The sequence below is a fragment of the Mesocricetus auratus genome, unplaced genomic scaffold, assembly GCF_017639785.1.
Source record: "Mesocricetus auratus isolate SY011 unplaced genomic scaffold, BCM_Maur_2.0 Super-Scaffold_100009, whole genome shotgun sequence".
Classification (NCBI taxonomy): Eukaryota; Metazoa; Chordata; class Mammalia; order Rodentia; family Cricetidae; genus Mesocricetus; species Mesocricetus auratus.
In genome coordinates this window covers 1,898,418-1,969,832 of record NW_024429193.1, presented here as the reverse complement: position 1 = coordinate 1,969,832, position 71,415 = coordinate 1,898,418, and the positions used below count along the sequence as shown (strand labels likewise).

The 71,415-nt window shown below is 44.0% G+C and overlaps 2 protein-coding genes and 1 long non-coding RNA gene across 8 annotated transcripts in view; 2 read left to right on the top strand and 1 right to left on the bottom strand.

Moving 5' to 3' along the window:
- Positions 1-22,615: 22,615 nt before the first annotated feature.
- Positions 22,616-30,320, bottom strand: LOC121142261. Its single transcript, XR_005879237.1, has 3 exons — positions 30,231-30,320; positions 27,766-27,881; positions 22,616-23,133 (listed from the first exon to the last, which is right to left on the bottom strand). It is a non-coding gene; the product is annotated as an uncharacterized LOC121142261 (long non-coding RNA).
- Positions 30,321-30,431: 111 nt separating this feature from the next.
- On the top strand, positions 30,432-44,486 carry Zranb2 (zinc finger RANBP2-type containing 2). Of its 4 annotated transcripts, XM_021234939.2 has the most exons (11): positions 30,436-30,792; positions 32,727-32,779; positions 32,868-32,976; positions 33,900-33,982; positions 36,526-36,602; positions 36,945-37,079; positions 37,908-38,077; positions 39,360-39,446; positions 41,147-41,305; positions 42,226-42,300; positions 42,808-44,486. In XM_021234939.2, exons 1-10 carry the CDS (start codon positions 30,737-30,739, stop codon positions 42,257-42,259), a joined length of 963 nt encoding a protein of 320 aa, XP_021090598.1. In that variant the 5' UTR covers positions 30,436-30,736; the 3' UTR covers positions 42,260-42,300; positions 42,808-44,486. The 4 variants fall into 4 exon arrangements, 3 of the variants coding, with proteins under 3 accessions (XP_021090598.1, XP_021090597.1, XP_021090596.1); XR_001197286.3 differs by lacking the exons at positions 42,226-42,300; positions 42,808-44,486 and adding an exon at positions 40,123-40,314 and having other exon boundaries at positions 30,432-30,792; positions 41,147-41,280; XM_021234938.2 differs by having other exon boundaries at positions 42,226-44,486.
- A 21,135-nt stretch (positions 44,487-65,621) lies between these two features.
- The window catches only part of Ptger3 (prostaglandin E receptor 3), a 67,823-nt gene continuing 62,029 nt past the window's right edge, over positions 65,622-71,415 (top strand). Inside the window, exons 1-2 of one of the 3 annotated variants that reach the window (XM_040751543.1) lie at positions 65,623-66,617; positions 70,408-70,487. In XM_040751543.1, coding sequence (XP_040607477.1) covers positions 65,799-66,617; positions 70,408-70,476 — 888 coding nt within the window. In that variant the 5' untranslated portion in view covers positions 65,623-65,798 and the 3' untranslated portion in view covers positions 70,477-70,487. Of the gene's footprint in view, positions 66,618-70,407; positions 70,488-71,415 lie in introns of all 3 variants that reach the window. The other 2 variants (XM_040751542.1, XM_005083474.4) reach the window with 2 other exon arrangements.

The window sequence follows — 71,415 nt, the reverse complement described above, 5'->3', positions numbered from 1 at the left end:
TTATGACTACACTTTTTTTTCAGTTCTGAGGCCTCAGAGGCCTGTGGAGATCCACGACAAGTTGCTGAGGCCCCACTGTGTCACATCTCGAATGAGACTTACTCAAAGGACCTGTTGGCCTCTGTTCCTTGCAGCCTGGCTTTCGCGCAGCAAGTCTCCAAGACTAGACAGAGCTTTCCTTTAACGGCCGAGCGTCATGAGACACTCACACAGCATCACTTCCTCCTCAAAGTCTACACCCAAGTCCAAAGCACAGAAACACAGGGAGCCTGGAAAAGGGGATCTTGACTCTCCAGGAACATGTACAGGCTCCCAGGTGTCTCTGCTTTCTCATATGAGTAATAACTACCTTCTAAGGATAAGTGATTTTAAATAGTAACCCTACATCCTGAGCTTAAAACATATTCCTGAGAATACTCACACTTGTCACGTCTGCTGCGCGGCCTGTGTCCGAGAACGTGCGGAGGGTGTCGGGTATTGAAAACACAGAGACTCGTTCAATGATATAAAGAGAACTTTAAACAGGCTCCAAAAAGGTTCAAGAAAAACTTCCTAAGAAAGGCTCCCACCAGAGAAGCTTCTGCTCTCTCCTCTACCCTGGCTGGTTCTGCTCTGACACCAGAGGTGGATGTGTGTGGGTTTTTGAAGGTGCGGTTAGTCTTTGGACAAGGTCGAGGTCAGGGCGGTTTCTGTGGGAAGGCCTTTCCCAGGAACTTATTGTATCATTTTTAGTAAACATGTTTTTACTAAACATTGTCTTACAGCTTGCCTACTCCCAGGCAGAAGGGGAAGTGGCCAGGAACTTATTGTATCGTTTTTAGCAAACATGTTTTTACTAAACATTGTCTTACAGCTGCCTACTCCCAGGCAGAAGGGGAAGTGGGTCTCTGCTCAAGGTCTGGTGTTCCCACACACACTGACTGCTCCTGAGTCTTTGTCACACTTAAAAAAAGGGGATGAGGTAAAGTCTGTCAAACACTTGACCGTTTTCCTAGTGGATGTCGACAGCAAGGAGAAAAAAAAATCTCTAGCTGCAAACGGTAGCACAGCTCAAAATATTGGAACTGTGCTGAGAAGGAAAACGACTCTAATAACTGAATAATGGTTCTGAAATTGTTTCAATTCTTTGTCTTTAATAAAGTTGAAAGAAGTCCTAATTGAGCTGACAGCTGGTAGATCATTAAAAATAATTTTGATGATAGATAGTGATGTGATTGTGGGCATATAACTTGGAGGGAGTTCAACTGTTTGAGTGGCTCTGAGAAACCAAGGCTCCACTCCTAGCTACTTATTTATGGAAATGCATCTTCTCAAATCTTGTATCTGCAAAAAAAAAAAAAAAAGGAAGTAGAATAGATTGACGTTGTCATTGTCTCCTTCTAGAAATAAGTAATATTCAGAGGCATATGTTTATTGAACAAAAATAGCCCAACTGTCAGAACAATGGATGTGTGTCAGAAATAAACTTCTATGTTTCTCTGAATCCAAAAGTATTTATGTGGTTTAGATTGTGTACTATTTAAAGCACACTGAAGTTTTAATTCAGAAGAAATGTTAGCATCTACGTTCTCATGGTCACGGATTTTAATTTCTTTTTCATGGACATACATTTTCTACAGCAGGAAGGGGAAGATCCCTAAAGGACTTTTAGGCAGAGAGAATATGCAATGCCTATTACAGACGAATCTGTGGAAGTGTTTTAATCTGGATTTCGATTAAACCTCAACAGACTCTTTTCAAGAGACAATCAAGTTTTTGTGTTAGGTCTTAAGACTCTCCATAGAATGTATATTTTACAATTATTTAAGTTTAGAATGAGAAATCAAGGGATACAAATCTTCAAATTTAAGATCATTCATATGTATTAAAAAATAACCTTCCAAAAGCATGAAGTTTGAGCCTAATTTCACATAAACTTTTTTTTTACTTTACGACATGACGCTTCTCAACCTCCTCACATCCCACTCAGCCCCTCAGACATCCTACTGTATCTGTGAGCATCTCTCAGCCGTGCGAGAAACTCAGAAAGAAAGTTTTCCTTCAAATCCTCTAGGTTAGTTTAACTCAACATTATTATTGCCCTAAATCCAGCTAGCTAGAGCTGACAGTATTGGTTTTACTTTTTACTTTTGTTTTTAGTCAATAGGAAGGAACATGAGAAAAAAATTTCAAACTATAAACTTTGGAGGAATGTAGAGACACACAGAATGGATACTTGTCCATTTATTTTGAAGACTGTTGAAAATTTCTGCCATACTCAAGACTTAGGAATCCAGATGTGAGCCTTCTGCCTCAGTGCCCCCCTCAAACAGTCTTGAGGACTTTATCACCCCAGTGTTCCCTGGGTATATCCTAATGTCTGTGGGTTGATTGCTGAATGAGGGAAGGGATTGAGATTCACATCTCTGGGAGTCACTAGGTGTAACCCTCTCCACCTTAGGCAATTTTCACGTTAAGTGCTGATTTAATTTGAGTTCTAGCATCTGAGTTGTAGTTTTCGGCACAGACACTGACTGTGTCTACACCACCTAGAGTGCATTGTGACTTAGCTTCATGTGCCTGCCCTACTTTGGCTTAACTACATACTTCAGAAGGGTGAGTCTGAGAACCCTCATCCCTAAAGAACATTTCCCCAGTTGATACACAGGCACAGAATTGATTAAGAACCAGTTTGATAGTAAGAAAAGCCAGGGCAATTCATTGAAAGGTTGTGAAAGCAGGAAATAGAGGCAAAGACTCTTATGGCGGAAAATGCCAAAATACTGTGCCAAATCCACCACGGGTCTCATCAGCCCCCCCTTGCAGGTGGAGTGCCAGGACCTTGACTAACTGTCACACAGAACTTCAGGCAGCAGAGAAAACAATGCTGCTAGAAATAAACTGTAAATGAGGGTGACTGAGTGGGATGAGGGACTGTCCTAAGAGGACACAGCAGAGAACCTGGCTGCTACGCTATGGAAGACTGAGAGGAATCCCATGCCAAGAGTAGCAGGGCCACCTTGAAATGTTTCTTTATTCTGAGTCTCTGACTACTAACCAAATGAATCCCCCAAATCATTGGTTTAGCTACTTAAAAGTCTGTCAGATAGTGTGTGGAATTTTCTAGATAAATTAACTGAATGTGTTTGTGACTTTTTTGCTATTAGACATTTTAAACTGTGTCAGATGATAGCACACTAGGTAAAATCTATTTAAGAAAGGATTAGTAATTATCTGCCTAGTTTGGACCTCCCAGGAAGCCAACTCTCGTTTGACTTTTCTGATTCATATTCCCTAGCACTGTCGAAGGAGAAGATGATATACAGTGATCAAACTGTTCATCTTTAGGAATGGCTTGCCTGATTCCTGGCTTAGCCAACCTAGCTCCCTGTAGTTCCTCTAATGCATATGATGTCTACCGTTGTCAATCCAGACTTAGGCTCCCAGCTGCCCATAGTCTAGGAAGAAAGGAATGACCTTTCTGTAACTGTCCTGCTGGCGTCCCATTGCTCCACTTTGTTAATGTTGGAGGGCAAGCAGACAAACAATGAATATACCTTCCTTCTTCCATTGTTCTTAAACAGGCTTCCGGAAGAAGGTGTGGCCCAGATTAAAGGTGTGCCTTTTCACCTCTAGATCTGGATCAAAAGCCTGCTCTTTCAGTCTCTCAAGATACTGATCACAGGTGTGCCCTCCATTCCTGGATTGCAGTTCATTCTAGATATAGTCAAGTTAACCACCATGAATAGCCACACCCGAGCCTGGGAGGCAGAGGTAGGCAGATCTCTGTGAGTCTGAGGTCAGCCTGGTCTACAGAGTGAGTTCCAGGACAGTCAGGGTTGTTACACAGAGAAACCCTGTCTCGAAAAACAGAATATAAACAAGCAAACAAACATAAAAGAATAGCCGCCGCACCGTCCACGTGTTCACTTTCATTCATAAATTTAGGAATCAATGTTGAACTTGGAGCGGTTCCAACTTAGCCAAGGAGTAAATATTAGCAAAATATCCAAATAAGTGGAGACCTGCAAGCGCATACCATCCCTGAGGAACCTGAGTGTCTGTGTGTGTGTGTGTGTGTGTGTCTGTCTGTCTGTCTGTCTCTGTGTGTGTGTGTGTGTGTGTACACCCTTTCCTCATCGAGTCACTGTTCTTTCAGATGGACACGGCAGTGCCTGAAGAAGGACATCTCACTCCCTACTGCCTTTCTCTGAACCTGAGTATCAGCTGCAGACACCCTGTCACTGGGAGAGCCTCAAGCAGCACTCAAGAGGGAGTCACCGGTCCATGACATTGTTCTTATTCAGAGGCCCCCTGAGGGTGACATCACACCTCTTTTCACTTGCACCTCAGACTTTCCTCTTAAGTAAATGTCTACTGACACTTAATGATATTTTATGTCCTTAAATGATCGTCTATTATCTTTAGTAAATTGACTAGTGGGCAGGGTCTTCAAAAAATCAAGCTGTAGCGAGAGACCTAACTATGCACCTGTGGCACTGACCACGCCCGTTTGGGCGTGGTCACAACAGGTGCCTATGGGAGGGGAGGATTTTGGCTGGCTCTGGGAGGTACCGAGCTCTCTGTGGCTGATGGCCGGTCATGGACAGCAGCCTGGGAGGATCCTTGGAGCTGGAACCTGTGACAGCCACCCACCTCTTGTGTAAGTGTAATCACTCCGAATAAACCTTTCAACCTGTGTCTAGCGAATCTTGATTCCCACACGTGACGCTCAAGCAATATCATGATCTATAGAACAAAATCAAAAGAATTAATTTTAACTCACTCAAGAAAACTGTTACAAGTGGGAGCAGGTGTGCCTCTGACTCTTTTACCTGCTCCTGGGGCTCTCTTTCCTCCTCTTGGGTTGCCTTGCCAAGTTTTGGTGTGAAGGCTTTCATCTGTCTTATTGTGTTTTACTTTGTCATGTTTCATTGTTGTCTCTCTTCTGACAGGGGATGGGGAGGGAGTGGATCCTGGAGAGAGGGGTGGGCTGGGAAGAGGGGAGGGGAGGGAGGGGAAACTGTGGTCAGGATGTATTGTATGAGAGAATAATATATTTTCAGTTAAAAAAAAGAGATTTAAAAAACTGCTACATATGTGTTGACCCCATTGTTAGACTAGGACGAAAGCCAACACCTGAATGACACAGCCAGGCTATGGTTACAGCTCTTATCTGTGCCATGTAGGAGATGTGACAGGTGCTCAGCCTTACTGCCCAAACCCTAACTGCCCAGAGAGTTGTGCTGATACTGTCCAAGGATTACTAAAGCAAATGGAAAGACAATAAGGGGTGCCGCTTATGCCAGAAGATGAACTCATGAACGTGTGACTGCTTTCGGTTAGTAAATTAACCTGTGAGTTCTGAGAATTGCTGTTGTTGTCAAATGCTATGTACTCAATAGACACAATAATCCTTACCTGGCAAGAATATATTCCTGATTAACAGCGGAGGGATAATAGGAAAATCGGCAGCCAGATACAAAAGGCAATCAGGGCAAAGCCACTGCCAAAATGGCACTGAGCCTCACATTAGGAAATCGGATTTGATCTCCACAAATCAGTAGCTGTGACACTGTGTATGTCCTTGAGACTGCATTTCTTGATCTGTGAAACAAAGTAATAACACCTCACTCATGAAGCATTGGAGGATAATAGATGTAAAAAATGCTTTGTAAATTTTAAAGTAGCTAGAAATGTAAGATACTATTAATTCTGTTTCTTGTTAGTGTCACCCGTGAGCTATGAAAGCATAGTCACAGTGCGGGAAAGTACAAATTTAAGATAAAGCATTTGTCAAAGCCATCCCATTGGAAGAAGCAATATAAACAGTTTAATGAGTAGTCATACTTTTCCAGATACAGTGGCAGATGAAATATCACTAAAGATATTAAGCCAGCCGCTATCTTAAAAGGCTGTACTGAAATGCACATAAGGCCCACAGGACGATTCCATAGGCTCCTCTAGGAGTGTCTACGAGCAAAGCAGCCAGAGCGATAACACACCTGTGCTGTGATATGATTCGGGTAAGAGGTGGGTGCTGGTCCTGGGGCAGATCTGTGTCCCCCTCTGCACTTCTCTAAACAGTGAGCGCTCTGCAAAAACAGGAGAAGCCACAGTTCATGTCAGTGTAAGAAGAAAACACCCAGAACAGAGTCATGTTCAAAACTGTATCACTGAGCCTCTCCGACCAACCAGACCAGGGGAGTGCTAGACATAGTCAGTCCTTACATGGTGACTGTTGGGTCTGGATAACAGCAAGGCTTCTCTTCTGACTGAATTCACTGAGGAGGTTTCACTGCCCATCGCTGCCCCAGGTCATTCTTTCCAGACAGACCCCACATCTTCCAACACCAACAGTGAAAATAGTCTTGGAAAAAAAAATAGAGGGTCACAAATTCAAACACCAGGCTGATAAGTGGTTTAATAAGCCAAGGAGTGACTTTCAGAATCAAAACCATCTCAGTGAACTTCCTTCCACCTTCTCGGGTCAACTAAGGTCTTATCCCGTGACTGTTGGCAAGTCCAAGCATGATAACCGCGTCAGCTCCACTCTGTGCTCAGTGACAAGCATGCTGTTTGTAGATACATGCTATGGAATTAATATCTCAACTCCACCATTTCCGGTGCCTCTGTTTAATGCTAGTGGATTGCCACGTTGTTCTTATGAACTTACCATGGATTGCCACGTTGTTCTTATGAACTTACCATGGATTGCCACATTGTTCTTATGAACTTACCATGGATTGCCACGTTGTTCTTATGAACTTACCAGGGATTGCCACGTTGTTCTTATGAATTTACCATGGATTGCCACGTTGTTCTTATGAACTTACCATGACAGCGTCCCAACTGACCTCCTACCTCAGATCGTCCCCTCATTCCAATGCAGCACCTCCCATGCTCACACGGCTTCCCAACTCAAACTCCGGCGTTGGATGCAAGATCTATCGCAAGTTTCCTACCTTCAAAATTAAAATCCTGAAAAACATCATATGCTGAGAATTTGTAGGGAAGTAAGAACTCCTGTGGACTGCTGGTGCAGGTTTATGAATAAGATCTTTTTGGAAAGTGGACTTGAGGTATCTACTATGTACTTACCCTATAATTCCCAAATACACACACACACACACACACACACACACACACACACACACACACAAAATATATATATATATGCTTTAATAAATAAACTGTGATGTAATTGTGTATCACAATATTCTAAAACAATAAAAAGAAGTAAACTTACAGATTCATCAAGAGCATGTGGAAATCTAATCAGCAAGGAAAGAAGCAACACTGTCAGCCGTTAAGACATTGTCAAAACAACCTAGGGGAGGGAGGGAGGATTTGCTTTGGCTGGAAGCTTTTTGGAAGTGGGTAGATGGGTCAAGCAACTCACACCATGACTGACAGGAAGCAGAGAGGCATGCTTGTTCTGGGCCTGTCTCCTCCCCTTTCCAGTTCAACTGGGACTCCAGTCTGTGGGATGGTAGCGCGTTCGCCCAGGACAGATCTCCTGCTCTCGGTTAATGCTCCCTGGAAACGCACTCTTACTCACACTAATCTCCGCGGTTTCTCAATCCAATCAAGTTAACAATCAAGGCTAACCATCAGTGACACAACCTGTCCCAAGGGCTCCATCCCACCACAGAGACGCTTGCTCAATCGCGCCCTTCTCAAAGTAGCCAGGAAATGGGGTCAACCTGCATGTCCATCAACAGAGACTGGGCAATGAAAAGATGGTACATGCGCAGTATGGAATTTCTTTTCAACTAAAACGAAGTAAGATTACAAAGTTCTCAGGGAAACAACTTGAAAACATTTTATTAGACAGGTGACCCATGCTCAGAAAGATAAATGCCATATGTCCTCTCTCAGACAAAGATTGTAACTTCTAATCCACGCACTAGCTGTTGACAAGTGCACAGAATCCAAAACAGGTGGTGATAATTAAGGCAGCACTCTCTTACAATCTTGACTAGATTTCACCCCAGCCAAAGGAACACACAAGTCCTCCTCCAGTGGTTTCTTGGTTCTGATATATGAACCATTAGGTGAGTAGTGGAAAACTATACAGTTCTTATTTTGCTGATCCCTTGATGGATAGAAGAAAAGACAGAAAATCTGGATCGGGGGAGCATACCATTAGGAGAAAACTAAACTGTGAATCTGGACATTTTTTTCCTTCCTCAAATTTCCTGTGTCTTTCTCTCTCCACTGCCGTTTCTGATTCATCTCCCTCCTTCCTTCTTTTCACTTCCAGGGGGATTACTAAGGGCATTTATTGATTTTCTGTGTCTTTCAAGATTCTTCAGAGGAAAAAAAAATAGAACAAACAGGAGTATGGTGTGTGTGTGTGTGTGTTACATACACATGTGATATAGCTATATATAAAGAAATGTACTATTGTGTGGACACCAGACCTTGAGCAGAGACCCACTTCCCCATCAGCCTGGGAGTAGGCAGCTGTAAGACAATGATTACTAAAAACATGTTTACTAAAAACAATACAATGCCCGGGGCAATAAGTTCCTGAAAAATGCTGGCCCACGGGAACCACGCTGACCTCAACCTTGTCCAAAGACTAACCGCCTCTTCTGACATACCCAAATCAGTTTCTGGTGTCAGAGCAGAACCAGCTAGGGGAGAGAGAGAGCAGAACCTTTTTTGGAGGGAGGCCTTTCTTGGGAAGTTTTCTTGAGCCTTTTTGGGGCCTGCTTAAAGTTTTCTTTACACCGTTGAACGAGTCTCTGTGTTGTCAATCCCTGACACCCTCCGCACATTCTGGGACACAGGCTGCACAGCGGATGCAGCATACTATTAGGAATTGGATCACATCATAGATGCTTGCTGCGGGCAGACCCAGTCAGGGCCCCTCTACCAGGGGGGAATCAGGGATCCGGTACTCAGGTGGGCAAAGAGTCCCTAACACAAGAGAGGGCTGAATCTGAGTGCAATTTCTCAAAGCACGCATCAGACTTTTATAATCATTACATGAGGAAGTAAAGAAGTTAATTTTGTCCAGGTACATTTGCTGAGCGAAGACTTTTCCTTGCCAGCCACTTTGGTTTTTCCCCATCAGTCGCCTGGGCTCTGCCACGTTGTAGTCTCCAAATAATACACAAGACGCTATATTAATTATGAAGCTGTTGGCCTTGTTTGTTTCTTTCTGGCTAGCTCTGACTTAAGTATTTACCCCATAATTGCTAATCTAAGTATTTTTCTTACCCAAGAAAAGGGTCCGGACCTCTTACTTCTATGGCAGCTACATGATGTCTCTCTGTGTTTCTCCTTCCCAGAATCTTGCTCGACTCCTAGTCCCACCTATCTTACTTCCCTATTGGCCAACAGTGCTTTGTTCAACAACCAATAAGAGACAGATTTACAGAATGGCATCTCCCATCATACACTGAAGTCAGCAAAACTGACACATAAGGCATATCATAAGACAAAAAGTTCAAAACAGAAAAGTTAATTTTATCATAAGACTAAAAGTTCAAAGCACATTGGAATCAGCAAAATCGGCACATAAAACACATCACGAGACCAGAAATTCAAAATAGAAAATCAGCTACATAAGAACTGGCAATAGCCAGACAGTGGTTACAACATGATAACATCAGCTCCATCTGAGATCAACCTATTCTTAGAATTACTTCCCCTGTCTCATGGGCTCATGCCCCAGCCATAGTCCCAATTCTTGGTCTAGTGCTTAACCCACCATTGGCCTGCCTTTTTTTTTTAACTTTGTAAATTACATTATTTTATTGTGCCTTGGATAATAGACATCAAGGGGGTCTTGCTCTAGCAAGCCTTTCCATGAAATTCAGGGTGTAGTACAGCACTTGTTCTCTTATTATCTTCTTTATCATAAATTCCAGTATCAGGAAGGGGAGCAGCCATTATCCTAAGCATTTGGGGAGATTCCCTATTTATTGGAGGAGCCTACCATCGGCCCCTGATTTTGTTGGTTCTGTTTCTGGCAAGGAAGTTGGAACATCAGTGGTGGCCAGAGGAGGAACATCCAATTTTACTGGACTTTCAATCAGATTGTACCTATGAGGCATACTTATTCCTACAAAAGAAATTAATACCAAAAAAAAGATAAGATACAGAAACATCCACCGGTTATTGCTAGAACAAATCTGGAACTCATCCTCGATATGGGATGCCAGGGATCTTCCAGGAGACCAGTTTCCATGAAGCTTTTGCCTCAGGCCTGCGACCGAGTTTTTAGGCTTGACTTGCAGACACCACTGGAGTGTGTGTGGCAGATGCTGAGAAGCCCTCAAGACTGTAGCCTGAGAGCCAGTGAGCAGCTCCAGTCGGAGTCTGGGAACCTAGATTAGGCTTGTTATGAGAAACTAAGGTTTCAATTATTGTCCAAAGGTAGTGGAAGCTGATGTTCCCTACTGAAGTCATCAACTTGAAAGATTTCCTTCCTACTAGCAAGGAGCTAGACTTTAATCCCATTGGAGACCAGCTACCTGTGTTGGGGCTGCTCGAATTGAGGGCAATCTGTTGTTACTAAACATCCTTACAAACACTGCCAAGATTAGCGCATGACTAGATATCCAGATACCTAAGGAACAGTCAAGCAGACACAGGATTAGCTATCACAGACTAAGGAGACTGGATGCTCTGTCTCCTGGGCCACAATGCTTAGCACAAAAACTGACGAGAAGCCAAAGCTCATTGGGAAAAGAGGTTGTGGGTGACACGAGCCAACACATTGGCACATGCAGTTCTCACACACAGTGCTTGGGCAATGTCCACAAGCATCCTACATCTTGGCCACAAAGGCAGCCCTTGAGACACCCACTTGAAGAAAAGGGAAACTCTGACTTGGCAGCTTTGGGCCTGAAGCTCAGATGCCTGGAACTGTTCCGTCCTTTATGTTTTGTGTGGAAAGTCGGCTTGTGAGGAGGAACAGCCCCCGGGGAGGCTCTGAATATCATCTGCGCTCAGAATCAAACAGCACATAAAATCCAGGTTCACCTGTGGATTTCTCAGGGTCACGAACCAGTAAATTCCCTTTGATTTAAAGTGAGTTAATGCCACTTGACAACAACAGTAAAGCTCAAAACTGATGTAAAGCTGGACGCCAGAAGCAGTATGCTGCAAGTAACACGCCCTGAAGTGTGGTTCTCACAGAGCCCAGATAAGCAGAGAGGGAAGAGTCCATTCCTTGGGTCACAGAGTGGGTTGCGTGCTGTGCACGGAACTCAAGGCAAACCGCTGGAATTTGTGGCTTCTGTGAAAAGGAATGTTGACCCCACCACCACCACCACCACCACCACCACCAAAGGCATAAAATAAACGGGAAACCGCATGAAGGGAGGTCGACTAAGGTGCCACAACCCAAGGGAGGCAAAGCCAAGAGGAGGCTGATCCCAGTAATACATTTGGAAGCCTGACACCAAATCTGTCCCTCTAGATCCAATCTGGAAACGAGCCACGCTGAAGGACAAACAAGGAAAGCTTCATACAGTGGACTGTCAACTATGAAATACCAGACTTCACTGGCGCCCTTGGGTTGAAGGAGAGTGCCTAAGCAAGGACAAATTGGGGAAGCCCCCCACACACACACCTCCAAGGCCGTGTGTGTTTAAGACCCTTTAAGATGTGGCCCGAAGACTAGCCTAGGCTCTCTGCACATGTCACAGTTCTGTACCTTGATTCTCTTGTGGAACTCCTAACAGTGGGAACAGGGGCTGTCTCTGACTCTTTGGCCTGCTGCGAAGACAGGACAGTGGAGTGCTTGGCCCTAGATTGACATCACCCACTGCAAGGCAAGCTTGGGGAACACTGCAGAAAAACCCACATGAGAGCTGCAGGGGAGGGGATGGCGTGAAATCCAGTCTTCTGGATGTGACTTGGCCCCCTGCCGTCATGAATTTACTGCAGCTGCAGTTGTCAGGCAAGACTGTGCCCCTCAACGTTTTATCACAGAGGGGAAGGCTCATGAGGCACCACCCTGCACCTGGGGAAGTTTTGGCAATCGGTGTCATCTGAGAGAAACAATGTAACTTTCCTCAGTGCCGGAGCCACTGAGAAGGTGCCCGCTTCCAGTAAATAGCTTCCCACCCACAGACAACCCTAACTAAACTAATTAATGAATTAATGAAACATAATTAAACTCTGTGGGTCACACACACCAAAAAGACTTGAAGGGATGGTGACTTTTGGGGGAAAAATATGTTACGGCAGAAAGGGGCATGAGAGAGGGTAATGGGGATGAAAATGACTAAAATTCAGTGTGTGTGTGTGTGTGTGTGTGTGTGTGTATGAAATTGTCAAAGAATAGAAAATAAATTTTAAAAAAGAAAGGAGGATCTACAGGAAAAGCTTCATCAAACTGGAAACATGAAAATATTTGATCGTTATCATCTATAATAATAAAATATCCCAAGCCTTCCATCAGCTAAAAATTGCCCTTGAATCTTCCTCGTGAAAGTATTCTGCAATGGCAACAGAATAAGGCTTGAAAAGGAAGCACTTATTTTCAGTAAGAAAGAAAAAACTAAGCCAGGCGGTGGTGGCACACGCCTCTAATCCCAGCACTCAGGAAGCAGAGGCAGGCAGATCTCTGTGAGTTCGAGACCAGCCTGGTCTATAAGAGCTAGCCCCAGGACTAGCCCTCTGTGTTTCTAAAGCCACAGAGAAACCCTGTCTAGAAGAAAAAAGAAAAGAAAAGAAAGAAAAATAGAGAATTATTTCCATGCCCTCAGTGGGGGTACACACCTTTAATCCCAGCACTTGGGAGGCAGAGACAGGAAAATATCTACATTTGAGTCCAGCCTGGTCTACAGAGATAGTTCCAAGACAGCCAGGACTACACAGAGAAACCCTGTCTTGGAAAAAAAATAGAGACTCCTAAGTAAACAAGCATAATATGACAGATTGTTTCTATAAAAAATGATATATCCAAGACTAAGGACCATTACTCACTGTGTGTGTGTGTGTGTGTGTGTGTGTGTGTGTTTCAAGAGACAAAGCTTCAAGGAACATAATTTAGGTTTTTTATTTTTTTATTTGTTAGTCTTTTTTCAATGTACATACCCATGCCCATGTGTTGGGGTGTGCATGCGTGTAGAGGTCAGAGATCAGAAGTCAGTTTGGATTCCTCAATGGTTTCTACACATTATTTTTTGAGGCAAGGTCTCTCCCTGAGTCTGAAGCTCAATGAATGACTACACTTGCTGACCAACAAGCCCCTAGTTTCTACCTCCTTCTGCTCTGGGATGACAAGTGAGCAGCGCCAGACCCAACTCTTCATGTGGGTGCAGAAGATTCTAACTCAGATCCCCTTGCTTTATGGCAAGCACTTTACCAGCCAAGCCAGCCCCTCTTGCTTAAGGTTTTTGGTGATAAGACAACCACTTTATGGAATAGGCACCAAAAAAATTGCATATAACATTAAGTCCCATTTAAGCAGCACTGGCTCTTGGAAATTTTGACTTTAATATTTGACTTTTTTTTTTGCTTCACAATTTTCCCTAAGTGCTTCGGTATTCTTCAGTTTTTATAGTCACAAACTTCCTTATTAAAAGTTTTACTTCACCTCAAATACTTTATGTATGATTTGGAAAAAAAAAAAAAAAAGAAAAAGAAAAGGCACCTTGGGGGAAATTCCTGTAAGAAGAGTAAACCCAATTTAACAGAAAAATGTATAAAATTGTTGATGAAGTGCTTTGTGTGTGCTCGTCCCACCCAAAGGAAGCATCAGCCAGGCTCTGGAGTGTGAGCAGAACGGAAGACACGGCTCTGGTGCCGGGTAATGGCTCATTTTAGTGTCACGTTGGCTGTATTGAATGTCAACACTATATAGCAAGTTCCCAAAGGGATGCGGGAAGGGGTGGGGGTGGGGGGATTGCGATCCCAGCCTCTCCACTGTTAACTGAGCTCACAGCTACAACATAAAAGTTACACACAGTGAGGACCAGGCAATAGCTAGTTTTATTGCTGCGGTTCAAACTCCTCAGGAGTTTAATGTGTGTGTGTGTGTGTTTTATGGGCAGACAGCATTTAAGCAACATTCTAACATGAGATTTGCCAGCGAAAACAAATCCTGTGGATTGTTGTCCCGATTTGTAGACTCTATTTCCCTTTCAATAACAATAGCACAATAGTCAGGATGTTAGACCATTCTCAGCTATAACAATGGATTTCATGCTTGGTTTTAAGTATCTGAAATGGGGTTTGGAGAGACAGCGCAGCAGTGAGGAGCACCGCTGCTCTTCCAAACAACCAGGGCTCAGCCCCCAACATCCACATGGTGGCTCACAACCACTTTTACCTCCAGTGCCAGGGATCTAAGTCCTCTCCCGGCATCCTGCGGCACCAGGCACACAGGTGGTACGCAGACATTCATCCAAACACTCAAGACACATAAGAAACATTAAAGTACTAACAAATATCATATATATATATACATATATAATTTTTAAATTTAAATTAGAAACAAGGTTGTTTCACATGTCAATTCCAGGTCCCTCTCCCTTTCCCTCCCCTCCTCCCGTGGCCTCGCCCCAACCCCCCCAATATCCCCTCATTTCCCCAGGGAGGGTGTCTGTCATTTCATCCAGGGAAGGGCCTAGACCCTCCCGCAAGAGTCCAGGGTGAGAGTGCATCTCTCATTGTTGGATGGGATCCCAAAGTCCATTTGTATACCCGGGATAAATACTGATCTACTACCCAAGACTCAATAGATTACCTAGGCCTCCTCACTGACACCCACATTCAGGGGGGTCTTGATTAGTCCCATCCTGGATTCCCAGGCATCAGTCTGGGATTCAAGAGCTAACCCTTGTCAGGTCAGCTATTTCTGGGGGTTAAACCAGCCCAGTCTTAACCCCTTTGGTCATCAGTCCTCCCTCTCTGTCACTGGATTTCTTGAGTTCAGCTCAATGCTTAGGCATATATCCAAAAGATGCCCATTCATACAACAAGGATATCTATTCCACTATGTTCACAGCAGCATTATTTGTAATAGCCAGAACTTGGAAGCAACCTAGATGGCCCTCAACCGAAGAGTGGATAGAGAAAATGTGGTACATTTACACAATGGAGTACTATTCAGCAGAAAAAAAACTGGAATCCTGTAATTTGCAGGCAAATGGATGGCACTAGAGGAAACCATCCTGAGTGAGGTAACCCAGTCACAAAAAGAGAAACATGGCATGTACTCTCTCATATATGGATTTTAGACATAGATCTGGGGAGTGCCAGCCTACAATCCCATGGCCAGAGAGTCTGGGAAATCAAGTTGGTACTGACCAAGAAGCTTCCTCCACACTGGCTAGCTTTTTTAGAACCAAAAGGTGCTATGCAGGCTTCTGAGAGAGAGGAGAAAAAATTATCGCCAGTCTTAACCAGATATGAACTTGTAACGTGCAATAGCAACTGACGTGAAAAGAAATATCCGTAGGTGCCATAGTGGGGTTAATGTTATGGGGGCAACGGTTTGCTGTCTGGTTGGTTTGAAGCCCAGTGCACAGGTGGAAATACACGCCTGATACCTGATACTATAAATCTGGCCACGAACTCATTGTGTGGGAGGAGGTCACAGGCTCCCAGTTCTGTTAAATTGCTCAGGGGTCATGGTATCATACTGCACCTTAAATTCCTATCTCTCTGCCCACAGATCAGTCCAGATCTCAGACCTCATCAAAGAAGTTTCCTTGCACAGCAGATTGCAGTTAACTCAGAGACTGACAGATGATCAAGGTGCAGAGGATACGTATCTGCAGAGTGCTTAGCCACAAAGTGACGTCCACATCACCCACCCACCCAAAAGGGCTGAGGCACAATCTTGGAAGAGGGAGCAGAAAGATTATAACAGCAAAAGGTCAGGGAGAGCCTGAGCAACGCAATGTCTTCCGGACGTGACAGGAGTGCTATACTCAAGTTCACAGCTGCTGTGGTTCCTTGCACAAGACCTTTACATGCTCAGACTGGCCAACATGCCATAGAGGAGGAGCCTTACCAGTCTCTCCAAACCCAGTTGAGGGGCTATTGACATTTGATGAGAGTTAGTTTTCTCCAAGGGTGTGGCCCCTAGTGATCCAGTGAATAGGCTCACCTACAGGTATACGAGCAGAGCAAACTGAATGTAGTGGGTTGTACGTATGTATAGGTGTGTGAATGTATGTATGTACATCAAGTTGACAGGAGATGGGAGGTACAGGGTATAATCTAGGAGGAATTGGGAGGGGCAGAGAAGTTGAGTATGGTTAAAATGCATTGTATGCATGTATGAAATTATCGAATAATGAAAATGTTTTAAATAAGGAAAAATATTCTTAAACTATGCCACACGCAAAACAATGGTGATGAAATCCAGATGCAGGTGTATGTAAGAGAGGAATCCCTGCCAAGGTACTTGGGGTAGAGTACCTTTAAATTTCACTTATGTCTTAGTCAGTGTTCTATTGTTGTGAAGAGACACCAGAGGTTTCACCCATTATTATCATGTTGGGGAGCACGGTGGCACATAGTCAGACGTGATGCTGGAGAAGGAACTGAGAGCTCTACATCCGGATCCTCAGGCAGCAGAAGGAGACAGGTGTAGGAGTGAACCCCAGAAGGCTATCCACCCATGAGGGCGGAGACATGTAAACTGACACAGGTAGATATAAAAGGAAGTGAAAGAAGAAGGAACCTCCCTTTTTTCTCCTGGAAGCCAGCCACACTTCTGACTCCCGGTCAGTGCGTCTCTCTCTCTCTCTCTGATAAATAAATATATTGATTTCCCTTTATAGCCTCGATATCTGGTGTCAGAAGTGGGTCTGGTTTGGGCTTTTGAAATTCTAAAGCCCACCTCCAGTGACACACATCCCCTGACAAGGTCACACCTCCTCCCACGGGGCCACAGCTCCTAATTCTTCTCCAGTAATGACCAAGCATTCAACTACGTGAGCCTTTGGGGGGCCCTTCTCATTCAAACCCCCACAACACCCAAACCCCAGGTTCTACGATCTTTCTGGCAACGGATGGAAGTCTCTTCTGTAGGAGTGTGTGGGTCGGGCTGATTTAAATTAGCAGAACGGCAGGCAGTGGACCGTTCAGGAGGTCGTGACCGCCTCTTCCGCCATGCTAGCTTAAATAAACTGGACTTTGCCAGTTTTATCCTTTTCAGTTCAACATCACTGAATCATGTGCGGTAGCCGGTCCTTGAAGGTAGAACAGTGGTGAGGAGAATGTTGGTTCTAAACCTTCGTCAGCTTGAGTGATGTGTGAGCACCAGAAGTGCGCATCTCTTAGGGAGAGCTTATGTGTCTGTCACCAGGAAATTGGAACGAATGTCAGGAGGCCTACACACTTAAAATGTTACGATGTATTCTTAAAATGGCCTTCCACAGAAAGACTTTCGTTTTATTAGAAAAGTGTAAGGCACAAAAGCCTTGTTTGATGGGTCTCAAAACATGAACACATCTCATGTCAAAATTGTACCATTTTTCAACTCCTTACTTGTGCGAGGAATCTATCAGGCTCCAATGCCCGGTAAAACAGGGTACTGTGCAGTTACAGTGAGAGGTATAACATATGCTCAGTTAAACAACCACGGAGTCTAATGGAGTCTCAGGAGGCGCTGTGGGCTTCTGTTCTGGGGTCGGGATGACCCTAACACCGGACATGTTGGTAAATGCACATAACAAGAAGCCAAACTCTGGAGTTTGTATCTTAGGAATAATTGGCCTTTCTGCTTTGTATACTGAAAACTTGTTTGAAACGCTGCCTTTTCATTCTGCTGCCTAGGTGACCCGGCTCCTTTTGCTGCATCCCTTAGTTTCCTGAATACCTTAACTGCTAAAGAAAATATGTGTGAAGTACTAAAATTACAGCTAGGTTCTCACAGCAATCAATTGTAATGGTTGTAATGTCATTTTACTTGAGAAATAATTTCAAGTCTGCCATCTCCTTGAACATGGAAAACACATACATGTGCTTCAAAATAATGGAGTGTTAGTAAAATACGGTAGAAAATCCCAGAAAGCTTCAATGTCCCTTCAGTTGGGTAGCTTCACATAACAATTCTGACTTTCTAAGCTAAGATGGGCAGAGATGGCATTATGATAACTTTTACACACACACACACAAACTGACAATAAATATATAATGCTTGAGATACACAGTTTGCTATTTTTCTAAGAAAAGATGATCCTGAGCACAACGACCTGTGATTATATGTTACTAAGCTGCCACCTGCTGGGCTTTCTGCCTAGCACATCTTATTATCTGCTATAGATTTCTCTCTGGTCAATGAAAGCCTTGAAGATTGCCCTCCCTCAAGCTCTTTGTTAACATTGCCCCGACTCCTGGCCCTCTCTTTCCAGCCATGTATACCTCTGCAGACCAGTTCCATCGGATGCGTGCTCCCGTAGACCAGTTCAAAGGTGTTTCAACGGATTACGGTCTTACCAAAGCCGCTCACACCATTTAAGGCTTTGACCAACTGAAGACAAGTCAGTTTGAGACAAGAAGCAGCTCAGCGAGGCTTGCACCTTGCAGAGTGCCAGCTGTCTCCAAAGGGCAGGCTCGTTAGAAAGCTGCAGGTGTACGCCTTGGAAGCAAACCAGAAGTAATGAGTCCTGAGCGACTTGTCTACCCTGTGACTGACAGCACCTTCCTGCAGCCCCTGCTGAATGTGTGGCAGGATTTGGCACCAAGAACTCAAAAACAAAACAACAACAACAACAACAAAATAAAAACCTATTTCTCCTTCTTTCTTTGCAGAGAGCAGATCACCCTGTGGCCAGAATCAAAAGAATTAAGAACTATTGGATTTTTTTTTTTTTTTTTGGTTTTTACGAGACAGGGTTTCTCTGTATTGTTTTGGAGGCTGTCGGTCCAGCCCAGCCTCGAACTCACAGAGATCCGCCTGCCTCTGCCTCCCGAGTGCTGGGATTAAAGGCGTGCACCACCACCGCCCGGCTGGATATTTCTTGATGAAGCCACTTTTACAAGGAAACTAGACAATGAGTTAGTCCATTGGGTGAACCATGTTTAATATGTATCACTGGTAAAAGCCCCACCTGATCTTGCCTGTCCTATAACCTCACACGAATGATGTTGATAACCCAAGCAGTAACCCCAAAGCATCACAAAACTTTGAGTTGCCTCCTGAATAATAAAAAAAAAAATGGAAAAGAGAGCTGGCATTTATCAAGTGCCCACCACTTACTAGGTATTTCCATGAGTACTATCACGCCTTATCACACTCCAGCCTGGACAAGTAGACATAATCACTTTCACCACTGGCACTGGTTGGGGAGGAGAGTGGTACCGACAGCTCGGGTTTATTGGCTGCATGCTGCTCGCCGGCTGTTGCCTTTATTACTTTAGAGGGACCTCGGCAGCTAAACCTCAAACCACATTAGGAAGCGGATGCTATCATTACTCTCTTTTTATTACAGGTGATCCTGAGACATTACATAACCTGTTCAGGATCAGTCACTAAAACCAGTGAGAAGTACGGCCTAGGTTAGAACACAGGCAGATGTGTGTGTGTGTGTGTGTGTGTGTGTGTGTGTGTGTGTGTGTGTTATACTAAATACTCAACACTCTTATTTTGGCTCCTAAAATTGGTAACAGTGTGTTGTTGCCAGGCATTCTGCGAGAATTACTCATTTGAAATTCACACACTTGTGTCGTGCTGTCCCCATTTCACGTTGATGAAAGAACATGAGGTTTGCAGAATAACAATGGCTGTGATAGCAGGCACTTACCTGGCCCTTAAGTGTGCCCAGATGTCCCCCAGCCAAACAGTTCTACACACGGTGCTCACTACTGAGAACAGAATCCATTCATTCCTGTATCCCAGCAAGGAGGCCCAAAGGCATTGCCTGGGCCTGAACTGAGGTTGCAAGGCTATCAGGAGGCAGAGCAAGCTCTCTGGATGCAAAGTACCAGGATGTTAACCACTCACTAAACTATGGCACAGTGTGAGTGAGCCAGCTCATGGCTGAAGATGTTCCAACTTGCCTCATACCAAGTAAAATAATTACGCACATTTGGAAGAGTAAAGGAAACCTTGGCTGCACAGAAGGATTTGTATAGATCAGTGATGGTAAAAAAATAAAAAAGAAAGAAAGAAGGAAAAAAGAAAGAAAGAAAAAGTTCTTCTCTTTATTTGGTTCAAAAGTATTGAGCACCAATTATGTCCCAGGTGCCACAATTACGAACATAAAACCCATTCCTTGTCTATGAGGAACTGGAGATGTATACATAAATAATTAAACTATTTTTAAAAGTAGTTATTAAGTTTTGCTTCCTAAATCAAAGCCAAATTTATTAAAAAAAAACCCACCCTATGTTATCTGGTCACACAGTCCCAAATAAGTTCATACATAAGATAAAGCTAGCAAAAGAATAAGGCAGACTATTACTTCATAAGCAGATAGAGGAAGATGCGTAAGATATTACTATAATGCCTGCAATCTTATTTAAAATTCAATAATGATTATGTGTGAATTAGATCTGATATGTACTCACTGTCTCAGGAAACATTTACAATATGTATATTCCTCGGATTACAGAATTACCTGAGAGTTATTCCTGCCTGGAAGCCTACTGAGTTCTAACTCCTCAGACCCTCTCAGGGCAGCCAATAGGAAATGCAGCTGTAATAATTATCAGAGTTTGTGGTCTCAACTTACATAACCCTGTGCAATTGAGTTTCAAGGGAAAGAAACTGCTCTAACTTGGTTCGTGTGACTAGAACATCCAATAAACAGATGGAACTTATGCAAAGCCAAATTCGGAAATTCAAGTGCTATATTCAATCCTCCCTTTTCTCCTTCCTCTTCCTCTTCTTGATTTTTATCTATCAGCTCTTACCATCCATCTCTACATAACTTCACCTGTGGGTAAACTCTCTATAAAACAGATTTCACATTCACACACATCAGATTAGCAACTCCATGGAAGGGCAGAATTGTCCCAATATATTCCCAAACAAATTCTTCCATTTTGAAACCACTCTTCCATTTAGCTGGGTTTTCTGTTGATCCAAGGATTCATCCGGGCTGCCAGCTTGCTTTTCTTTCCCCCGGGGCACCCTTCTAGGTAAGAAAGTGGATGGCCTATGGGGCAGCTAATCTTCATCATTGTGAGTCTAGACATTCTGACTGCGCTGAGTGGGTCTAGAATCCAAAACTGTGCCTGGGGCTAAGGAAGTATGAAGCACCTGGAGTAGGACGTCATGGAGGACGCATGGTCTCCAGGGAAGCGGCCATACTGCTCCCAGACAGACAAGAAGCTGGGGAGTCCTAATGGCGGGAATCCCTACAGCTGGCTCATCTGTTTCCCTGCAAGTTTTCGCTGTAAGATGTCGCCGTCTCTGCTCTGATGCTCTCAGATTACTGCACATGAAAAAAACAACTAGCAGGCCAGACACTGGGGCCCGTGAGACAGTGAGCCAAGGGGATGCTGGCCAGAGACTCCCTGACAGAGTCAGGTGAAGGAAGAGTGCTGTGTGCAGGTTTTTTCACGCTGTCCCCTGTTCTTGGATTGGGATGTCTTAGCCCAGCTGGCACTTTTTCCTGGCTGTAACAGCATTTATTGTCAGGTTGTCACAATCTCCCTCACTACCTAGTGTCTTACTGGGGGGTCCTTAGCCATTCACTTCCATTTACTACCAGGCCCCGGTTAATTTTGAGGTTTTTGACGCCCCGATTTTATTTCTGGTGAATTAAGCAACCCCTTATAGGAATGTAAGTGCTAAACATGGCTATTTGCATCACTGTGAATGAGTGTTCAAGGGTCTTTAATAAAGCAACAACAACAAAAATATTTGAAGGAGAACAGTGAAAGCATAACAGGAAAAGGGCACAGCATGATAACACAGTCTCAGGCAAAGCCTCCAGGGTAGGTGCCGGAGGCTCACTCCTACTGTGTTCTTAGTGACCCAAACCCTTAAGAGATAAAGCTCATTTGATGGGCTTTATGCTTGTGATGGAGCAACATCACTTTAGTCTGCCTAACACCCGGTTCTTCTCTCACACTTTCACAGATGTGTTTCTTACCTTTGCACTCCTTTAGGATCCCGATAGGATCCCCTTTACCTACAACACCTGGCTCTGTGTGTTCACTGACAAAAGGGAGCAAATCCATGAATGACCATGTTTTCGGCATCCTACATCCAGGATGGAATGCCTGAGAAGACCTTAGTGAGCTAAAAGACTTTTTTGATTTTTGTCATTTTCATAAAAACTGTGATTTTTACTGTAAATTTTTATGTATCCTTTCTTGGTGTTCCACTCCCCGCCCCCTCCCCCAGCATGCACTCAAGAGGGTACACCAGGGGTCCTCAGCTGACACCTCCCCCAGCTTTTCTGTGACCAGTGGGGCCAGCCTCCTTGACCTAATTAGATTTCTTCACCTCCACATGGCTAGTAAATACTATAATTAATTTATAAAGGACTCTGAAACGCCAGCTGCCAGATAAATTCCACCAGTGGATTCCTACGGAACGAGGAAGAGCGGTTCCGCTGAGGAGTTATGAATTGTAGTATGCTGCGTGTGTGTATGTGTGTGTGTGTGTGTGTGTGTGTGTGTGTGTGTGTGTGCATTCCAGTATGGCTGACCTTCTGAAACGTCAATTATAAATTACACCAAACGCACAGGTTGATCATTTCTTGCAGCACGTTTATCTTAAATTGTCAGGAAAACTCAGTGTGACAAAATATGCTCGGAGATGGATCTTTGAAGTCTGTGAGGCGTTGAGTGTCAATGCAGATTCTATGCTTTCTAAGTACACTAATAAACCAGTGGCCGTTCTCAAGAGAATGCCAAAGACCGAGTTTCATGCGCTGGCAGCGGTTACCCGTTCAAGAACCAGGGTTGGTGAGACCTAAAAATGGCTCCCGAGACTCCTGGTGGCTTGGGACTGTATCGGGGTGCCCCGCCTTTTATTAGGGTGTGTAATGTAACTGAAGTAGTAGAATCACTTTGCCTATGGCGTCACATTGAATACAAGACTCTAGCAACGATGATAGCTGTTGTAAGCAGCTGCAACAGCAGCAGCAGAAGAATTGGGAGAAGCTCGCCTGTTGGCTTCGGAGCAATGAGCTCCATGCTTTCAGAGGGCCATATGATGCTCGTCCGAGGTCCAGCTCTAGGAGTTGCGAAGAGAACCCTGGCCAATATCTGCTGGAAAACAAACAAACAAACAACAACAACAACAAAAAGCAATGAACTCAATACTCAAGGACTGAGTTGTATAAAACCAATAACCAGAATAGCTCAAAAGAAGATTCTAAGCTTCAGTTGGGGTTGCAACTACAAATCCACACTGTTGTGTAATATTTTGATTGAGTTCTGACGATAAAGTTTGTTTTGAATCCAGAGGGCGGAGCTAGCCACTAACTGACCACAATTACGCATAGATTTTTGGAGGACTGACGATCAGTAGGTGGGGCTTAAAGAGGATCTCCACCCTTTTTGAGGGAAGGAACGGAAGAGGTAGGAAATCACTGGTGGCTGCTCCGCTGCTTCTCTGATCTTACCCCATTATCTGACTCCCAATTTTTTTTTTTTACTGATAAAGAATAATTAGATAAATGCATCACCTGGAGCCCAACATGGGGCAGGAAGCACGAGATCGCTGCTGGCCCCTGGCTCTACAGTAACGCCGCCGGCTTGATAGCGGCATGGTGAGACAGAAAAGCCGACTAAGCCTCTCCCAGCCTCCCCAGTCACGGAAGCTGTGGGAGTATAACTTTGGGGCTGCTAATTTTGTGTTAAGTAGCTATTCCGCACACATGAATGAATGAATGAAACGGGCTACCGTTATGATTTTTCCCAAATGGCACCACCCAGCAGTCGTCATGGCCCTGAATACCTGGCATAACCATCTGGGTCACAGGTGCACACAGAGACAAACCAGAACAACTGGAACCTTTAGAAATACAAAGTCATGGGAAGGATATTGCCCGGGGTGGGGGTTCTGAATGAAAGAGGAGTGAGGTCTGCTTTACAGAAGCACCTTACCCACCAATGCTGTGAGGACATCCAAAACATTTGGAGGTGACTACGGAGGAGATCTAACAATTTGATTATAGAAGTAATTAGAAGTTATGGACCCGCCGGGCGGTGGTGGCGCACGCCTTTAATCCCAGCACTCGGGAGGCAGAGGCAGGCGGATCTCTGTGAGTTCGAGGCTGGGCTGGACCGTAGCCTCCAAAACAATACAGAGAAACCCTGTCTCGAAAAACCAAAAAAAAAAAAAAAAAAAAAAAAAAAGAAGAAGTTATGGACCCACCTGAGGTGTAGCAACTTGCTGATTAAGTATTTGGGGCAAGGACATTGTGTTGCATGGCTATTCTATTTGTTGTTGGCGACAAGCGACCTGTTTTTTGTTTGTTTGTTTTTGTTTTTGCTGTTGTTGTTTTGGTCACAGAGATACCATTCCTGGTTAATTTCATAGCTCTCTCTGCAAGGCGAAGGTGGTGGCGCTGTTATTCACAGGACATACTCTCCGCAGTCTCTTTTAGTTAAACAGCATAGATACTTTGCCTCTTGGATTCTTTGATGGCCATCTGTTCAGTGCCTATTATCCCACAACATCCACTGTGCCGTCTGTGAGCCACTTTCCGACGGCATTCAAAACACTGTCACTGTATTTGTGGAAGAGGACCACAAACGCAAGCGTCACCCGGAAAAATACACAAACATGTAAGTGATTGTTGGCATGGGTTAGCATCTATAGAATGTGCAGCATCTACATTAACAAGGCAACCCATCTTCCATCCACATCTTCTTCCGACCCTTCTGGGCCTTAATCATGGCAGCTCTGGAATCTGAACCCTGCAATACCAAAAGGAAGCCCGCCTCTCCCCATAGTTACCAGCAGTAAAAACAGGTGTGTGGGGGGGTCCTAAGTAGGTGATGGTGCACTCTCTTATGGAGGTAAGCAATGCCCGTCATTTCAGCAAGACTTTTAACCACCCAGGAGAGCAGGGAGACACTGTGTCAATTAAAAGCAAACAAGATATGGCTGAAAGGGGGAGAATTCACACACAGCTTCACAACGTTGACTTCGGGTCCAAAGATCAGCAGTGTGTAGTTTCCCAGTATACTTTTCAATATGTCACTCTTTAATCAGTCAATCGGCATCACTTCAGTGGTCCAGACTTGTATGATCCCATTTAAAAAAAAATACTATTCTCGTCAGTGGAGGATTAATCAAGCCTCACTCCAGGGACTAGCATGGCCATGTACCCCTAGTTCACCTCACAGAATATAGCCCCGGAGCTCTTACGAAACATTTGTTGAACCCATACACAACAAGAAAGTATCCTGAGACCCTTGAAACCTGAGTGCCCCATCACTACCACCAGAGGGTAATGAAAGACACCAGGATTGCTATCACATAGGACCACACAGGACTAGGTTTAGAGTGGCCCAAAACACACAAGACTGTGATCTCTACAAGGTTAGTTTTCCAAAGCACAGCTGGGGCCACACCAAGCTAAGAGCCTGCTTGCTTGGGTCTAAGAACTGTGTTATAGCCTCTGAGCATCTTGTGAACTAAGGATGGAAGCAGTTGTCTAAACCTCTGAGCATCTTGTGATCTAAGGATGGAAGCAGTTGGTCTTAAGTAAATGTACTGCTGGCACACAGGAGCTCCTTTTAGTCCTTTTCCATACCTGAGCTATGCTCCTGCCCAGAATTCCATAAGACCAATCTTCACAACACACTTCTCCATAACCCCCTTTATTTTTATTTTTTTGTCTGTTTTGGTTTGGCTTTGGGGCAGGGATTAAAGCATATATTCTGATGTTGGTTCTTGGCAAGTAGAGAGAGCCCTATCAGAGTAGCTGCAGACAGATTTTTTTTAATATGTAACTTCAGAAACTCAAATCTGTCTAGCATACCTGAATAACCTCTTAGGGACAAAGATGTGCTTGTCTGCATGATTACTTATCCATCCATAAATATGGCTTCATGTACAAGAGTTAATTTGCATGAGTAATTCACTTTGAATGTTCACCATGATAGGTTAAGTGTACCCAGGAGATGGAACAAAATACTAATCAAAGGATTAGAATAAAAAATAATGGGTAGTTGGGTTTTTCTTTTCTTGCTTAACAGAAAGAAATTCACTCTCTACTCTAGGGATGTTCTTCCCTGAAAAGTCACCTGTGGTTTTTGAACTTACTTGTTGAGGTTATTGGCAGACATACTCTTAAATTGTGCTTATCCTACCCCAGACTCGCTGTGAAGAACTCTTCTGTTGTGAAATAATCTCTTTGTACACTGTGAGGATGTGTCATCCTGGTTGGTTTCATAAAACGCTAAATGGCAAATAGCTGGGCAGGGTTTTCAGGCATACACAGGACAGTAGGAAGATGAAACGGGGAGTTGTCAGCCATATGGAAAGGAAGCAGCATGAGCACAGAACAGAGTAAAGGTAGTAAGTCCATGAGACTAAAAGGTTATTTTCATTGTAAGAGCTGGTTAGTAACAAGCCTAACCTATCAGCTGAGCTCTTATAATTAATAAGTCGCTGTGTCATGATTTGGGAGCTGACAGGAGGGGCAGAAAAATCTGCCTCCACTTTCCTGCTGATTTGACTCTCCCAGAAACTTTACCAGCTAGAGTTACTCCTTTATTATAGTAACTGCATGTCATTTTACTAGCTCCAATCACTATCTCCTTCCAATTCTCAGTGGTACCAAGTAAAGGAGACTAATTCTGAACTTATTAAACTTACGTTAGTGGAACGGTATAGACGTTTCCATTTTGTGTCTGCATTTCTCAGTTCAATACTGTGTTTGTGGGTGACATTCACAATGTTCAGTGTGGCTTCAAAGTCACTCTTACTGTTGCATATTGTATTCCACTAAAGAATTATGTGATTATTTCTTTACCCTGGCTACCATTGATAAAAGTCGGGAAGCCTCCAACTGGGAGCATCATGAGTAATGAAGTTATGGACGCTATTATACACATCTTCAATAGGAACACTTGTAGGGCTTAGGGAATACCCTTAGGAGTTTTAGGGTCATAGTGTTTGCATTAGTTTAGATTTAGTAGTCTGACAAGTATTTTCCAGAGGGGGGCGGGAAATGCTACTTGACTTGCTCTGGGGTTACATGAAGATCACTGGATTGAAAATGCCCTATGACAATTTTATTGTAAGCTGAAAACACACTGAATATACCTGTCTGACTGAGTGCCATAGCTTAATGACACTGTACACTGTAGGGTACAAGTCCTTCACCCTCATGCTATCCCACTGTTACTACCCAGAATCTCAAGTATACCAAATATCATTAGAGTAGGAAAAGTTTACAGTTTAACCCGTGAAGTCTCCTAGGTATCATATTTTCACTATGATGAAAACAAAATAGTTTAAGTCAAGCCATGTGAAGGGACACATTGCCTACAGTCCATGAGGACTCTAGTCATCCTCCAACTCCTGGGATTGCCTGAGCTTTTCTTTGTTCACTTTGATGGATGGGTATTAGCGCCACATTATGGTTTTAATTTGTAATTTCCCGACTTGTCACGACCACCTCGACCAGCAAGGAAGACGCGACTCAGGAATCCTTCTCACAAGTGGTTTATTCAGGACCTTGATGAACAACGTGGAGGCAGCCACGGAAGAAACCCCTCCTGCTCCCTAAAATAGCCGAGGCCAGCCAACCCTGAGCAGCCACGTGTGCGCAAGCCATAGGCTCACCAGAATGCATAAGCAATCTGATGACGATGGCGTGACCCCGGCGGGATGGGAGCAGGCCAAATAAGGAGTTGTTTATTACCGAGTGCACTCACCGTCGGGATGGTGGAATGCGGAAGCCGGCGCCATCTTTGAGGCGCTGTGTGGCGCAGCTCTCCACACCGACTTGCAGCAACAGTGGATGGGGAAGGCTCACTGTCAATTCTCTTTCCTGTTGAACACAAGGAAAACTTGGATAAGAGGCACAAAGCCCTTCCTTATCTGTGGGTGGGCACCAAGAAGGAAATAAAAATGGGCAAATTGCAGCAGAGACCAAAACTTAATGGTATGGGTTTGTTGATGGTTGCTTCATTTTGTGTTGCCATTTTTCTCTCATAGCTGGATGGGCAGCTAGTAAATCTGTAGGAACAGCCCAACCGATAATAATTAATTTTAACCATTTTTTTTCTAGTCAAATGAACTGGGGAGAGATACATCTGTGCGCTACCAGTTTGTAAGGAAATACTACATTGTTTCGCAGCTCTACTCCCACCCAAAGAGCAAGGGTATGGGAGAAATTATATTTCTACATAACAGCGAGGAAAGGAAGTCTCTCTGTGCGGGCAGAGTGGTGGGGTGGAATCCCACACCTTTCTATTGTACCTTACCACCTCACCCTAGGTTAGGGCCCTAGTCAAAAGCTTTCACAAGCTGCCAAAACTTCAAGGGAAACCTCGTATTTAGCACAGAGAGGATCAGGAAAAGCAACGCTGGGAGACAGAGGATGTGAGAGGAATCTAAGAAAAAGGAAAAATTGGAGACGTGTGTCCTCCAAATCCAGTTTGAACCCACTCAAGTTCTGTGCTCACATCTCAACTGACTGTGTACAGAACAAATCACAGCAGGATGGAAATGATTCATGTTATGAGCTGCAATGAAAGCTACTGCTAAGGTACCAGAACAATCTAAGTATTTACATACAGGACAGACTCAAGACAGCATCACAGCAGGAGCTGAAGAGACAGGCTCAGTGGTTAAGAGCACTGGCTGCTCATCCAGAGGTCTCAAGTTTGATTCCCAGAACCCACGTGGTGGCTCACAACCGTCTGTAACTCCAGTTCCAGGGGATCCACACCTACTCCCGACCTGAGGGCACCCAGCGTGCGGGTGGTGGACAAACATTCATGAGGACAGCATTCATACACATAAAAAAATTTTTTTTAAGGCACAGGAAATAACTCAGAGGACGCGACTGATACAGAACCAGTGCTCACAGGAAGGACTGAGCCTGTGATGCCAACCCAAGGATTGCTTGCTAAAAGAAAATAAAAATTCCACATTATCCAGGATGAAAATCCGGGGGTGGGGGTGGGAACACAATGATTATACAATACAAAATAACTGGGAAGATGTGAACAACTATCAAAACAAAATATAACCAACGGTTTCCAACTGAGATGACCATGATACTGCAATTGTCAAAGGTGTTAGACATTAAAACCAAAGCGTAGTTTAATGATTCCCCCCCCCCCCCGTAGGTCTGAGCTATATGCTAGAAAAAAAATCTCTCTCGTGTAAATGGCAGAACTTCAATGCATTAAGAATGTTCACATGTGTGCTGGCCACAATGGCAAAACATGGGAGTTGGGGGTTGACTGTAAGAATGTTCAAATGGACCTGGTCGGGGATGGCACACCCGTTTAATCCCAGCACTTGAGAGGCAGAGGCAGGCAGCTCTCTGTGAGTTCGAGACAAGCCTGGTCTACAAGTTCTAGTTCCAGGGCAGGCTCCAAAGCCACAGAGAAACCGTGCCTCGAAAAATAAAAGAGAGAGAGGAAAAAAAAAAGGTTCACAAGAGTGTTGATCCCAGCAACAAAGTGTGGAGGTTTGGGACTTAACTGTCACAAGAAAGGACTGGTAGCAGTACGTGTAACTGAAATAAAGGCTAAGCTACACGCAACTACCTGCAAACTTTGAAACCCTGCTGAACTAAAAACAAATCATCCCTATTTCACACTTAAAAAAAAATAAGCGTATGGCACATGGACTGCATCCTTTTAAAAGGCAAGAGAATAAATTCGGAGTAAGGGCCAGCGTTAAACCTGGAGAAAGGTAGTGGGTTTGGAATCAGCAGACACCAGTACATTGTATCACTGCTGACAATGTCCTATTTCTAAAACCCGTGGATAGAGCTCCCTGGTGCAAAGGAGCTATCTGACACTTATCACCTATCTTACACACATCACTTACTAACAAGGCTAATTTTTTTAAAACAGCATCCCAAAGAAGGCACCTTTATTGATGTGACTCTCCTATCCCAAACAATAAGCAGCCTGGCTACACGAGGAAAACTATCTAAATCCGGGGCGCCAACGGTGGGACCCTGAGTTCTTCAAAGCCCGGCGTGTGGGCGGGTCCTACAGAAGATTGACAGGTCCCAGGTCGGCCTGGACGAGGAAGTGACATCCCGGGAAAACCCGGGCTTCAGTCTCACACACTCCATGCAAAAAATAATAAGAAGAAGAAGGAAACAAAAACCTCGAAACCAAGTTCTCTCCTCCCAAAGGCTCGCACCGCCCACCTTATCGCTCGCCCCAGGCAACCCTAGGCATCGCCGGAGCCCACGTCTCCCAGCACCGCCGAGTCACTTCCGCCTCCGCCACCCTCGCCGTCCCGCCCACCCACCTCCCGGAAGCAGAAAAAGAAACGGAAGCGCGTCGCCGTGGGGTCCTTCGGCCTGCCGGGGGGAGGAGGAGGGGGGGGAAAGGCTCTGATGGCGGCCGGGCCGGGCTGTCCCAGCGGCGCCTGCTCGGGAACGCGGTGAGGCCGCACCGGGGTCCGAGCGCTCGGGCTCTCGGGCGCCGGGCCGGGCTCGCGAGTCCGGGAGGCCTTCGCCGGTCCGTCCCTCCTCCGCCACCGCCCCTCCTCCAACACCCAGGCCCCCACAGCGGAGGGCGGGTCCGGCGGGCGCGCGGACAGCCCCGGCGCGAGGACCCCCCCTTCTCCCCCCCCTTCCCCCCCGCCCCCTTGCGCGGCTCCGGTCGGGGACGTCGCTGCGGGCGGCGGTGCTGCTGCTGGCGTCCCGAGATGTCGACCAAGAATTTCCGCGTCAGCGACGGCGACTGGATCTGCCCGGACAAGAAGTGAGAGCGCGGCGCGGGGAGGACGGGGAGCGGCGGCGCGGGGCCCTCGGGAGGGCTCCGGGGCTGCGGCCTTTGTGGCGGGCGGGCGGGCGGGGACGGCGGGGCGGACGCCGGCGGCCTTGAGCGGTCGCGGGCGGCTCGCACGTGACCCCCACCACCACCGGCGCGGGGCTCGGCTCGCCCGGCTCTGCTCCGAGGCGCTAACGCGGGTCCGCCGCCGTGCTTCCGGGGCCTGCTGACCTTTTTCCTCCCTCCCCAGTGACTTGGGGCTTTTCCTCCTTTCCCGGAGGCTGTGAGCCTCCCTCCCTCTCTCTCCGCCCCCCCTCCCCCGGGCGCGGACGTGGCTTCAGCCGGTGGGCATCCTACTGGGTACCCGGGTGTCCGTGTTTCAAACAAACAAGCAAATAAGTCAATCAATAAGTAAACAAGAAGAAGAATGAAGCCAGCGATATGCACCGGCTCGTGCTCTCATCCGAGAGCCAGAGCCCGAACTGCTGGAGGAGGAAGCCCGGGTTGGCTGGCACTGCCAGTCCCTCCCGCCTGCTGCCTGCCGAGCGAGCGAGTGTCCGATTTCGGAAGCACCTCTGCTGGAAAAAAAAAAAAAAAGACGTTGCTCGAATGCAGTGAGCATTTCGGCAGCATCTTTGCTAGGAAAAGGTATCGCTCGCTGGCCGTGAGCAAGGAAAAAAAAGACATTGCCCTCATGCAGTGAGCATTTCGGAAGCACCTCTGCTAGGAAAAGGCATTGCTCTCTGGCCCTGGGCATTTCTAAAATACCCTGGGTGGTGGTGGTGTCGTGTGCTGATAGCAAGGAAATGATGTCGGTCGCACTCACCTGGTGGGTAACCATCTGGCCGCAGCTGGCTGGCTAAGCAGAGCTGAACCGAGAGAGGTCCTCCTGGACTGTCACGATTGGGACCTGGGTGAAACTCCCAACACGATCTGAGCTGGAAACCCACCCTGGATATTTCGGGAGGACGCTTCCGTCCGAAGGCCTGTGCGCCTCAACTCATTGGCAGAAAGAAAAAAAAAACGTTAGTTCTGCAAACATAAACGTTGGCGACATTGTTACAGAACGTATTTTCAGTGTTATTTGGGTCTTGTGCATTTTGTAACAGAGAAAGGCAACCTAAAAGTTGTATTCTGTTGACTTGTTTATCTCATTCACTTTTGAAAATCGGGTGATGGCTAGTTTTTCTTTTTTAATTTAAACACTAAATGCTGTTTGGAGCATCTTACAGGCTTTAACAGGTAAACACCAAGGTCATTTACGGTTTGACTTTATTGGTTGTGGTGTGGTTTCTTGTTTTTGCTGTGTTTTTATGTTTGATAAACATAATAGTCAAACTTCTTTTTACTATATGTATTTTGGGGGGGGGTTCGAGACAGGGTTTCTCCGTATTGCTTCAGACCAGGCTGGCCTTGAACTCACAGAGATCTGCCTGCCTCTGCCTCCCGAGTTATTGGGATTAAAGGCATGCGCCAATACTGCCTGGCTTACTATTTATATTTTTAGTTAATATGGCCGATCTTTTTTCTTATCATCACACATCCTACCTCTAAAAAGACATTTCATCCGTTCTCTGGAGCCCTACTCCAGGTGGACCCATCCCTAGGATTTTGGTCTTTTTCTGAAACTCCTCAGAGCTTTCACCGAGTTAATTTGGTGTTCTTTTTTAATGTCTGCCTCTTTGGAACAAGGGAATTTAATGTAACTGATGACACATGCTAGTCTGAAGATAGAAAGGTGTGAACCCTGAAATGGCTACCACAGTTGTGAATATGAGATTGAGATTTTTACTGTGATGTCTCTCTCGGATGGTCCTGATATTAATGAGATGGGGTCAGCTTGTTGATATTAATGTGATGGGGCCAGCTTGTCCCGTGTTCCAGGGCGTAGTGAGAACGGTTTAAAGGCTTCTCTTTATTTTCAGGTGTGGGAATGTGAACTTTGCTAGGAGAACGAGCTGTAATAGATGCGGTCGAGGTGAGTGCTTATGGACAATTCTCTCTACTTGTGTATGTGTAGGCCGTTTCTTCCCAGGACTTATGCTGTGTTGTGTGTCTGTTTTCAGAGAAAACAACCGAAGCCAAGATGATGAAAGCTGGGGGCACAGAAATAGGAAAGACGCTGGCGGAGAAGAGCCGGGGCTTATTCAGTGCGAATGACTGGCAGTGCAAAACGTAGGTGCTTCGGATTGCTGACTGTCGATGCCGTAAACACACTCCAGTCTCCACGCATTAATGAGGGAACTCTTACTAATTAGCCAAAAGCTTATTGGTCGTGGTCTGAGTATAGTGGAAAGGGAATTGTAAGTTGCATTTTAGGGGTATGACCAACTGTTGCTGTGGTAGATTGTTCCTGAGCTGATAACCAAAGGGATGAGGAACACTGAAGGTAGCATGTGGTCTGCTTCCTGTTACTAAGTAATCGTGCTTTTTTTGTTGCTGTTTTTTGCCTCTTTTATAATATGAAAGTAACTTGAGAAGCATACATTGCCTCCCATGAAAAAAATGCTTCTTGTTTAGATTTCATTTTGTGTTGATTTTCCCAGTCTCCACGTTTTATAGTATATAGATAAATATATACTGTACTGTGTGAAAGAGTACCAGGTAAGAAAAGCATTTTAGCTAAAGCTCTGGTCTTGTAGATAGACCTTGAATCTGTACTGGGAAACTGTTTAGCAACAAACATGAGTCACAGGATTTAGTGCTGCGAAGGAGTCCTCAGAGGGGAGCGAGAGCAGAAGCTGTATTTAAAAGGTAAGACCATACTCTTTTGAGGTAGAGGTGATAAATAATGGAACCTTTAATTAAAGTAGTATTTCTCCCCTAAGTAGCAGAATCTCTAGTCATGTCACTTCTCAAAGTATTATTTATATTGAATAGATTCTGTTCTCCATCTACATAAATAGTTCAGGCTGTTCTGGGAATCTGTGTTCTCTAGAGCAGTGTCTTGTTTTGTTTTTTAATTTACATTTCTTCTTAATGAACACTGCTTTGTACTAATTTTCCAAAAAATTTCGAATGTTAATATTTTTTCAATGTTTGGGGGCCTTCTGATTTGATGTTTTGTTTGTTTGTTTGTTTGTTTTTTACAATTGTAGTTGCAGTAATGTGAATTGGGCCAGGAGATCGGAGTGTAACATGTGTAATACTCCCAAGTATGCTAAGTTAGAAGAAAGAACAGGTAAGATTGATGAATAACCAGGAATGGCCTTTTCACCTCTCCCCTTCTGCCTCATCCTCCTGTGTGCTGGTATCACCACACCTTACACTAAACAAAGATCTTTTATTTGACGGTATCGGGTATGGAGTAGTGTGAGACAGCCCTGTCCCTAGCATTTGTCTGCCTCCCTCCCCGCTCAGACCTGTGACAGTTGCTGATGGTACAGCGATAGCATGTGTCCTGGAGTGACAGCTAGATAAAGGATGCCTTGACAGGCATCCTGTAAAAATCTAAAAACCATTCTAAACGTAGCCACATTTTAAAATTATCAGAAAAACTTTAAAACTATAAATTACAAAGCTTAAAACTGTAAGTTGTTTTTGTTGTTGTTGGGGTTTTGTTTGCATTTTCTTTGTACTCTTCAATAATCTCACATGTGGCTCTATGTTTTGATCAGATTCATGGGCCAGACATTCCCTCGCCTCCAGTTCCTCTTGTAACCCTACTTTTCTTTCCTCGATCTCTTGTGCTCTCTTTCCTTTTAAAACGACTGACTACCATTAGTGCTGGCTGTGTGGGTATTGGGCCATACATCTAATGGATCATGGGTAGGACTCGTGGGCATGCAGCTTATACAATTGCAGGTAACATCCAAGTTGGGGTGGGATTTTAGGAGCCCCTCCCCAGTCCTTGCCAGAACTCGGAACTTTGGCAACTTGATATTGTGAAAGTGTTGTGTACACAGTCACTGTGAGTTCATGTTCCAACTGTGCGGTTAGGTCCACCAAGTAACTGTTTTACTCTAGTATACTCTACTCCCTTTAGAGTTTATAATCTTGCCATCCCCTGTTGATGATCACTGTGGGTGTGCCACTCAGAGGGGAACACTCCACATGTTTCCTGCACATTGACATCCTGTTGGCTTCTGTATTAATCTCCATCTACTATCGACATGTATCTCTTAACTGTGTTCATATAGCAGGATCATTGTGTCAGGCTTTTCCCAGAGCCTGTGACCTTCCAAACCATGAGACTTTTTTTTCTCTACTAATTGGTACCATGCTTGAGTCTTGTCTTCTGGAGAAAGCTTTAAATCTAATCAGAACATGGTTGGTTATCCCCATAACATTGTGTTGCTGTTGCACCAATGAACATATCTGGAAAGACCTCTTGTTATGACTAGTAGGGTTTGCAGCTGAGTAAAGACTGTTGATTAGTTTTCTTCCTTTGATAATGTGCATAGAACCTTGTAGCACTATGAAATTAAATTAGCCAGTAAGGATAAAACTTTCAGGTTAGTACCAGCTTGATAGCTCCATGTCATGTGACTCAAGTATGTGGTGCCTTTTGTGAGAACATTTGGTTCTCTCAAATGTAAACTCTTGTGTCAGCTATTGGGCTTCTTTGGGTCCCAAAGCCTAGTGATTGTATGGATGGTGTTTGGTAATTGTTGACTACTATATGTTGCTGGTGAGCAACCAATCATTATCTCCTTGAAATGTGATTGTGTCACAGACAGTGCATGAGACACTCTTAAGTTGATAAAAAGTGTTTCCCTTTTCACGCTAATTGAACACCACTGTCCCTGTTTGGTTTCTGGAGATCAGAGGCCTAGTGGTAGAGCAATCTTTTGGATCAAGTCTTTCCATCTCTTCTTCCCTATTTTGTTTGTTTGTTTGTTTTTAATTCTATGTGTAAGACCCTTATTCTGTAACATTCTAGTTAGTTTGTGTTTTTGTTCCTGGAATTCTACCTCTTAACTCCCAGAGGCAGCTCTGCCTTCTGCACTCGCCACCGTATTTGTCTCCTTCCTCAGTGCTGTGGCTCTCCCTGTGCTCTGTATTCTACCTTCCCACTGGTATTTGGATTCTCAAGATATCTTCCTTGGGCCCTCTCTCTTTCCTTTGTTTTCTGCATATTCTAAAGCCAAAGTCTTGAATTGCAATAGATGCACTGAAATACCCAAACTGTGTCTCCAGCTCTGGTGTTTTTGACCTACCTATAAAGCTACTTAATTTTACATTATTGAATAATTGTCACATTCATTGTACCCCAACTGAATTTGTGATTCCCCATATGACCTGGCCTCTTGAAGAGTTTTGTGTCTTGTGATTAATGCTGCCCACATTAGGGTGTGCCCCTCAGTTCCATGCTTCTTGGACCCTTGTTCATTTTAACCCTACCTTCAAGGTCTGTGCTTTCAGATAAATATAAGTTTAATCCTGTTTCCTATGAACCCAGTTCTAGAAGAATTATAAATGGAGAGGGATGTCCTTCTAAAACTTTGTCATAGCAGAAGAGAACATGTTGTGCTTATTTTTTCCATGAATGACCTGTCATGGGTAATTCTTAAATTGAAAAGATCAGTGAGTACTGCTGAAGCTTCACAACTAAAATAGATCTGACTTGTTCTCCATTGTGATTTTTAACTTGTCAGAGATTAGTTATTATTTGTTACATAAGTAACCACCATTGGTTAGATTTTCATTTTCTGTCGGTTGGGAATAGTGTGAGCATAATTTGTTATTTAAGTTGTTACAGTGATTTATGTCTTCTTTCTAAAGGATATGGAGGTGGTTTTAATGAAAGAGAAAATGTTGAATATATAGAAAGAGAAGAATCTGATGGAGAGTATGATGAGGTAAGCTCTCAATGGCTGTGTATAAACTATGTTTTAAGTTAGAGAAATGACAACCTGGAATTCAGAAGAGCTTTTGTGTGTGCGTGCACGCGTGTAAGTGTGCCTTAGTAAAGGTATATGTGCCCTTACGTGTGCATCTGTAAAAACTGTAGATTGATACTGGGTGTCTTCCTCTGTGATCTTTACTAGATTGACTGAACAGCAAGGGATCCTCCACCTACAAGTACAGGGATTACAAGCTCAAATTTCAACATCTGCCTTTCCACACGGCACAAATAGTTTTAGAAAGTAAAATGATTATCATGTTTTTCAGTTTAAAGAGATCTTTTTTTTTTTCCCTAGTTTGGACGTAAAAAGAAGAAATACAGGGGGAAGGCAGTTGGTCCTGCATCTATATTGAAGGAAGTTGAAGACAAAGAATCAGAGGGAGAAGAAGAGGATGAGGATGAAGATCTGTCTAAATATAAACTGGATGAGGTAATGTCCCTTGACTCTGTCCTCACTCCACTTACTCATACTGGAACTGTCTGGAGCACAACAAGCTTTTGACACCTGAACCATTATAGACACTGTCTCACGATGGGGGTGGGGCAGGGGATGAGGGGGACAGCTTTTACTCATTGTGAGCCACCATATTCCTGGGATGTAAGTGTTTTAAGAAACAAATGGTAGCCAGGCATTGGTGGTGCACACCTTTAATCCCAGCACTCAGGAGGCAGAGTCAGGCAGATCTCTGAGTTCCAGACCAGCCTGGTCTACAGAGCCAGTTCCAGGACAGCCTCCAAAGCAGTACCGAAAAACCCTGTCTCAAAAAACCAAAAAAAAAAGAAAAAGAAAAAGTAAAGAAACAAACAAATGGTATGTATTTATTATCTGTTAATCTTCTAAGCCAAGCTCGTGTAAAAGCTGTTGCCCGTTTTTCAGTGCGGTGAGTGCTAGCACGTTGAAGTGTTAGGGGCACAGAACGAGGCAAGTGGTTATTGTAACAGAGAACAGAAAATAGTGTTCCAAACTAAGGCTGCAGGTGGTGGACCAAGGACTCCAGACAAAATTAAAAATTGCTGACAGTTTGGTATATGTTCTGAGAGCCAGTGGGGTAGCTTCTAGGACCTTGTCTGAGCTGTCTGCCTGGTTCTCAAGTCTTTTCTATCAAAGGAGTTTAGTAGGTGAACCCCAGAATTGAAAATAAGTTTGCATTGAAATTTAGTCACAGACCCATCTGATAATATCCAGTATAATGAATATTCATCTTTTTGTGGGTATCACTAATATGTAAATGTCTAAATAGTATTAAAATTTTATTAGGACGAGGATGAAGATGATGCTGATCTCTCAAAATATAATCTTGATGCCAGTGAAGAAGAAGATAGTAATAAAAAGAAAGCCAGTAGACGGAGTCGCTCAAAGTCTCGGTCATCTCACTCGAGGTCTTCATCACGCTCATCCTCCTTGTCAAGTTCAAGGTCCAGGTCCAGGTAAACGGGTGCAGGCCAAGGGTAACACCAGCCAAAACGTCAGTATCTAACTTTTTACTATACACTTCATTTTACTGTCTAAGTAAGCCTTCTCCTGTATGTGAGTCAAGTCACCTTAGCTAGACTATATCTTTGCACCCTATAGATACTGTCCTGTATTTTCAGGTATTTCAGATCTTAGAAGTTGCTTGTTCTGTGTCACTCCTTGGCTTTGACTAGAGTAACTTAAGTTCAAAAGCACTGTGTAAGGGATACGTATTTAAGTAGATAGCATATGTTCATTCAGACATTGTCAAGTAGATATTCATTTCCATATGTTAGAGGCTTAACTGGAGACTATCTGGGCACTAATGACACTTGCACAATTTTTGATAATTTATTTTGGTATTGTTCTTCTGAATAAAAGAACAAATCCAGCCATTGAATACTTAAGCTTCTCAAGTGTCCAAGAATTAAAGCAGGATGTGTGGTTGTGTTAAACACGTATTTAATAATAGAAAAGTAAATAGTGCTATTGTATGGTTCAGAGTTATCATTTAAGAATGAAATGTGTTGCCTAACAGTGCTAATTTTTAGCGTAATTTTGAGGACTGGAGAATATTCCTCAATGGTAGAGCCTTGTCTAGCATGTATGGGGCTCTGGGCTCAATTCCTAGTCCTTCCCTTTCCTCGAAAGCAAAACAAAAAATAAACAAAACCAGTAATTCTGAGATAAAAGTATGGCAGTCCCTCTTTGTGGGGACAAACAAAAGATGGTGTCAAAAATGTCATTTGTGGCTTTCAGAATGTATGTGTTGTATTTCCACACTCTTGTCAGTAATGCAGTTAATGTATGAGCATTGCTAGGGTTGTTGTATCTTTAATTCTCTAAGATGAACAAGTGAAGAGTAGACACCAGAGATCGGAAGCAACGACAGTTAGTGTTTCCTGCCTCCTGGTCACTGAAGATAGGGGTTTGCAAATCAAAGTGTTAGAGCACTGGAGAATTTAAATGAAAACTGTAACATCGTCTTGGTGGTGCTCACTCGCTTACTATCTGGGGGCCTGATGACAGTTTAATTGGATTTGTCACTGATTTTTTTTTTTTTTTAGCTTAATCTTTATTATAAGAAGTCTTGTTTTAAGAATTTTTGCTTGGAAAATGTGTACCTTGAATGTGTCTATTCAGACACCTTCTTATGTGAAAAATGCACTTTTAATGTATGTCTTTCTTTCAGTGTTCATATCACAGAGCTAAAAAAATGTGGTCCTAGGGAAAAAAAATGCTTCCCTGTTGTTCCAGGTCCCGTTCACGAAGCTCTTCCAGCTCGCAGTCCAGGTCTCACTCCGGTTCCAGAGAACATTCCAGATCCCGTGGTTCGAAATCAAGGTGAATGAGGTAGCCCCTCTGTAAAGCAGAGAGGAGAGTACTTAAAGGCTTCAGAAGGCTCCACAGCCTCCCTCACGACTGCTTCTCCTTGTCAGTTTTCCTTTAGCACAGGGAACTAATGCACTTACCTCAGCTTAATCTCACCACAAAATGTTTCCATTCACAGTGTGCCAAGAGATTTCCATGGCTAAGACGTGTATCGTAGGAAGGTGAGGCCAAGTTACTTCACCAGATAGCTAGTGTATTAAGATTATGTTTGCAGTCATTAATTCAATTTGACACACAAATGGAGCATTATTGCTAAAAGGAAGACCAGTCCAATATGCAGCTTCAAAATAGATTTTCTCTTTACAGAAACAGTTTTGCCAGTTTTATCTCAGTTTCTAGTGAGTGAGTGCTGTGTCTATTACCTATTCTCCCCGGTTTTAAAGAATATTATGAATTATTTGTGTAATGAGCGTCCCTCTTTGAACTTAGTCAAGTAGGATGTTAGCTTAGTTAATGTGATATAAGCCATGCTGTGAACATTTCAGTTATGTTTAGTCAAATATCAAAGGAAAATGATTGGTAAAGAAGCAATTGAAACGCTAGTTTTTTGCTTTCTTGGAAAAATTTTCTGTACTTCATCAAAATATGCTGCCTTTATGTTAAGTCACTGTATTGTTGTCCACTGCAGGCACGCAGCATTAATACGAAAGCCTCTAAAATCCCACTTGTGGGAATTGACATTGAAGTTTCCTAACAGCTCTTCTGGAGAAAGGTTCACTTTCTTGAGCCCATTCTAGCGTTTGAGGGCAACTACCGTTGAGTCCCACTGAGGAGAAGAGTGATGCGTGCACTCACTGAGCCAGTGCACAGTAGAGCAAAGGTGCTTTCTTATGTGTGTTAACATGTTGGTGCTACCTCAACCGTTGAGTCTTGGTGTGGTCCCTTTGGGAACTGTAGGACCGAGGTTTACAGAAAAGCTTTCATATCCTTCCCAAACATTGTATTTGCTTACAACTTTCCAAAGAATTCTCCTTTTGGGCTTTCTCATTTTATTTTAAGCCCAAAGGTGAATTTTTTGGGAAGTTTGAGCTAAATTCCTTCAACCAAAATGGGTAAATGAAGATAAATTTGCATTGAAAAATTTTTACATTTACTTCTACCTAAAACTTGTGAATGTCACCAGTTCATACTTCATAGCACAGACATAAGCACAAGTCAAGTTTTAAAGCTACCATTTTCTTCGACTACTTAGCCTCATAGTGCTCTGTCTTTCTGGGCTGTGTCCCTCAGTTCTCTGTTACACCTTACCTGTGAGAAGTTAAGGTCCTTGTTCTCAGCAGGTTTTATGTAACATGGGTTTACCCCAAATGGAAGGATCCGATTTCTGACCATAAAGTCACAGAATTGAAGCTACTCTTGATTTCACTAAGTATATATTTTAAATTACAAAGCTATAGCAATTATAAAAATATTCTGTCTTAATTCAGTAAGCTGCTTTTTAATTACCAAGGGGTAAATATTTAGAACTTTTTAAAGATGGTTGTGCATAAATAGAACATGTTGAAGGTTGACCCAGAAGTCTTCTGCTGAGTAAGCAGTAAGTATTCCCTCTTACAAACCCTCGTAGTCACAGTCCTGTTTGCTTTTGGGAACTGGACAGTCTCCACTTCTGCCCGTAATGACTCGTCTACTTTGTCTCTCAATCAATGAAGATCCAGCTCCAGGTCCCACAGGGGCTCTTCCTCCCCAAGAAAAAGATCTTACTCGAGTTCTTCATCATCTCCTGAAAGAGACAGGAAGAGGAGTCGATCTAGACCTTCTTCACCTGCTGTTCGCAAAAAAAGACGAACGAGATCACGGTCACCCGAAAGGTTTGGGTTTCTGTAGCATAAGAATGGGTGTTCTTACGTGGATTTATTAGATGGTCTTTCTAGGCAAGGGTTAGATTTCTTTCTGCTTTGTTCTTTATATTTTTGATCTTTAAACTTCAGAAATCAGATTACTTTGTTTAGCTTGTTAATAACTTTAGAAAAAAATTTGTTTGAATTTTTATTTCCATGTACATTATTATAGCCAACTCTCGGTTGTTTTTTGTGTTCTTAATAATTGAAACCCAAAAGCTGTATGTTGAAAAATAATTTACTTGTGTTTGTTTTTTAAAATTAAATACTTGAAATGGTAGTGTTTCCAGGGTACCTAACCAAGATTAACTTGCAAGATCATTGGGAATCTGTCCTTATAGAAATACGTGCAAGTGCATTTCCATAGCAGTGACTTTTATGCCCTTTACATGGAAATTACTCCTTGTAGTTAGTACTTTTTCATCTTGTAGTCTGGATCCATTTTTCTCTTCAAAGAGGACCTTCACTGGGTCCCTGTATCTAGAGTGCACTAGTTAAGTGCATAGTCAGCCTATTCTGCAACAGACTTGATTACTCGGTTTCACTAATTTTCTCTTGGTTCTGAATGTCTTAATTACGATTTGTAGCAAATTTTCCATATCCTCTCAGCTTGTGAAAGAAAAGGATCTTTAGAGTCTGCTGACATCTGGGTTCAGTGGGTAGGACTGTGTTACTCCTGGTCTTGCAGAATTACATGTCCTTGACACTTGAAGCTCAAAATTATCCCCAGTCTTCTTTGTGTCATTGTTTCTTTATAAGACAGTTGCTCTGTACTTGAGTGAAACTCATTCTGTTCCTTCTTCCTACTTCTGCACATTTTTACCTTAGCCACATATCACCCCCAGCTTGTTGTCATCCAAACTTAATGCACATGTTCTCTATTCCATAAGCCAGGTGATTGGTGAAAACATTAAACAACCCTGAGCCCAGGGCCAACCCCTACGGAACACCACCAGTTTGCCCAGGTTGATACTGACTTACTCATATTGGCTGCATGAATCTAGCACTTTAACTCTACAGTCACCTTATGTGACTTAGACCTTCAAAACTTCATTGCTGTGAATGTATGTTTTCATACACTCAGAAACCTTGCTGTGCTACATAGAAACCTGGTGTACTCTCTGTGGTACAGCTGACATTGCCACACGCTTTACCAGGGTTATATGCCTTCCTTGTACATGTATATGATTACCAGCTTTTTTTTTCAAGGCTTTCCCTTCATTACCTTGAATAATTGAGAGGTGGCTATATTTGAAATGAGATTTTATTCTTAACTTGTAGAGTTTTGAGTTAAAAGTCACCAATTCTGGGCTCACATCCAAACGTGTATATAAGCCATCTTAGGTTTAATTATTCCTGCCAGCACCAAGGTACCTAGTGTTTGCTCTGCTCTTCTCTGGTGTTTGCAGTCTTAGGAACAGACACTCAGTCGGTACTATTTACAGATTGTGCTGCTCTCTTGTGTCTTACAGGCACCACAGGTCGTCTTCCGGATCAACCCATTCTGGTTCCCGTTCAAGTTCAAAAAAGAAATAATGTATTAAAATTTACATCTTTAAAAAAACATTAAATACAGTGCATGAAGCATATTTTTTAGGAAATTGATGTCTCATTTGGTCAGAAGTGCTACATCTGCTAGTAGAGGTGCATGCCTTTATTGCTTTTCCAAACAGTACAACTGTGTTTATTTGTGAAATTGAAAGTAAATTGCATTTTAAGCCATACTGTTCCCCAGATAGATGCTGTGTTCATTATTTACAATCATTTGCTTTGTTTAAAAACAGCTATAGCAAAGTACTTTGTTACCTTGTCCTTTTCATTTCTAAATGTCCTATTGACAGAGACAGGGTTACCTGGGCTTGCCTGGACTTCAGACACATGGAAATGCCAGTTCATGTTCATATGGGAGAAGTAGTAACCTGGTAATGTTGTTTACCTGTGCCAGTGATTTCTTACCAGACGTTAACTACAGTTCACAAAGCTGACAACTGGGAACTTTGAGTTCTCTGTTCTGAGGGTGCCTTAGAGTCATTATCTGTCTTATCAGCTTTACACCACTTTTGATGCAAGAGGATATTAACAATTGCAGAAGGAGCAGGTTATCCATCTTATTTCAATATGTCTATCTAAGTTTAAGAAATATGAATATCCTTTAAGTCCAGTTACCAAATATTGTACTTGATTGATAAAGGTTTTAAAAAAGACTAAATCATAGTTTATGAGCAAATTGAAGAAAGCTTTGGAAGCCAATTTCTCAGTGACAGGCTGACAGCGACATGGATTTAAGTGAACACTGGCCTTGAGATGTCTGATTTTTCAGCACTGTAGGTGCCTAAGTAGCAGAACAATTCTTATTTCTGCATGGTTTCAGCAGAGTCGTTTCTTTCCTCACCTAAAGAAAAAAGAAAAAAACATATGGCTTAAAATGCTTTCAGAGTTTTATTTCTAAAATTAAATTCTGGTCACTTGACATCCATTTTGTTCTCTGGTTTAAAGTTAAAAGGTTTCTCTTTAACAGTCTCTTCAGCAGCAAAGCAAGGTAAGTATACAAGGAACCTGCAGCTGTGCTGGGGCTTCTTGTTACAAGAATTGTTTTTCCTGTTTCTCCCCTCCTTTAGTATTTGCCGAGGTTTCAATAAGCAAAGCATTCTACGATGTTTAGTAGACAGATCAAACAAAATGTTTTTATTTTAAAGTGTTTTTCACCTCAACTGGTCTAAAGACGAAAACAAAATATCGTATGTAGAAGTATTTTCATAATATTTTTACAAGCTTCCTTGTGTTTTTTGTCTTTGTTTTCCTTACTGCGTTTACTGTAGGTCGCACACGAACTCTTACTCTCTTGTAATTGTGCCTCAGACTTCTCAAAAGTCGACTTTCTGAGTTGCCCAGATCTTCTAGATCCGACGTGTTAGCCTTGGTTTGTTCTTGTGCTTTCTGTATTTAAAACTTGGGCTGTACTAGGCAAATACAAGATTATAAATTTAGCTAATAGAGTTTACAAAACAGTTCAGATGATTATGATTTGATTTGGTTTAATTGAGCTGTACTAGTTCATTTCATAAGGAAATGATACTGTAGACAAATGTAAATAAAATCTGTGAGTCAAGCATCAAGTGTTGGTCATTAGAAATAAACTAGAAAATTTTAAGCTCTGATTGAATGTTCACTTCTAAGCTCATAATAGTTTTTGTTAAGTGTTTATGCTTCTGACTGTTCACTTTATCGTGCTTTCAAACATAACAAACATGGTGACAACAACTCAGGGTACTCACAATTTTCATTTGTATATGTCTAATACCAGGATATTACATGCCTCACTCGCCGTGGTCAGTTAGAATATCAGTGTGCTCCTAAAATTACTCAGGAGCTGATACATGATTGCCATTCATCAGTGTCTTTAAGTTTTTCGTGTTTCCACTGGAATTCAGAACAAGCTGTGAGTACAAGGCCATCTAGGCACAGTTGGAGAGATGATTGGGTACTTGTTGACAATCTGTTTCTCCTTGCATGGTACTCAGAGCCACTATTGCAGATTCTGATAGAAGCTAAGGAGGGTTCTGCAGCCTGATGTTTTTTATTTATTATTTTTTTGGTAGCATTAATTCTAATTATTCTTAACAATAAAAATTCAAGAATCAGATATTGGGGTTAAAGCTGAAGATCAGAGAAGCAACGCAGCCAGCCGCTGGAGAGTTTGCTCAGACCAAAAGGGCGACCCACTCCTCAGATTGCATCCCCAGACTCCTTAGACTATATTGTTCCTCAGACTGCCCTGCTCTCCACCAAACCTCAGACTGCACTGAACTCCTGTCTCCTCCTGCCTTATATTCCTCTCTAGTACAGGGATTAAAGGCATCTCAAGTGCTGAGATCACCTTTGTGTGAGCTGTTTCTCTTTTCCTCTTTGTGTAGCTGAGGGTGGCTTTAAATTAACAGATCCATTTGCCTCTTTCCTAAGTGCTGGGATTAAAGATGTATACCACTTCCTGGCCTCTATGGCTAACTAGTGTGGCTAGCTTTGCACTTTGATCTTCAGGCAAGCTTTATTGGATCATAAGATATCACCACAAAAGCAATTTAGGGCCAGGACCTGAAGACAGTACTGCTTGCTAGTCCATGCAGCATTACCCTTGTCCAAGGAACTCCCAGCCAAGAAAAGTAGCAGGAATCATGAAGGGTACAGCTGTGCTGAGCAAGATTTCTTACACAGCCCAGGCCTTCCTGCTTAGAGATAGTGCCATCCCCAGTGGTCTGGGCCTCCTCGTATCAGTCACCAATTACAATAGTCTCAGACATGACCAAAGCCAATGCAGATCTGGGCAATTCTTCAGTTGAGGCAATCTCTCACCAGGTTATATCAATTTGAGAAGACATTACCCCCAATTACCATAAAATTCTGGCTTTGTTTTTAAAGACAGTTACGTGAGCAAAAACTATGTGTGTAAAAACTGGCACCGTGGTGCTCCTGCCTCAGCTCCACAAGTGCTAGGGTTTCTGGTATGGTTTTATTTCAAGTTTAATTTGATCTTTCTCAATTTTTGTTTTCATTTGTTCCTGAATCCAGTCTGGATATGCTAATTATACAACAATTATACTACCATCTTAATCTTCTCTGTCGTTAATTGTCTTTGATTATAGTCTTGAAGGATTCTGCCCATGTCATACTTAGGTTTCTGTTGCTGTGAAAAAACATCACGGTCATGGTGGGAGGAAGCATGGCAGTGTCAGGCTGACATGGAGCTAGAGAAAAAGCCAAGAGTTCTACATCTATCAGCAGGAAGAGCGACACTGGACCTAGCTAGAGCACCCGAAACCTGAAAGCCCACTCCTGATGACAATTCCTCCAGCAGGGCCATGGCTCTAATAGTGCTACTCCCTATAAGTCTGTGGGGCACATTTTCGTTCAAACTACCGCATACACCTATATCCTACCCCACTGCACTGGGTTAGGTAGGCATGGTTTTCTCCCTGTGAACTGGGACTGTAGGTTTCAGAGAACAGCACAGGGGAGGAGCTCCCTTCTGATCAATGAAGCTTACATTCCCTGGCACTGTGAACCTCAGTATTTAGGGCATTCTGATCCTTTCCCCTAACATTCTTAAGTAATATTAAATGTACTTCACCAGTAAAGGAATGGGAAATGCAAGGTCTACCTCTTGTTGGAAGTGTTATCCAGGATGTGGAATCTCCCTAAGAAAGACTTGTTTTCCCATTTGCTCATGTTTGCAGGTTCCTATACTTATCACTTATTTTACTCCTTAGATGGTTTTATATTTGGTCATCGAGAACCTCCCTTTTCCAATGGAAAAGGAAGTAGATGGAAGAATTATCAAATCTTGTGATTGGAACCTATAGCAGTACAGATAATAAAGAGATCGCTTCAAAGAAGCTTTGGCAGGTGTGTGTAGCATCAGGAGTTTGGATCCTGCTGCCTGCAAATACACCGATAGTTTTATGTCAGGTTAGCAGAATGGAAGGTACCAGAGTAAGTGCTCCCAAACTGGTAGCCAAATGGTAATAAAGCTCAATGCCACTAGCTCTATGCATGCACCGGAGCAGTCTTCAAGATAGCAGCCGACTTCCCAGATGCAAGGCAAGTCATCTGCAACATAAAATACAGAAGTGTAGATGTGGTACTAACGTATTATTAAAGACTTAAAAGAATTCACCACTAGGTTTCCAACCAAACCCTGTGAAATATACTTTGGTAATTGAGTTTTGATGGCGTAGGACATCTGTATGAATGTACTTGGTGGGGCTTGTGTCTGGGAACGTGCCATTGAGGGAGACGGTGAAGTGTAATGTGCTCAATGCAAGATAGTTGTATGATGCAGTAATCCACCTCATCTTGAAGGTAAGCTGATTTACACACTGAGCCCCCAAAGTGGCCTCTAAATGGAACTAGGAATGAGCCTGTGGAAGAGAAAGAGGTAATCCTGCGTAACTCTGAAAAGAAGCATACAGAGAAATATTTCCAGTAAAGCCAAACTATCACTAGTGACGATTCAGACAGCCAGGTTAATGAAAAGGTATGCCTGTCTGCCTGCAGTGAATGGAAACAGGTTCCAAGAAAGAGAGAAGAGAAAAAAATCTGAAGAAATGAGCTTCTCCACACTTGAAAGGTGTGGATTATAAAGATTAATGGATTGAAAGGCATTTCATTAATACCACCTATTTATCTTAAGAATATAAAGTGAAACTAGCTGCAAAAGTGAAATACAGGTTTCTTATAATTGATGTGATTAAGTAGAAAATAACAAGACATGGAAACTAGTACCAACTTAATATGGCCTAAGTTACCAAAGAACACGGCAAAAGGGTCTACACACTTTCGAATACATATTTAGGTATACAGATTTTCTGTTTTTGTAATAAAATACCCTCACAATAGCTTTAGAGGGTGGGTTAATTTGGCTCACAGAGTTCAATCCGCAGCCAATCAAGGCAGCAGGATCTCAAAGCAATTGGTAGCACTCAGAATCAACAAAAAGCCACAGGGCATGCTGCTACAAAATTCCTGCCTTAGCAGATTGTCTCACCCATAATTAGGGTGAGTCCTTCCTCCTTCCTATCAGTTAATATGATCAGGTTAATCCCCAACAGATATAACCAGAAGGACCCTTCACACAGGTCTAGATTCTGCAGAACTAACAGGAAGTGCAGAGAAAACAACTTTGAAAACTAACAGAAACAACAGATGTCTGGCTGCCTGGACAGTCACCCAAGTTTTCTCTGCAATGTTGGTCGTTCATCTTCAGCCTAGAGGCCTCGAATATCTGACTCCTCTGTGAGGCAGGAGTTTTGAAGGACTGCCCTATACCTTGTCTTGGCAAAGTTCAGGAATGACTGTTTTGCCTTACTTGTCCAATTTGAACAGAACAATGTCAGCAGTCAAGATAAGGGCACTTTCTTGTCCTAGGGGTAACTGCCACAATGAAAGCAAAGTCCATATGGGGGTTCTTCAATGCTTACCATCCTTTTTTTGAAGTGAATTGGTGCTGTCACAAGCAGACATGTCTTTATGTCATGAAAAGCCTTCTGTCATTAAAATATCTTAAATGCCATATTCTACAGATCTCCGGTGTTTGAAGAGTACCTATCTAAAACATCCTGTTTAACCTTGAAAACATACCTAACATGACTACAAGTTGTTGCAGATGACTACTAACCTGCATTTCTTGATTATACATTATATTTTTTAATGATCTGCATAGGTACATTGCCTTAAAAGTGGAAACATACAGTATTTTAAAAAATAATTTTAAATTTGTATCAATACACAAAACTCCATACCAATGTAAAATATTTTAGATTAATGGTTGCTTTTTAGTTTAAAAATACATTCAATAATTTACCCTTTTATTCTATCATTCCTGTAAATCCCTTCTCCTTTTCAGAAAGATCCTTTTATCCAGACTCCCTTATTTAGTTTCCTCTCTTACCATGACCAGAAACAATTTGCAGCCAACTCCTCTAAATGATGGTACCTATTCATAACCCATTGAACAATAAAAAACTACCTACACTGCCTATTGGGAGTGTGGGCATCGTGTTCTTCAAATTAGTTCCTGTTGTCTGGGTGGGATGGCATCTTTAGGGGACCCTGAGGAAATGATCAAGTTCTAGGAGAGCTAGCTGCATCATTTGCTGTCCAGTGTCTGTGAGGTTGGAAATTGTAGCTTCTGATGTCCTAGCTAGAGTAGTCTGTGGGGCTGAACCATCTTTGCCACAAGTTTTGAAGTTCTGGATGCAGATGTTTGAGGAAACTGCAGCAGGCATTCTGAGAGGCTGGATTGCCTGGGCTACTTGTCTTCATTGGTATCTGGTTCTTTTTTTTTTTTTTTCCTGAGAACATGGGAACTTTTCAAAGTAACATGCCTGTATTTATACAAGAAAAATGTGCAGTATGCTCTGTGTTTGAACAGGTAAAGGGCATCTGTCAACTTTATAAGGCCATTTGAACTGCAAAATCTAATTAATATAAATCTCTATCCATGCCATATGAAAAGATAACATGTAATAAAGTCATGAAAACTATGTAGCCAATAAGATTTATCATGTCTCATTCAGTCTTTGAGCTCTTCCCATGTCAAAGGATCAGCATGTATGTCACCTGTCTTGTTTCTCTTTGTTTCTTCATGTCTCTTAACCAAGAGTTTCAGGAGGGCTCCTCTGGTCAAATCTGATCTCTAGCCTGTCTCCCAACACAACACATTTTCTGACTTCCATTTTAAGGTTAAGACAAACTTAAAATATATAGGCTGGTTTAATTCAGTAATATTCCCCACAATCCAACATTTCTCAGAAGTTGTGTTTGTTTGTTTGTTTTATTCATTGACATTTTAAAACTTCAAAGTCAGCAATGCATCATGCAGGATCTAGATACCATGTGTCTTTCCCATTACATGGCTTATTGTTTTTACATTACTTCCTCTTTAAAGACTATTATTTTTAAACTTTTTTCTATAACTGTCTATATCCATTTTCTCTCTTCAGTTTCTAAGCACATTTTAAGACATACTGTACCAGTTTAGAGGTGTATTTTGGTATGGAGCTGACTTTGAATGCCTGCCACCTTGCACCTACAGCATTCTCTGACCATGAGAGACAAATCTTAGTCAGACAACCCACTACATGTCTCCACTTAGCACATGACTCTGGTGACTGACTTGACCTAACCAAACTGTCCCAGCTCTGGGAATTTGCTGGATCTACATACCTAGTTCCAAGTAGCAAGCTGACTCCTCCATTGCTCAGCTGAACAGCAGGGTCTCTTAAAGGAGCTGTGCCTCTATGTGCCTCAAGTGAGACTGCATGAGAGACTGTGGTTACTGGGAAGCCCTATATGTCTCCATGTTCAGAACTCATTGCAGCTTTCTCAGGCACTGTGGATTTACATGCTGTGCACTGGGCACCAGTTATAGCAGATCTTTTTTTTGTCGGACTTTGTTGGGCCGCCAGCCCCCAAATAATGGCATGGAGACTTATTATTAGTTATGAAAGTGTGGCCTTTATCTTAGGCTTGTTCCCAACTATTATAACTTAAATTGTCCTTTTTTCTGTTAATCTAAGTTCTTTCATCTGTACTTATAAAGAAAACTGGATGAGGGCATAAGGAAGTCTACTGTTATGAAATTATCTTTTTGTGTACTGTAAAGATGTGTCTCTGCCTAAGGCATCTTCTGACTAGTTTAATAAAGAGCTGTAATGTCTAAGAAACCAGTTTTATTAAACTTCAGGTTTTATTTGAGTTTAAATAATTTACAGTTATGTTCATTTTCTATTCCAGGACCCAGCCTGAAATATTGCACTAAATATTTTGTTCTCTTCTGGTTTGAGACAGTTTCTTGTTTTTCAGGACCTTGGTCATGTAGGATACTTGTCAGGTATCTTTAAAGTAGTCTTCAGTCTGAGTTTGTCATTTCCCTTGGTTTTAAGAAAAATTGCTACAGGAATATGCTTTTAATCATCCCATGAACTGTATGATATATGTACCTGACAACTCAATTAGCCATTGTGTAAGTAATCATGTTAGCTTTCTCTACTATGAAGTCATTTTTTACTACATTTGGAATTAATGGTTTCTAGCATGCATTAATGAGCAGGGCCATGTTTCTGATGGCAGTATCTTCATGTGAGCTTTCTAGTGTATCGTCTCATTTGGAAATATGTGAATTTACATATATTTACCTTGTACATGGGTTATAATTCAATACCATTCTGTATTTTTTCATTAAAATTGCTGAGCATTGTCAACCAACACTTAAAGTTGCCTATTGTGTCCTTTCTATGTGCTTGCCCCTTCCTGTCACACACTGGTGCATGTCTGCCCCAGCCATAGAGTACCCATCTCTCCAAGATCCCCACTGCTCCCACTGAAGAGCATTTACTTGCAACCAAGCTTTGGCAGTGAAATGTGTATTTGGTGGATTTCAGTGTAGAGAATTGTGTTTTAATACACTGTTAGCTGTGCCTGTTAGAATGAAATAAAACATAACCTGTGAGGAGCCGCCCTCGCTATCGCTATTGCCGTTAGAAGATGGCGCTGACATCCACTGTCAGTTGGAGTTAACTGTCGCTGTCAGTTGGAGTTAACTGTCGCTGTCAGTTGGAGTTAACTGTCGCTGTCAGTTGGAGTTAACTGTCGCTGTCAGTTGGAGTTAACCGTTTAAACTGTGCCTCTCCCGTGACGTCATCTGGGGTGATGTGCAAACCACCAATCCCGGCTCTACACATCTCACTCGGAGCTCCTAGGCTTATATAAGGGGCTGGGTTTCTTAGCTTGGGGTCTCCCTCTAAGAAGCTGATCATCTATCTCTCAAGATGCATTAAAGCTTTACTGCAGAAGGATCCGAGTGTTCTGCGTCGTTCTTGCTGGCGAGACGGTAGCGCGGGACATCTGGTGCCGAAACCCGGGAACTCTTCAACATCGCCGGCGCCGCGGGAGACCCCTCGGAAGACGGGGCGGATTCAGAACTGCAGGGACGTAGGTTCAGAGAGGTATGCTTTATCCTGAACAACCCTTTTCTCGACTTTGGCCTTAGTTTGTCATCACCGTGGGACGGGTCAGTGGAGGCTTTGGTGCTAGTCCTGTTTGTCCTTCTCCTTCATCGTGGCTGGTGCTGACAGAACGGCGCTGTCCGTCTGGCGCTGTCCATCTGGCGCTGTCCGTCTGGCGCTGTCCATCTGGCGCTGTCCATCTGGCGCTGTCAGTCTGGTGCTGTCAGTCTGGTGCTGTCAGTCTGGTGCTGTCAGTCTGGTAACGGAGTTGAGCGCGTTTTTAGATAAGCTGTCAGCGCGATGGGGTCGTCACAGTCAGTGGTTACAGCCTTACAGACTGTGCTAAAACAAAGAGATCTTAAAATTGCACCACGAACACTTCAAAATTTTGTGAAGGAGGTAGATAGAGTGGCACCATGGTATGCTTGTTCCGGGTCCCTCACTGTGGCCTCATGGAACAAGCTAGGTAAAGAACTAGACAGGAAGCATGCAGAAGGAGATCTCTGCTTAGGTACCAAAGCCATTTGGAAGCTAGTTAAAAACTGCTTGGAGGATGAGGCCTGTCACCCTGCTATAATAGAAAGTCAGGGAACCTTAGAGGAAGTTCAGGATAGCATGTCAGAAACTGAACGGAGTGAGAGAATGGGAGCTCGCAAAAGAAAAGACATGTCTAAGAAAAAAGGCCCTCCCCAGGAAGTTAAGAAAGGGGGAGAGAAAGAAGGGAGTTATCATTCACCCCTTAACAAATCTAAGAAAAAGAAAAAGCCAGAATCTAGTCTATACCCTGCAGTAGAGCTAGAAGCCTTGGAGCTAGATAATTCTGATTCTGACACTCTGGATTCTAGCGAAGAAGGTGGTCTAGAGGAGGAGGTGGCACGGTATGAGGAAAAAAGATATCACCCTGATAGACACCGGCCACTGAAAACAAAAATGAATGTGAGGCCACCGCCTATAAATCCGGCGGGCTCACGCCCCTCAGCGCCTCCGCCATATGAGCTTCGGCTGAATACTGGTACTGACTCCTTTTTACCTTTAGAGGAACGGAGAAAAATACAAATGGCTTTTCCAGTATTCGAGAATGTGGAAGGCGGAAGAGTACATACCCCCGTAGATTACAATCAAATTAAAGAATTGGCCGAATCCGTTCGTAATTATGGGGTCAATGCTAACTTTACCACATTACAGGTGGAAAGGCTTGCTAATTTTGCCATGACTCCCACTGACTGGCAAACGACAGTGAAAGCAGTGCTTCCCAACATGGGACAATACATGGAATGGAAGGCTCTCTGGTATGATGCAGCCCAGGCACAAGCTAGAGTTAATGCCACGGCTGAAGATGAGAATCAGAGGCAGTGGACATTTGAAATGCTGACAGGTCAGGGTCAACATGCCCTTAATCAAACCAACTACATCTGGGGCGTCTATGGTCAGGTGTCGGCCGCCGCTATTAAAGCATGGAAGGCCCTCACAAAAAGGGGAGAGTCCAGTGGACACCTTACAAAGATTGTCCAAGGACCCCAAGAGCCATTTTCAGACTTTGTGGCCAGAATGACAGAGGCCGCCAGTCGCATCTTTGGTGATTCAGAACAAGCTATGCCCCTGATTGAGCAACTTGTCTATGAACAAGCAACCCAGGAATGTCGAGCGGCTATCGCCCTCGCAAAAGCAAAGGTTTACAAGATTGGCTCAGAGTGTGCAGGGAGCTGGGGGACCCCTAACCAATGCAGGACTAGCTGCCGCCATTTTACAAACGCACAGGTATAGAGATTTATCTAATCGAAAAGCTTGTTTTAATTGTGGGAGAATGGGGCACCTTAAGAAAGATTGTCAAGCCCCTGAAAGAACAAGAGAATCGAAGCTTTGCTATCGTTGTGGTAAAGGTTATCATAGGGCTAGCGAATGCAGGTCAGTCCGGGATGTAAAAGGGAGGCTTCTGCCCCCTATTGAAGAATCCAAGGTACCCCAATCAAAAAACGGGTCACGGGGCCCATGGTCCCAGGGCCCTCAGAAATATGGGAACCAATTTCAGAAAAGCAATCAAGAGGAAGTAGAGGTTTCCGAGGAACCTCCGGAATGGACTTGCGTGCCGCCTCCGACTTCTTACTCATGCCCCAAATGAATGTTCAACCGGTCCCAGTCCATTCCCCTGGACCTTTGCCCCCTGCCACCATTGGGCTTATTCTGGGCCGTGGCTCCTTAACTTTACAGGGACTCATTATATATCCTGGGATTGTTGACCCATATCATAAAGAGGAGATTCAAGTTCTCTGTTCTAGCCCTCGGGGTGTATTTTCTATAAAGCAGGGAGATAGAATTGCACAACTGGTGTTGCTGCCCTCCCTCGGGGATGGAGAAACCTACACTTTACAAAAAAGGGCTATGGGATCTTCTGGAAGTGATTCAGCCTATCTGGCTATACCCCTAAATGAGAGACCTACAATAAAATTGTTAATTAATGGAAAAGAATTTGAAGGGATAATGGATTCGGGAGCAGACAAAAGCATTATTTCACTCCATTGGTGGCCGAAGTCTTGGCCCACTGTTGTTTCATCTCATTCTCTACAAGGTCTTGGATACCAGTCCTCTCCTGCCATCAGTGCCTCAGCCTTAACCTGGCGGGATGCTGAAGGCAAACAGGGATGTTTTACCCCCTATGTGTTGCCACTCCCTGTAAATTTATGGGGACGAGATGTGTTACAAGCCATGGGCATGACCCTAACTAATGAATACTCCCCCAGGCATCAGCCATTATGGCAAAGATGGGGTATACAAATGGTAGAGGCTTGGGTAGGCAAGAACAAGGCAGAATAAAACCCATTACACAACACGGAAATCGGGGTAGAAAAGGACTGGGTTTTATTTAGGGGCCGTTGAGGCTTCACGACCCATACCATGGAAAACAGAGGAGCCGTTATGGGTCTCTCAATGGCCTCTATCCTCTGAAAAATTAGAGGCTGTCACAAGATTAGTGCAAGAACAGGAACGGCTGGGGCATCTAGAGCCTTCTACCTCCCCATGGAATACACCAATTTTTGTTATTAAGAAGAAATCTGGGAAGTGGAGATTACTCCACGACCTGCGGGCCATTAACAATCAGATGCATCTTTTTGGCCCTGTTCAAAGAGGCCTTCCTTTGCTTTCTGCACTTCCTCAAGATTGGAAGCTTATTATTATAGATATTAAGGATTGTTTCTTCTCTATTCCACTTTACCCACGGGATAGACCAAGGTTTGCCTTCACTATCCCTTCTCTTAATCATATGGAACCAGACAAGAGATTTCAGTGGAAGGTACTGCCGCAAGGCATGGCCAATAGCCCAACAATATGTCAGCTATATGTGCAGGAGGCTTTGGAGCCAATTAGGAAGCAATTTACATCTTTAATCGTTATCCATTATATGGACGATATTCTTATTTGTCACAAAGAGTTAGATGTTTTACAAAAGGCTTTTCCCATGCTGGTGGCTGAATTAAAACAGTGGGGATTAGAGATTGCCTCAGAAAAGGTTCAAATTGCAGATACAGGCCTCTTTTTGGGCTCAAAGATTACTCCCAAAAATATAGTTCCTCAGAAAATAGAAATTCGCAAAGACCACTTACAAACATTAAATGATTTTCAGAAACTTCTGGGAGATATAAATTGGTTGAGGCCCTTTTAAAAATTCCATCTGCTGATCTAAAACCCCTCTTCGATCTCCTGGAGGGTGAGCCTCATATCTCCTCACCCAGAAAATTTACCCCTGCCGCCCACCGAGCCTTACAGATGGTGGAAGAGGCCTTACAGGAAGCACAATTACAACGAATTGAGGAGTCACTACCTTTTAATCTGTGTGTTTTTAAGACAGCTCAATTGCCAACTGCAGTCCTGTGGCAACATGGACCATTACTTTGGATTCATCCAAATGCTTCCCCTGCTAAGATTATTGACTGGTACCCTGATGCTGTTGCACAGCCTCGCGCTTCGCGGAATAAAAGCAGCTGTTACACATTTTGGCAGGGATCCTGATTCCTTGATTGTGCCTTATACTGCTGCACAAGTTCAGACCTTGGCAGCCACATCTAGTGATTGGGCAGTTTTAGTTACTTCCTTTTCAGGACAAATTGATAATCATTTTCCAAAGCATCCAATTTTACAGTTTGCCCTAAACCAGGCTATAGTGTTTCCACAAGTGACAGCTAAAGACCCACTCCCAGATGGGACTGTGGTGTACACTGATGGATCAAAAACTGGTATGGGAGCTTATGTGGTCAAGGATAGGGTTATATCTAAACAATATAATGAAACTTCACCTCAAGTTGTAGAATGTCTGATAGTACTGGAGGTTCTTGAGGCTTTTCCAGGACCCCTCAATATTGTATCAGATTCCTCTTATGTGGTTAATGCAGTTAATCTCCTTGAGATAGCTGGAATAATAAGATCCTCCAGCAGAGTTGCTAACATCTTTCAGAAGATACAAGCTGCCTTGTTAAATAGGAGATTTCCTGTTTTCATTACCCATGTCCGAGCACATTCTGGACTCCCAGGTCCCATGTCCTTAGGGAATGACTTAGCGGACAAGGCTACAAAGCTGGTGGCCGCTGCCTTGTCTACCCATGCACAAGCAGCAAAAGAATTCCATAAGCGCTTTCATGTGACGGCTGAGACCTTGCGCCGTCGTTTTGCTCTATCCAGGAAAGAGGCTAGGGAAATTGTTACTCAATGCCAGAATTGCTGCGAATTCTTACCTACTCCCCACATGGGAATAAACCCACGTGGCATTAGACCATTGCAGATGTGGCAGATGGATGTTACTCATATTCCCTCTTTTGGAAGGCTTCAATATGTTCATGTTTCTGTTGACACCTGTTCTGGCGTAATGTTTGCCACACCCCTAACAGGGGAAAAGGCCTCATATGTGATTCAACATTGCCTTGAGGCCTGGAGTGCTTGGGGAAAACCCAGAATTTTAAAAACAGACAATGGACCAGCATATACCTCTCAAAAATTCCGACAGTTTTGTCGGCAAATGGATGTTACCCATCTAACTGGCCTACCTTATAACCCTCAAGGACAGGGCATTGTGGAACGTGCCCATCGTACACTCAAATCATATCTGATTAAACAAAAGGGGAGTATTGAGGATGTTCTACCCTCGGTACCAAGAGTTGCTGTATCCATGGCACTTTTTACCCTTAATTTCTTGAACTGTGATGCCCAAGGCCACACTGCGGCTGATCGCCACAGTTTAGAGCCTGATAGGCCAAAAGAAATGGTAAAATGGAAAGATGTCTTGACTGATCTCTGGAAAGGCCCGGATCCTATTCTTATAAGATCCAGGGGAGCTGTGTGTGTTTTTCCACAGGAGGAAGAAAACCCCCTGTGGATCCCTGAAAGACTCACTCGAAGAGCTCCTTCACAACTCCAGAATAAGAAGGATGGAGGCCAAGTGGGTGATGAAGACTCTCCTACTCGGGATGATGGTTCCTAGTATGATGGGAGAGTTACGGTGGGCCATCATGTCTACCTTCCCCTACCGATGCCAGTGATGCAGAATGCCCAGGTGTTCCCTAGATTTTTCACAAATAATAGAGAGTTGGGGCTTGCCTTTTTGCCTTTAGATCCTCAGATACAGAGTTTTCAGGATGAGAGAACCTTGTCATTAGTAGGAAGCTTGTGCTTTACTGTGATTTCTTCATTAAAGGATAATTTTATTCATATGGATCCAGAAAGATCTAATGCTAATCCTTTTGAATTAATGGAAGCTGTACTGATCTTTCTCCTATGATAGTGAGAAGGGACAGATTACTTTTGATTGGAAAGGGGCATTAGGCAACAGTCTGAGTGAGGGACAGAGCTCTGGATCATCTGATTGGTCCTCCTCCAATGTTAAGTATACCCCTTTTAAGAGAACTAATTATTCAGCTGCCCTTTATTTGGGTTGTGAGTAATGATACCTTAGGTAAGAATCAGAAAGAAATAAATTGTTCTGCTTAGAATTGTTTTTATGCATTATGCTGGGATGCTATTAAGCACCCTTTTGCTTTGGTAATGCGCATGCCTCGATTTATTCCAGCTCCTGTTGAGGCGCCAAGTAATTTGAGTTTGTTTAGGGAAAAGCGAGATTTTTGGGATCTCTGCTATTATTGTGGGCCTGATAGCCACCGCCGCGGTTACTGCTTCGGTTACCGCCTCGGCCCTTGCACTTTCTGCCACTGTGCAGACAACTCAAACCATTAATGAACTATAGGCCACTGTGACCATGGTCCTAGATAAACAGGCCACTGCCAATTCTCAGATACAAGGAGGCCTGATGTTGGTAAACCAACAGATTAATTTGGTTCAGGAACAATTGGATATATTGTGGCAGATGGCCAAATTGGGATGTGAACAAAGTTGCCTGGCCTTTGTGTCACTTAGTACAATATGAGAATTTTACAAGAGCAGCTAACCTGTCAAAAGCTCTGTCTCAACATTTATTACAGAATTGGACTTTTGAGTTTGAGCAGACACTCCGTGAGTTGAGAATGGCGATCCTGCAAGTGAATTCGACGCATCTGGATCTTTCTCTGATGGAAGACCTCTCCCCTGGATTTCATCTGCATTTTCTTATTTTAAGGAATGGGTGGGGGTAGGATCATTTAGCCTAGTTCTCTGCTGTGGAATAGTGTTGATGCTTTGGATGGTGTGTACGCTCAGAGCCCAAACAAAAGGAGAAAGTGGTGGTGGCACAAGCACTTGCTGCCTTAGAACACGGAGCATCCCCTGACATTTGGTTAACCATGTTAAAGCAATAGGTCGCTGGCCTCCCAGCTCTTGCACCCCACGAGGCTAGTCTCATTGCACGGGATAGAGTGGGTAGGCTTCAGCAGCCCAAGGAGTTGCAAGGCTAAGCACTGCACAGGAGAGGTCTGCGGTATAACGACTTTCTCCTGGGAGATAAGTCATCTTGCATGAAGGTTCTATGTCATGATCTCCTTCCCCCAGAAAAAAGACATCGGACTGGTCAGGACTTCCTCTGGGGATAAGACCCTGGAGAGGAGCTTTGTACATGTTCCGAATTTGCACATGGGGATTTGACCTCTATCTCCACTCCAAAGTTGTGGGTGTCCTATTGCTTCAAAAATAAATGAATAGGGGGAGATGTGAGGAGCCGCCCTCGCTATCGCTATTGCCGTTAGAAGATGGCGCTGACATCCACTGTCAGTTGGAGTTAACTGTCGCTGTCAGTTGGAGTTAACTGTCGCTGTCAGTTGGAGTTAACTGTCGCTGTCAGTTGGAGTTAACTGTCGCTGTCAGTTGGAGTTAACCGTTTAAACTGTGCCTCTCCCGTGACGTCATCTGGGGTGATGTGCAAACCACCAATCCCGGCTCTACACATCTCACTCGGAGCTCCTAGGCTTATATAAGGGGCTGGGTTTCTTAGCTTGGGGTCTCCCTCTAAGAAGCTGATCATCTATCTCTCAAGATGCATTAAAGCTTTACTGCAGAAGGATCCGAGTGTTCTGCGTCGTTCTTGCTGGCGAGACGGTAGCGCGGGACAATAACCACCATTTACTAAGAAATAAAACATTTAAAATTTAGTTTTGATCTGAGCCTGATGGTGCAAGCCTTGGTTATAACCATGTGAGATACTAAAGCAAGAAACTTGGAGACTCAAAACCAGCTTGGGCAGCTTAAGGATAGGGATATCTCAGCAACATATCATTTGCCTAATGTGGGATTTGAAGCCCCGAGTTCATCCCTAGTATCTGGGAGTTAAGGTTATTTTGGGGGGGGGGCGTTCATGTAGGAATTCAAAACACCTTACACAGGAATCCTCAAAACCACAAAGGAGGTGAAGAGCTGAGCAGGTAGATGAGAAGGAGGCATCTCTCCATTGCAGAGTTTCTACAGGTGAGGATAGTGACAATCTCATAGGGAGTTACTGATTGAACACAAGAGAACATCTTCTAATTCAAAGTCACCATAAAGTATATTCCACAGATTATACTGAGTTTTAAATACTAGAAAAGCAGAAACATACATTTTGAAGGAGAATATCTTCATAATATAAAGGAAATGACCCAATCTCTTCATGTTAATTAATTTGGAAATAAAATATGGGTTGAAAATTTTAAATGCTCATTAGATTTGCTTAATTTGTTTAAGTGGTTTTATAAAATCAAAGCAATTTTTAAAACAGTAAAAGATTTTTAAATTATTTAAGCCAGGGTATGGCTAAAGAGATAAAGACAAAATGTATGAGATCTGTTTTGAACTTAAAATCAATATTGCTGGATAATGGAAGAGTAAAGAATGAACGCTGGATATATAGTTAGTAACATTTTTTGACAGGGAAGTCTCAAACCCAGGACTAGGGAGAATCCTAAAGATCTGTTTGAGCATCTTCAGTGTTAAAGGCAAAGCAGATGCTGTAAAGACTAATCTGGAAGATACCAGCTCCAAGCAGCCTGCTCACTAGTGGAGGTTGACTATATGAGAGAATCCCACAAATACACCAGTGTGCATTGTTGAAACTTTGTTTCTGTTAGCAAATTGTAGAAATAACATATATTGTTTTTCTCATTGCTGTTACAAAATAATAAAATCAGCTTAGGTAAGGAAGGGGTTGCTTTGGCTGACAATTTGAGGGGACACAGTATCCTGGAAGTTAAGGCAACAAGAGCATGGAGTATCTGGTCACATTGCAACCAAAGAAATGGATGCTGGTGCTCAGTTGGCTTTCTTCTTTTTCTCTTACTGCAGGCTACTGGCCCAGGAAACATTGCTGCCAACTCACAGCATGGGGTTTCCTTTCCCATCCTTCTCTGGAAGCACCCCCATAGACATAACCAGAGTTATTTTTGTGATGGTATATGAAGTCAAGTTGACAAGATTAACTCAAATTCATCCCTTGTCAACCTGACATCCTAACACATAAATCATAACATCCCACCACCTGCCTCCTAAAGCCTCATTTTCATCTCTTAATGTAAAGTGCATTTAGTTTCTAAAAGTTCCCAGTCTCAACCGTTGTTGAGATGGTTGTTCCAATGTCTAGTCTACTCTGAGACTCAAGACAATGTCTTAACTGTGAGTCCCAATGTCTTAGGGTTCCTGTTGCTGCAAAGAGACACCATGACTACAGCAACTCTTAAAAGGAAAACATTTAATTGGGGGGTGGCCTGCTGTTACAGTTATCTTTATGGCAGCATGCAGGCAGCCGTGGTTCTGGAGAAGGAACTGAGAGTTTTATATCCTGAACCACAGGCAGCAGAAGTGAAAGTAATGCAAGGCCTGGCTTGAGCATCTGAGACCTCAAAGCCTGGCCCCATGGTGATACACTCCCTCCAATAAGGCCACACCTCCTAATAGGGCCACTGCCTCTGGGCCAAGCATTGAAACATGAGTCTATGAGGGCCATTCCTATTCAAACCACCATACCCTACAAAAGTCAAAACATAAGTATTTCCGAAATTCAACACAGAATTAACATTCATATCCTAAAAAGGAAGAATGGGGCAAAGTGGGACCAAAATCCAGCAGGGCAAACACCAGATCTCAGCATCCAAGGCAATTGTCTTCATCTGGCCTCCAAAAGAATTGGGCAAACCCACCCTCCAGTTCTGGCACTCCAGCACACAACTTTGGGCCCATAGGAAGTCACAGCAATGTCCCCACTTCTCAGTAGCAAATTTCTGTATCAGTTACTTTTCACTGTTATTACAAATTACTTGACAAAAGCCACTCAAGTGTTTACTTTGTTTGACAGTTTGCGGTTGGGTCAGGAGGCAGTCCTTTGTGGGATGCATTCATCCTGGCAGATGAGCAAGGCAGGTGGTCACATTGGATCCACAGTCAGGAAGCAGATTATGCTTGAGATCTGCTGGCTTTCTCCTTTCACTCTTCTGTCATGGCCCTCAGCCCAGTGTGGGGAGCTTCCCACACCCAGAGTGAGCTTTCAGTCCCTAGTTAATCCTCTGGGAGTGTCTCCCAAGCAACCAGATACAGTCAAATAGTAAAGATAAACTACCAAACAAATCCAAACATTAAAAAAAATTGGTTAGATTATTAGCATTCAAGAAGGATGAAAGATTTCCAAGTGTATTGACCAAAAGGGATCATTATATGTTACTAAACAAAGCATGCTACAGGGGTATTCCTAGTAATATTAGAGACTTATAAAAATATTCTATTTAGTCTAGGTTTAAAGTTCAAACACATTTAAATCTTTAATCATTCTATGTGTTGTGAGGTCATATTCTTTTATCTTCATACAGATAGGTAATCTGTTTTGAAGGGTTTGTTATTTCAGACATGATCTTGTCATGTGGTCTTCACCAGGAGCCTCAAACTCATGGAAATTCTCCTGCCTCAGCCTCACAAGTGCTGAGATTACATTTGTGTAGCACAATAATCAGCTTTGTAACAGTATTTGTTGGAGACTTATTTTTAATACCTATGACAAAAGCAATTGAATTTGCAAATATGTACTGTGGCATGTATATATGTAATATAGAGTTCATACACATCTACTTCATATGTGTAATTCTAGAACATTCTCTTTCACTGACCTTTATATCTTTCTTAGTTCCTTCCATGTACTTGTGGTAGATTAGTGTAGGCTGAAGAATATACATGTAAGATCTGCATCTGAAGCCATAACAAGAAGTTTTGATGCTTGAATTTTGGAAAGGACACATTAAAAACAGCAATGCTAGCCAGGTGGTAGTAGCACATGCCTTTAATCCCAGCACTCGGGAGGCAGAAGCAGGTGGATTTCTGTGAGGGAGTTCCAGGACAGGCTCCAAAGCTACACATGGAAATCTTGTCTTGAAAAACAAAACAAAACAAAACAAAGAACCAACCAAACAGCAACAAAAAGAGCTGTGTATGCCTGTATCACACTACCTTGAAGATGCCAATAAATGTTAGTTTTTAAATACCAAAAGCAATTAAATTTTTATTAAAGTATTAATCTCAGTAGAAAACATTCAAAAGCTTGAAGAAATCAAAGGGGGTTAATTTTTAAAAGTAAAAGGGAAACACGGAACTGAGAGCTGTTATTGGAATGAAGCTATCACTCAACCTTCATGAAAACACTCTGGAAAAGCAGGGATGAGGAAGGCTTTATAGGTGAACGGCGCCAGTGACTGAAATCAAGCATGGAGAGGCACAGGTTTAATAAGAGATTCTCACAATTAGGTCCGCAGCAGAGACGCAAATGGACACACCCTTACCCATGTTTCACAGCTGAACTTTGCCCAAGGAGCAGAGACCCCCAACGGAGAAGAAGCACAAGTGCTGAGCAGACAGAAATCCAGGCCTGAAACAGGTAAATCGCTGGCCATGTCTACCGCATGGATGCTTCTAAAGGAGTGCCTACCCACCACGGGCAGTTCAGGACACAGCAGGAGACTGACAGAATCAGAGTCAGACAGTGTGGCCCCCACCAAGGACCAGCAAATTACAGAAGCACAGCGGAAGTTCATCTGCAGTGAACGCGGTCATAAAAGCATGGCCTGAGAGAGGGAAAGACACAGCAACAGGTGTGAACTTCAGGACAGTCAAGGGCCCACGGGAGGAAAAAAAAAAAAAAAGCACAATCCAGAGTCACTACAATATATGGTTTTTCACTAAGTTATAGGATGCCACCTCCAGAACAAATCATTCTACAAGACAAAAGCCTCTGGGATCTGTATCCTTCCCTCTGTGGGGCTTTTGAATATCAAGGGTTCAATGTTAAACTCAACGACTGACCGACCGTAGAGACGTCAATGTGTTTATTGATATCTCTAAGACTAAGACAGCGTCTGACAGACCAGATACCCGTGAGTGCTCACCAAATGAGTGAAGAATGAAAAATACACTTCTCTACTAAGTGCAGGTTCTTCACAAGGCAACAGTGGACCTAGTTATGAGACTAGAGTCTCTGTGGAAGTTCACTATGGTAAAATAATTTCATGTGCATTAGTTAAATATTGAAATGTGTGAATCAAAACCAAGTTACAAGTGACATAAACTAGTTGTGTGTTAAAATATTTTAAAGCAGAATTTAAAATATGCTGACAGGTGGATGTAAGCTTTATTTTTTTTTGAAATATGAAGATGTGATTCTTTAATTTCAGTCTTTTCCGGCTTATTTGCTGATCAGAGAGGTAAGTTTGTGAACACAAGTGTGTGTGGTGGGCGATGATTACTGTTACTAATGACCAGATTTCTAAGAAAGAAATCAGATTCCCTAAGCAGAGCAGAGAGTAACCATTGAGGAGCTATCCTTAACAAGGAAAGCAGGATGGTTTCCTTACAAGTACAGAGCTAAATTCAGTCCCCAACGTCCATGTGGAAATGCTCTGTCTAGTGGTGTGGGTTTATAATCCCATCATTGTGGGATTCAAGACAAAAATCCCCGAGGCTTACTGACTAGTTATTCTAGCCCAATTGGTAAGCTCCAGGCAATGAGAGACCCAGTCTCCAAGAAAGTGAACAGCATTCTTAGGGTTGATACCCCAAATTGTCCCTGGGCCTCCACAATCATGGGCATCCACACACTCACGTGAACACATTCACACAAATACCAACACAAGGCTAAAAATGTTCTAAAAAGAAATTCTCTTTAGCACAGGATAGTGCATGTTAGCCTTCTAGTCACTAGAGGGGAGTGTTGTTTCATACCAACTAAGTCAACTCTTGCAGATAGCAAAAAGTGCCAACAGGAAACCAAGCATCAGAGCATGGAAGTTGCTTATTTGCAAGGTGAACAGCCAAAAAGCAGATAACTAGGGGCGAAAAAAAAATGCTGTAACAACGAAAGGGTTACTGAAACTTAGTTAAGGCGAGGGAGAGACTAATTGCCTTTGCCAACACATGTTCCCATTGTGTGTATTCACAGTTAAGTTTTAGGACCTGGGGAGATGGCTCAGGGGATAGACTGCAGCCACAAAGACTTGGGATTCCCAAGATCTGCGTGAAAGCCTAGCTGCTGTGCTGTAACCCAGTGCTGGGGTGTGGGAGGAGTCACCGTGCAGAGTCTCAGTGGAAGACATCCGATGCTGAAGTCTGACCTCCATGCAAGCGCGCGCGCGCGCGCGCACACACACATACACACACACACACACACACACACACACACACTGGAGTGGAGAATAGAAAAGGAGATGTTGATATATTACTGATATTTAATTAATACTACAAATATTTTTAATTATTAACAAATAGGATAATTTTGATATAACTATAAGGTGGCATTATTTTCTTTGATGAATGAATTCTGAAATGTTCTTAAATTTTTTAGACTAGAATTTCACTCATTGGTGAAAATGTGAATGTAGTGCGTACTTTCATCCATGTGTCTGCTTGCTTTTACAACCAAGAATGACGTCAACTGTTCTTAAACTTTTAAACTGACATTATCCTAGAAAAAAAAATACTTTTCCAATATGAATGTGGGATTAGTTCAAAGTAAATAAGGCAATCGTTTGAAGAAGACTTGAAGCAGAGCTCATCCCTATTCTTTCCCAGCTGTGGGTCTCATTGTATTATATATTTACCCTAAATAAAACAAATACCCCCCCCAATTCAATGACAACCGAACATGATCAGAAATCAGCATCGTGGCAGATACTAAGATGTCCCAATTTCGCCCTTACTTTTCTTAGATGTTACACATGGAAACCGTCTAGCACTTTACAAAGTCTGATGCGGGAAGAGCCCTGGGACTAGCGAGCGCGGCCAAGGAGGCGCTGAGCCAGGTGATCCCGGCGGACACCGCCCTCAGCCTGCCCACGCGCGGCACCGCCCCTCAGGCTCCGAGCCGCGGGTGGAGCCTCGCGCGGCGTCGGGCGGCGCCTGCCGGGACCCCGCAGCCTGGCGCGGGCGGCGGCGGGTGATGGAGAGCAGAGCTCCGGCCCGCGCCGTGTCCCCGGGTGCGCTGCTACCCTGCACCTGAATCGGGAGGCCCCCGCCCCGCGCGCCCTTTCCGCGGCCCCGCCACTCCGGCCGGCATGTGGGCGCCGGGGCGCTCAACCGAAGCGCGAAGCAACCTGTCAAGCGCCGCGGAGGACTGCGGCTCGGTGTCGGTGGCGTTCCCCATTACCATGATGGTTACCGGCTTCGTGGGCAACGCGCTGGCCATACTACTTGTGTCGCGCAGCTACCGGCGCCGTGAGAGCAAGCGAAAGAAGTCTTTCCTGCTGTGCATTGGTTGGCTGGCGCTCACCGACTTGGTGGGGCAGCTCTTGACCAGCCCGGTGGTCATCCTCGTGTACCTGTCACAGCGGAGCTGGGAGCAGCTCGACCCATCGGGGCGCCTATGCACCTTCTTCGGGCTGACCATGACGGTGTTCGGGCTGTCCTCGCTCCTGGTGGCTAGTGCCATGGCCGTGGAGCGCGCGCTGGCCATCCGCGCGCCTCACTGGTACGCCAGCCACATGAAGACTCGCGCCACGCGCGCCGTGCTGCTAGGCGTCTGGCTGGCCGTGCTGGCTTTCGCACTGCTGCCGGTGCTGGGGGTGGGCCGATACAGCGTGCAGTGGCCCGGCACGTGGTGCTTCATCAGCACCGGGCCCGCGGGCAACCAGACCGACCCTGCGCAAGAGCCGGGCAGCGTGGCCTTTGCCACCGCCTTTGCCTGCCTGGGGCTACTGTCTCTGGTGATCACCTTTGCCTGCAACCTGGCGACCATCAAAGCCCTAGTGTCCCGCTGCCGGGCCAAGGCCGCCGCCTCTCAGTCCAGCGCCCAGTGGGGCCGGATCACCACCGAGACCGCCATCCAGCTCATGGGGATCATGTGTGTGCTGTCTGTCTGCTGGTCTCCGCTTCTGGTAAGTAGTGGTGAGGGTGGGGGCATTTGTAGTGAACGAGAGAGCGGTAAATGGAAGCTTTCTGGCACCCCGAGTGCTGGGCGGGTGGGTGCTCTGCAGCCCCAGGTTGCAGCCTCCAGCCAAGCGTCTCAGCTGCCTGTGGAGCTTGCAAGTGCCAGCCAGCCCAGGCCTGCCAGGAGCACGTGAAATTGCGGATAACCTAGGCGCAGAGGTCGATAGGGCGGCTCAGAGCCAGCGCAGATTGATGCTTGCCGCTGTGTTATGAGCAGAGATGTGTTGACAAGTCTATCCGGAGTTTTAGTTCTAATCCAGCGCGCGCTTGATTTTCTGCTAGGAAAGTTAGGTACCCAGGAGCCTGGCAGGTCCCAGCTCTTAAGGTTTCAGCCGCCCGCTCAGAGTCCCCTCCACTCTGCAGCTAACTTGGCACCTTGATGCCCTGTAAGGACATAAACGTCCTCAGCTAACTACTGTCTTTTGGGAAGAGCCCGGAAGGCGCAGTGGCTTCAGCCCCATAGTCAGCCAGTAAGCAGATTGTGTGTACACCGCAGTTGGATGGCTCTCATCGCAGTGGCAAGCTCCACAGTAACAGCACCGCCCTTTGGCGAGCTATCATCGCTGGGTTCTTGTTGCCCTCCACAGGGGCAAGCCTATATGCGATTCCAGAGAGAGGAGGTAAGGGTGCCTCAGTCCCTGGCTCCCCACACCATCCATCAAAGAACTACCCAGAGGAAGCAGCGCTTCCGCACGATCCCTATCCCCAACTCTCACATGGTGTTTTTGAGGTTTTCTTCTGTGGCACTTGTAGCTAGAAACTTCTGTGGTTAAGTGCGGTTTGCTAATTCGCGAGGAGTGGGTGCTTTACTAAGGACGCAGCAGCTTAATAGATGTTCAGAGCAGCAGCCCCGCGGTGCGGGCAGTTGCCGCCCATTATATGCGCACAAACACAGAGCATTTAACAAAAGTTAGCGTGTCAACCATTTCATGTGTACAGTTCAGTGAAGTCAGAGGCAGCATATTGCCATTCGACCTGAGGCAAGTTCTCCCTCGAAAACAGTTGTGTGTGTGTGTGTGTGTTTCCCTTTACCTCCACCCTCCCCTGATCTCTGATCTTGACAAAGCAAGCAAGCCTTTGAGAAACCCATGGTGACTGTCCTGGAGATGTGCAGACAAGACAGTGCTGCTGGGACCTAACTGGCCACAAGTGACCGAGTGGTCACTGTTCTTCTCCAGGAGCTGGGACACAGGCTGATGTCATCACCATGTCTACCAGAGCCAGCACCAATTTTAGACATTTACTGCCTTGGTTGAGGAATGAGGTGTAGGTGTCCAAGCAGAGGGAAATGAAGCTCCCAGAATAAACACTTCACTGAACCAGCATAGCTTTAAAACGGCAAACGGTTCCGTCAGGAACCAGAAAGCCCGCCCTATGGTCCAGAGGATAGAGAGGGGCCCTCAAAAACACAAAAATGGGGTGACTGGCCATTGGACGATCCCAATTTGTTGCGTTTTTAGATAGCACTTTATAAGTTCGTTTCTCACAAAACAATTAAAATGAGTTCCACATGAGATCGTACCAGAGGAGAAATTCAGCTTCAAAATAGGTAACTTTGTCTGTTTCTGCATGAGTATGTGTGCTGTACGGTCATGTGTATGTGAGTGAGAGTGTATGTGGGGTGTGCACATGCACTGTCGGACGCCTTTGCATGAGGAGGCTCCCTTGATCACGTTTCACCATGTGTATGAGGCAAGGTCTCTCACCAGGACCCAGAGCTCTCTTATTTGGTTAGTTGAGCTTGCTGCTCCCTCCAGGGATCTCCCCCCTATGCCTCCCGTGCACTTGGGTTACCATGGTCAGCACACCTGCCCAGCAGTTTATCAGGTGATCCAAATGCAAGCCCTCCTACTGTGACAAGTGCCATACCCACAGAATCATCCCCCCCAGCCCTAGAATAGGCACATTAAAAAATGGTTTTAGTTTATGTGGTGTACCATCAAAATACACATTAGCACCTTGTCAGACACAGCTGTGGTACAAACTTGGAAAGTTTTTTGGGGGGTAGGTTAGGAGGTTACAAGAACCCCATGATCTGTGTTTTCACCTGTAAATGTCGACACAAGAAATTGTCTGCGTATTTTCTAGCTACAGGTAAAATGTGGATTTCCTACTGTCTTTGGAGAAGTTGGGCATAGGATACTGATCTAGCTACCCACATTCTGCTTGGCTATAGACCTATCTGATAATAATTGTTACTGTTACAAAACATAGCAGATCCAACATCTGTAAGAAAAGAATGTATACTCTGTTCCTTCCCACAGAACAAAGCACAGCTGTCCCTTACCACCACATATGTAATCAGCGGGAGTTTCAGAGCTTCTCTCTCCTAGAAGCTCTGCAGATTACAAGGTGTGAACCTGTCAAGATGATGAGAGCAGTAAGAGGTGGCCTCCGGGTAATTGGGCTGTGTTTAGGCTGTGTTAGTGGATACCAAATTGACGTGTCATTGGCATCAGCCAGTTGACTCAGCAAGCAAGCTACGGACTTAAACGATTTTTAAAAAAAACCTTTTCTGAGCCAGGCCCCATCAAATAATCCAGGGACAAAACATAATCATCAGATTCCTGAACACAGGAACCCCTAGGATTGCTGTTCAGACAGGGCCAGGAAGACACTTTGCAATTGTGTAGCCTGGTGCACCCAAACAGATGTGACTGATACTGCAGCCACTAAAGAAAAATAAATAAATCCAAAGCTACGGATACTATGAAGGCTGAGGTCTAATGAGCAAGCAGCCGCTCACCCTCAGCCTGGGGACTGGACACAGCAGCCTGGAAGTGTTTGCCCTCATTGCTGAGTTAGCCATGTCCCTGCTCAGTGTCCACACCTCTATCCTCTTAGGAATGGTTCAGTAAAGATGTATTCTCAGTGGCATTTGCTTTAATAAGACACATGAGTTAGATAGACTTGGTAGATTATCATTTTAGGGGGGCACATTTGACTCTACAACATGTAGAAGTATTTTGCCCAACCCCTAATTATCTCTACCTGTAGCCCCCACCATGTCTGGGTGGTGTTCAAAGAGAAATTAAACTTTGAATATACACCTTAGGCTATCGCTTGTCTTATGAAGTGAGAGAATTCGTTACGTTTTAGAGTTTACTTCAATACAATATACCATTCAGTTCTCTATTTCCCTCCTTCCTCTTCCTTCCTTCCTTCTTCCTTATTCTGAGCACGGGTGACAGAACTGAGGGCCACGCGCTATAATTACGACTCTAAATCGTCTTATACAAAACTAGTCAAAGAGGAGCTGGAGAGATGTTTCACCAGTCAAGAGCACTGGCTGCTCTTGCAGAAGACCTTGGTTTGGTTCCTAACACCCACATGACAACTATCTGTGACTCCAGTTCCAGGGGATCCAGCACTCTCTACTTCTGCATCCACGAGTACCATGCACATGCTAGACAGGTGTGTGTGTGTGTGTGTGTGTGTGTGTGTGTTTGCAGGTAGAACACCCATACATATACTTTTGGTTTTTTTTCAGAGCAGTAGAACTTCCACACTTATAGGTGAAACAACTAAAAAACTACCATGCAACATAGCTGGAGTTCACGCCTTTGGTTCTCAGAGGAATTCCCTCCTGAAAGAGGTCTCCTGGCCTGGTTTAACCTCATGGCCGACTTCAGTGTGTCCAGAAGCACAGCCAGTGAGGACAGTGTGCACAGTAGGTTAAAGGGATGCCTGTGGAATCTCCACAGATCCAAACTTAACTGGTTTGTTTTCAAATGACAGAATGAAGACTCCCTCTTGGGTGGCAGGCAGAAGAATCCTCTGTATGAAGACTGGGAAGACAATTATTAGTAGGGACTCTGGTGTGTGAATGTGTGCGGGCTGGGAAATGGTGAGGCTGGCTGCCCCTTTATGTTGAGGTCAGTTTGTTGTTAGGATAGACTGAGTGGGAAGGCTGGTTAGCGAAAGGAAGGGAAGAGTCTCCTGCCTGGGTGGAACCCTGTGTGCTGTTGCAGCGCTTTCTTAAGAGCAGCCTCTCATTTAACTGAGACCTCTAATACTGTCACCAGCTCCCACAGCACCAAAATGCAATCTCGAGATTATTTGGAATTAAAACCAGAGTTGTGACCCAGGACGTCCTCCTCTGACTTTACTTTCAGTTTTGGTTGTGGGTTGCTCTCTCCTTGTTTTGCCTGAAGGCCCGGGGAATTCTAGCCTTAATCGCAGCATGGGAAGCCTTGTGCCTCCTGGTCTGCAACACACAGAGGTGGCCCTACTGCTGGGAGAGTATACTTAGGGTTGGATGCTTTCATCTGGGAGAACCACCGGTGGTTCAGTGCATACAAGTTTGCAGTTTGGTCCATGTTGTGTACTGACACGGCTGAGCACGTAGATGGGACTGGATTCTCTGAATGACACAGCTGAAGGCCAGTATAACCTAAAGATGAATGAGATAAACCGTAACTAAAAGATAAGACATTTATGTCTGGGGATTGTACGAATGCAAATAATCTGGTGCTTCTTGGGCATTTGAGGGGAGTCAGACGGTCTAGAGAATAGCAGAGCTGTGAACCACCAGCCTTTCTCCTTGAGAAGCTGCCAAGGTCAGCCACACAGGGTCGAATGTTTCTGACAGCCTGTGGCTGCCCCAAGGTGCAGCAGGGTGTTGTGGAACCACCTAGGACAGAGCTTCCTTTCCCAGTCCCAACACCATCCTCCAGGGCAGTAGAAGACTTTTTAACCATGCAGGGTTCTACTTTACATCTCTCTTTGGGCTCTGAGGCTCATAGC

Excerpts from the sequence above, each read along its gene's own strand:
- Zranb2 (XM_021234937.2), top strand. The coding sequence starts at position 30,737 with ATGTCGACCAAGAATTTCCGCGTCAGCGACGGCGACTGGATCTGCCCG. Across the intron at positions 30,793-32,726 it reads TGGATCTGCCCGGACAAGAA|GTGTGGGAATGTGAACTTTG; the intron begins GTGAGAGCGCGG and ends CTTTATTTTCAG. Across the intron at positions 33,983-36,525 it reads TAAGTTAGAAGAAAGAACAG|GATATGGAGGTGGTTTTAAT; the intron begins GTAAGATTGATG and ends TTCTTTCTAAAG.